The 72,089-nt window shown below is 44.0% G+C and overlaps 2 protein-coding genes across 2 annotated transcripts; both read right to left on the bottom strand.

Annotated features, from left to right (window-relative positions):
* Positions 1–21,853: 21,853 nt before the first annotated feature.
* On the bottom strand, positions 21,854–48,186 carry LOC142189036 (uncharacterized). The gene is made up of 12 exons (XM_075262110.1): positions 48,153–48,186; positions 45,494–47,955; positions 38,547–38,597; positions 37,957–38,077; positions 36,936–37,047; positions 36,399–36,579; positions 34,915–35,022; positions 32,189–32,461; positions 31,914–32,105; positions 29,522–29,872; positions 29,312–29,438; positions 21,854–24,316 (listed from the first exon to the last, which is right to left on the bottom strand). The coding sequence occupies exons 1-12, from the start codon at positions 48,184–48,186 to the stop codon at positions 22,104–22,106; spliced, it is 6,225 nt and encodes a 2,074-aa protein (XP_075118211.1). The 3' UTR covers positions 21,854–22,103.
* Positions 48,187–49,713: 1,527 nt separating this feature from the next.
* On the bottom strand, positions 49,714–52,984 carry LOC142189035 (uncharacterized). Its single transcript, XM_075262109.1, has 4 exons — positions 52,883–52,984; positions 52,608–52,799; positions 50,133–50,552; positions 49,714–50,049 (listed from the first exon to the last, which is right to left on the bottom strand). The coding sequence occupies exons 1-4, from the start codon at positions 52,904–52,906 to the stop codon at positions 49,807–49,809; spliced, it is 879 nt and encodes a 292-aa protein (XP_075118210.1). The 5' UTR covers positions 52,907–52,984; the 3' UTR covers positions 49,714–49,806.
* Positions 52,985–72,089: the final 19,105 nt, after the last annotated feature.

Genomic DNA, 72,089 nt, shown 5'->3' with positions numbered 1-72,089 from the left:
CTCAGCAGGGAGATGATAGAAATGTAGTACAGATACCTCTCCGCTCAGCAGATAGATGATAGAAATGTAGTACAGATACCTCTCCGCTCAGCAGATAGATGATAGAAATGTAGTACAGTTACCTCTCCGCTCAGCAGATAGATGATAGAAATGTAGTACAGATACCTCTCCGCTCAGCAGGGAGATGATAGAAGTGTAGTACAGATACCTCTCCGCTCAGCAGATAGATGATAGAAATGTAGTACAGATACCTCTCCGCTCAGCAGATAGATGATAGAAATGTAGTACAGATAACTCTCCGCTCAGCAGATAGATGATAGAAATGTAGTACAGATACCTCTCCGCTCAGCAGATACATGATAGAAATGTAGTACAGATACCTCTCCGCTCAGCAGGGAGATGATAGAAATGTAGTACAGATACCTCTCCGCTCAGCAGATAGATGATAGAAATGTAGTACAGATACCTCTCCGCTCAGCAGATACATGATAGAAATGTAGTACAGTTACCTCTCCGCTCAGCAGGGAGATGATAGAGATGTAGTACAGTTACCTCTCCGCTCAGCAGATAGATGATAGAAATGTAGTACAGTTACCTCTCCGCTCAGCAGATAGATGATAGAAATGTAGTACAGATACCTCTCCGCTCAGCAGATAGATGATAGAAATGTAGTACAGATACCTCTCCGCTCAGCAGATACATGATAGAAATGTAGTACAGATACCTCTCCGCTCAGCAGATAGATGATAGAAATGTAGTACAGATACCTCTCCGCTCAGCAGGAGATGATAGAAATGTAGTACAGATACCTCTCCGCTCAGCAGATAGATGATAGAAATGTAGTACAGATACCTCTCCGCTCAGCAGATAGATGATAGAAATGTAGTACAGATACCTCTCCGCTCAGCAGATAGATGATAGAAATGTAGTACAGATACCTCTCCGCTCAGCAGATAGATGATAGAAATGTAGTACAGTTACCTCTCCGCTCAGCAGATAGATGATAGAAATGTAGTACAGATACCTCTCCGCTCAGCAGATAGATGATAGAAATGTAGTACAGATACCTCTCCGCTCAGCAGATAGATGATAGAAATGTAGTACAGATACCTCTCCGCTCAGCAGATAGATGATAGAAATGTAGTACAGATACCTCTCCGCTCAGCAGGGAGATGATAGAAATGTAGTACAGATACCTCTCCGCTCAGCAGATAGATGATAGAAATGTAGTACAGATACCTCTCCGCTCAGCAGATAGATGATAGAAATGTAGTACAGTTACCTCTCCGCTCAGCAGGAGAGATGATAGAAATGTAGTACAGATACCTCTCCGCTCAGCAGATAGATGATAGAAATGTAGTACAGATACCTCTCCGCTCAGCAGATAGATGATAGAAATGTAGTACAGATACCTCTCCGCTCAGCAGATAGATGATAGAAATGTAGTACAGATACCTCTCCGCTCAGCAGATAGATGATAGAAATGTAGTACAGATACCTCTCCGCTCAGCAGATAGATGATAGAAATGTAGTACAGATACCTCTCCGCTCAGCAGATAGATGATAGAAATGTAGTACAGATACCTCTCCGCTCAGCAGATAGATGATAGAAATGTAGTACAGATACCTCTCCGCTCAGCAGATAGATGATAGAAATGTAGTACAGATACCTCTCCGCTCAGCAGATAGATGATAGAAATGTAGTACAGATACCTCTCCGCTCAGCAGATAGATGATAGAAATGTAGTACAGATACCTCTCCGCTCAGCAGATAGATGATAGAAATGTAGTACAGATACCTCTCCGCTCAGCAGATAGATGATAGAAATGTAGTACAGATACCTCTCCGCTCAGCAGATAGATGATAGAAATGTAGTACAGATACCTTCTCCGCTCAGCAGATAGATGATAGAAATGTAGTACAGATACCTCTCCGCTCAGCAGATAGATGATAGAAATGTAGTACAGATACCTCTCCGCTCAGCAGATAGATGATAGAAATGTAGTACAGATACCTCTCCGCTCAGCAGATAGATGATAGAAATGTAGTACAGATACCTCTCCGCTCAGCAGATAGATGATAGAAATGTAGTACAGATACCTCTCCGCTCAGCAGATAGATGATAGAAATGTAGTACAGATACCTCTCCGCTCAGCAGATAGATGATAGAAATGTAGTAAAGATACCTCTCCGCTCAGCAGATAGATGATAGAAATGTAGTACAGATACCTCTCCGCTCAGCAGATAGATGATAGAAATGTAGTACAGATACCTCTCCGCTCAGCAGATACATGATAGAAATGTAGTACAGATACCTCTCCGCTCAGCAGATACATGATAGAAATGTAGTACAGATACCTCTCCGCTCAGCAGATAGATGATAGAAATGTAGTACAGATACCTCTCCGCTCAGCAGATAGATGATAGAAATGTAGTACAGATACCTCTCCGCTCAGCAGATAGATGATAGAAATGTAGTACAGATACCTCTCCGCTCAGCAGGATAGATGATAGAAATGTAGTACAGATACCTCTCCGCTCAGCAGATAGATGATAGAAATGTAGTACAGATACCTCTCCGCTCAGCAGATACATGATAGAAATGTAGTACAGATACCTCTCCGCTCAGCAGATAGATGATAGAAATGTAGTACAGATACCTCTCCGCTCAGCAGATAGATGATAGAAATGTAGTACAGATACCTCTCCGCTCAGCAGGGAGATGATAGAAATGTAGTACAGATACCTCTCCGCTCAGCAGGAGATGATAGAAATGTAGTACAGATACCTCTCCGCTCAGCAGATAGATGATAGAAATGTAGTACAGATACCTCTCCGCTCAGCAGATAGATGATAGAAATGTAGTACAGATACCTCTCCGCTCAGCAGATAGATGATAGAAATGTAGTACAGATACCTCTCCGCTCAGCAGATACATGATAGAAATGTAGTACAGATACCTCTCCGCTCAGCAGATACATGATAGAAATGTAGTACAGATACCTCTCCGCTCAGCAGATAGATGATAGAAATGTAGTACAGATACCTCTCCGCTCAGCAGATAGATGATAGAAATGTAGTACAGATACCTCTCCGCTCTGCAGGGAGATGATAGAAATGTAGTACAGATACCTCTCCGCTCAGCAGGGAGATGATAGAAATGTAGTACAGATACCTCTCCGCTCAGCAGATAGATGATAGAAATGTAGTACAGATACCTATCCGCTCAGCAGATAGATGATAGAAATGTAGTACAGATACCTCTCCGCTCAGCAGATAGATGATAGAAATGTAGTACAGATACCTCTCCGCTCAGCAGATAGATGATAGAAATGTAGTACAGATACCTCTCCGCTCAGCAGGGAGATGATAGAAATGTAGTACAGATACCTCTCCGCTCAGCAGGGAGATGATAGAAATGTAGTACAGTTACCTCTCCGCTCAGCAGATAGATGATAGAAATGTAGTACAGATACCTCTCCGCTCAGCAGATACATGATAGAAATGTAGTACAGATACCTCTCCGCTCAGCAGATAGATAATAGAAATGTAGTACAGTTACCTCTCCGCTCAGCAGATAGATGATAGAAATGTAGTACAGATACCTCTCCGCTCAGCAGATAGATGATAGAAATGTAGTACAGATACCTCTCCGCTCAGCAGATACATGATAGAAATGTAGTACAGATACCTCTCCGCTCAGCAGATACATGATAGAAATGTAGTACAGATACCTCTCCGCTCAGCAGATAGATGATAGAAATGTAGTACAGATACCTCTCCGCTCAGCAGATAGATGATAGAAATGTAGTACAGTTACTTCTCCGCTCAGCAGATACATGATAGAAATGTAGTACAGATACCTCTCCGCTCAGCAGATAGATGATAGAAATGTAGTACAGATACCTCTCCGCTCAGCAGATAGATGATAGAAATGTAGTACAGATACCTCTCCGCTCAGCAGATAGATGATAGAAATGTAGTACAGATACCTCTCCGCTCAGCAGATAGATGATAGAAATGTAGTACAGATACCTCTCCGCTCAGCAGATACATGATAGAAATGTAGTACAGATACCTCTCCGCTCAGCAGATAGATGATAGAAATGTAGTACAGATACCTCTCCGCTCAGCAGATAGATGATAGAAATGTAGTACAGATACCTCTCCGCTCTGCAGGGAGATGATAGAAATGTAGTACAGATACCTCTCCGCTCAGCAGATACATGATAGAAATGTAGTACAGATACCTCTCCGCTCAGCAGATATATGATAGAAATGTAGTACAGATACCTCTCCGCACAGCAGCGAGATGATAGAGATGTAGTACAGTTACCTCTCCGCTCAGCAGATACATGATAGAAATGTAGTACAGATACCTCTCCGCTCAGCAGATAGATGATAGAAATGTAGTACAGATACCTCTCCACTCAGCAGATAGATGATAGAAATGTAGTACAGATACCTCTCCGCTCAGCAGATAGATGATAGAAATGTAGTACAGATACCTCTCCGCTCAGCAGATAGATGATAGAAATGTAGTACAGATACCTCTCCGCTCAGCAGATACATGATAGAAATGTAGTACAGATACCTCTCCGCTCAGCAGGGAGATGATAGAAATGTAGTACAGATACCTCTCCGCTCAGCAGATAGATGATAGAAATGTAGTACAGATACCTCTCCGCTCAGCAGATAGATGATAGAAATGTAGTACAGTTACCTCTCCGCTCAGCAGATAGATGATAGAAATGTAGTACAGATACCTCTCCGCTCAGCAGGGAGATGATAGAAGTGTAGTACAGATACCTCTCCGCTCAGCAGATAGATGATAGAAATGTAGTACAGATACCTCTCCGCTCAGCAGATAGATGATAGAAATGTAGTACAGATAACTCTCCGCTCAGCAGATAGATGATAGAAATGTAGTACAGATACCTCTCCGCTCAGCAGATACATGATAGAAATGTAGTACAGATACCTCTCCGCTCAGCAGGGAGATGATAGAAATGTAGTACAGATACCTCTCCGCTCAGCAGATAGATGATAGAAATGTAGTACAGATACCTCTCCGCTCAGCAGATACATGATAGAAATGTAGTACAGATACCTCTCCGCTCAGCAGGAGATGATAGAGATGTAGTACAGATACCTCTCCGCTCAGCAGGGAGATGATAGAGATGTAGTACAGTTACCTCTCCGCTCAGCAGATAGATGATAGAAATGTAGTACAGATACCTCTCCGCTCAGCAGATAGATGATAGAAATGTAGTACAGATACCTCTCCGCTCAGCAGATACATGATAGAAATGTAGTACAGATACCTCTCCGCTCAGCAGATAGATGATAGAAATGTAGTACAGTTACCTCTCCGCTCAGCAGGGAGATGATAGAGATGTAGTACAGTTACCTCTCCGCTCAGCAGATAGATGATAGAAATGTAGTACAGATACCTCTCCGCTCAGCAGATAGATGATAGAAATGTAGTACAGATACCTCTCCGCTCAGCAGATACATGATAGAAATGTAGTACAGATACCTCTCCGCTCAGCAGATAGATGATAGAAATGTAGTACAGTTACCTCTCCGCTCAGCAGGGAGATGATAGAAATGTAGTACAGATACCTCTCCGCTCAGCAGATAGATGATAGAAATGTAGTACAGATACCTCTCCGCTCAGCAGATAGATGATAGAAATGTAGTACAGATACCTCTCCGCTCAGCAGATAGATGATAGAAATGTAGTACAGTTACCTCTCCGCTCAGCAGATAGATGATAGAAATGTAGTACAGATACCTCTCCGCTCAGCAGATAGATGATAGAAATGTAGTACAGATACCTCTCCGCTCAGCATATAGATGATAGAAATGTAGTACAGATACCTCTCCGCTCAGCAGATAGATGATAGAAATGTAGTACAGATACCTCTCCGCTCAGCAGGGAGATGATAGAAATGTAGTACAGATACCTCTCCGCTCAGCAGATAGATGATAGAAATGTAGTACAGATACCTCTCCGCTCAGCAGATACATGATAGAAATGTAGTACAGTTACCTCTCCGCTCAGCAGGGAGATGATAGAAATGTAGTACAGATACCTCTCCGCTCAGCAGATAGATGATAGAAATGTAGTACAGATACCTCTCCGCTCAGCAGATAGATGATAGAAATGTAGTACAGTTACTTCTCCGCTCAGCAGATACATGATAGAAATGTAGTACAGATACCTCTCCGCTCAGCAGATAGATGATAGAAATGTAGTATAGATACCTCTCCGCTCAGCAGATAGATGATAGAAATGTAGTACAGATACCTCTCCGCTCAGCAGATAGATGATAGAAATGTAGTACAGATACCTCTCCGCTCAGCAGGGAGATGATAGAAATGTAGTACAGATACCTCTCCGCTCAGCAGATACATGATAGAAATGTAGTACAGATACCTCTCCGCTCAGCAGATAGATGATAGAAATGTAGTATAGATACCTCTCCGCTCAGCAGATAGATGATAGAAATGTAGTACAGATACCTCTCCGCTCAGCAGATAGATGATAGAAATGTAGTATAGATACCTCTCCGCTCAGCAGATAGATGATAGAAATGTAGTACAGATACCTCTCCGCTCAGCAGATAGATGATAGAAATGTAGTACAGATACCTCTCCGCTCAGCAGGGAGATGATAGAAATGTAGTACAGATACCTCTCCGCTCAGCAGATACATGATAGAAATGTAGTACAGATACCTCTCCGCTCAGCAGATACATGATAGAAATGTAGTACAGATACCTCTCCGCTCAGCAGATAGATGATAGAAATGTAGTACAGATACCTCTCCGCTCAGCAGATAGATGATAGAAATGTAGTACAGATACCTCTCCGCTCAGCAGATAGATGATAGAAATGTAGTACAGATACCTCTCCGCTCACCAGGGAGATGATAGAAATGTAGTACAGATACCTCTCCGCTCAGCAGATACATGATAGAAATGTAGTACAGATACCTCTCCGCTCAGCAGATACATGATAGAAATGTAGTACAGATACCTCTCCGCTCAGCAGATAGATGATAGAAATGTAGTACAGATACCTCTCCGCTCAGCAGATAGATGATAGAAATGTAGTACAGATACCTCTCCGCTCAGCAGATACATGATAGAAATGTAGTACAGATACCTCTCCGCTCAGCAGATAGATGATAGAAATGTAGTACAGATACCTCTCCGCTCAGCAGATAGATGATAGAAATGTAGTACAGATACCTCTCCGCTCAGCAGATAGATGATAGAAATGTAGTACAGATACCTCTCCGCTCAGCAGATAGATGATAGAAATGTAGTACAGATACCTCTCCGCTCTGCAGGGAGATGATAGAAATGTAGTACAGATACCTCTCCGCTCAGCAGATAGATGATAGAAATGTAGTACAGATACCTCTCCGCTCAGCAGATAGATGATAGAAATGTAGTACAGATACCTCTCCGCTCAGCAGGGAGATGATAGAAATGTAGTACAGATACCTCTCCGCTCAGCAGGGAGATGATAGAAATGTAGTACAGATACCTATCCGCTCAGCAGATAGATGATAGAAATGTAGTACAGATACCTCTCCGCTCAGCAGATAGATGATAGAAATGTAGTACAGATACCTCTCCGCTCAGCAGATACATGATAGAAATGTAGTACAGATACCTCTCCGCTCAGCAGATACATGATAGAAATGTAGTACAGTTACCTCTCCGCTCAGCAGATAGATAATAGAAATGTAGTACAGATACCTCTCCGCTCAGCAGGGAGATGATAGAAATGTAGTACAGATACCTCTCCGCTCAGCAGATAGATGATAGAAATGTAGTACAGATACCTATCCGCTCAGCAGGGAGATGATAGAAATGTAGTACAGATACCTCTCCGCTCAGCAGATAGATGATAGAAATGTAGTACAGATACCTCTCCGCTCAGCAGGGAGATGATAGAAATGTAGTACAGATACCTCTCCGCTCAGCAGATAGATGATAGAAATGTAGTACAGATACCTCTCCGCTCAGCAGATAGATGATAGAAATGTAGTACAGATACCTCTCCGCTCAGCAGATAGATGATAGAAATGTAGTACAGATACCTCTCCGCTCAGCAGGGAGATGATAGAAATGTAGTACAGATACCTCTCCGCTCAGCAGATAGATGATAGAAATGTAGTACAGATACCTCTCCGCTCAGCAGATACATGATAGAAATGTAGTACAGATACCTCTCCGCTCAGCAGGGAGATGATAGAAATGTAGTACAGATACCTCTCCGCTCAGCAGATAGATGATAGAAATGTAGTACAGATACCTCTCCGCTCTGCAGGGAGATGATAGAAATGTAGTACAGATACCTCTCCGCTCAGCAGATACATGATAGAAATGTAGTACAGATACCTCTCCGCTCAGCAGATACATGATAGAAATGTAGTACAGATACCTCTCCGCTCAGCAGATAGATGATAGAAATGTAGTACAGATACCTCTCCGCTCAGCAGATAGATGATAGAAATGTAGTACAGTTACTTCTCCGCTCAGCAGATAGATGATAGAAATGTAGTACAGTTACCTCTCCGCTCAGCAGATAGATGATAGAAATGTAGTACAGATACCTCTCCGCTCAGCAGATAGATGATAGAAATGTAGTACAGATACCTCTCCGCTCAGCAGATAGATGATAGAAATGTAGTACAGATACCTCTCCGCTCAGCAGATAGATGATAGAAATGTAGTACAGATACCTCTCCGCTCAGCAGATAGATGATAGAAATGTAGTACAGATACCTCTCCGCTCAGCAGATAGATGATAGAAATGTAGTACAGATACCTCTCCGCTCTGCAGGGAGATGATAGAAATGTAGTACAGATACCTCTCCGCTCAGCAGATAGATGATAGAAATGTAGTACAGATACCTCTCCGCTCAGCAGATAGATGATAGAAATGTAGTACAGATACCTCTCCGCTCAGCAGGGAGATGATAGAAATGTAGTACAGATACCTCTCCGCTCAGCAGATAGATGATAGAAATGTAGTACAGATACCTATCCGCTCAGCAGGGAGATGATAGAAATGTAGTACAGATACCTCTCCGCTCAGCAGATAGATGATAGAAATGTAGTACAGATACCTCTCCGCTCAGCAGGGAGATGATAGAAATGTAGTACAGATACCTCTCCGCTCAGCAGATAGATGATAGAAATGTAGTACAGATACCTCTCCGCTCTGCAGGGAGATGATAGAAATGTAGTACAGATACCTCTCCGCTCAGCAGATAGATGATAGAAATGTAGTACAGATACCTCTCCGCTCAGCAGATAGATGATAGAAATGTAGTACAGATACCTCTCCGCTCAGCAGGGAGATGATAGAAATGTAGTACAGATACCTCTCCGCTCAGCAGATAGATGATAGAAATGTAGTACAGATACCTATCCGCTCAGCAGGGAGATGATAGAAATGTAGTACAGATACCTCTCCGCTCAGCAGATAGATGATAGAAATGTAGTACAGATACCTCTCCGCTCAGCAGGGAGATGATAGAAATGTAGTACAGATACCTCTCCGCTCAGCAGATAGATGATAGAAATGTAGTACAGATACCTCTCCGCTCAGCAGATAGATGATAGAAATGTAGTACAGATACCTCTCCGCTCAGCAGATAGATGATAGAAATGTAGTACAGATACCTCTCCGCTCAGCAGGGAGATGATAGAAATGTAGTACAGATACCTCTCCGCTCAGCAGGGAGATGATAGAAATGTAGTACAGATACCTCTCCGCTCAGCAGATAGATGATAGAAATGTAGTATAGATACCTCTCCGCTCAGCAGATACATGATAGAAATGTAGTACAGATACCTCTCCGCTCAGCAGATAGATAATAGAAATGTAGTACAGTTACCTCTCCGCTCAGCAGATAGATGATAGAAATGTAGTACAGATACCTCTCCGCTCAGCAGATAGATGATAGAAATGTAGTACAGATACCTCTCCGCTCAGCAGATACATGATAGAAATGTAGTACAGATACCTCTCCGCTCAGCAGATACATGATAGAAATGTAGTACAGATACCTCTCCGCTCAGCAGATAGATGATAGAAATGTAGTACAGATACCTCTCCGCTCAGCAGATAGATGATAGAAATGTAGTACAGTTACTTCTCCGCTCAGCAGATACATGATAGAAATGTAGTACAGATACCTCTCCGCTCAGCAGATAGATGATAGAAATGTAGTACAGATACCTCTCCGCTCAGCAGGGAGATGATAGAAATGTAGTACAGATACCTCTCCGCTCAGCAGATAGATGATAGAAATGTAGTACAGATACCTCTCCGCTCTGCAGGGAGATGATAGAAATGTAGTACAGATACCTCTCCGCTCAGCGGATACATGATAGAAATGTAGTACAGATACCTCTCCGCTCAGCAGATACATGATAGAAATGTAGTACAGATACCTCTCCGCTCAGCAGATAGATGATAGAAATGTAGTACAGATACCTCTCCGCTCAGCAGATAGATGATAGAAATGTAGTACAGTTACCTCTCCGCTCAGCAGATACATGATAGAAATGTAGTACAGATACCTCTCCGCTCAGCAGATAGATGATAGAAATGTAGTACAGATACCTCTCCGCTCAGCAGGGAGATGATAGAAATGTAGTACAGATACCTCTCCGCTCAGCAGATACATGATAGAAATGTAGTACAGATACCTCTCCGCTCAGCAGATAGATGATAGAAATGTAGTACAGTTACCTCTCCGCTCAGCAGATAGATGATAGAAATGTAGTACAGATACCTCTCCGCTCAGCAGATAGATGATAGAAATGTAGTACAGATACCTCTCCGCTCAGCAGGGAGATGATAGAAATGTAGTACAGATACCTCTCCGCTCAGCAGATACATGATAGAAATGTAGTACAGATACCTCTCCGCTCAGCAGGGAGATGATAGAAGTGTAGTACAGATACCTCTCCGCTCAGCAGATAGATGATAGAAATGTAGTACAGATACCTCTCCGCTCAGCAGATAGATGATAGAAATGTAGTACAGATACCTCTCCGCTCAGCAGATAGATGATAGAAATGTAGTACAGATACCTCTCCGCTCAGCAGATAGATGATAGAAATGTAGTACAGATACCTCTCCGCTCAGCAGGGAGATGATAGAAATGTAGTACAGATACCTCTCCGCTCAGCAGATAGATGATAGAAATGTAGTACAGATACCTCTCCGCTCAGCAGATAGATGATAGAAATGTAGTACAGATACCTCTCCGCTCAGCAGATAGATGATAGAAATGTAGTACAGATACCTCTCCGCTCAGCAGATAGATGATAGAAATGTAGTACAGATACCTCTCCGCTCAGCAGGGAGATGATAGAAATGTAGTACAGATACCTCTCCGCTCAGCAGGGAGATGATAGAAATGTAGTACAGATACCTCTCCGCTCAGCAGGGAGATGATAGAAATGTAGTACAGATACCTCTCCGCTCAGCAGATAGATGATAGAAATGTAGTATAGATACCTCTCCGCTCAGCAGATACATGATAGAAATGTAGTACAGATACCTCTCCGCTCAGCAGATAGATAATAGAAATGTAGTACAGTTACCTCTCCGCTCAGCAGATAGATGATAGAAATGTAGTACAGATACCTCTCCGCTCAGCAGATAGATGATAGAAATGTCGTACAGATACCTCTCCGCTCAGCAGATACATGATAGAAATGTAGTACAGATACCTCTCCGCTCAGCAGATACATGATAGAAATGTAGTACAGATACCTCTCCGCTCAGCAGATAGATGATAGAAATGTAGTACAGATACCTCTCCGCTCAGCAGGGAGATGATAGAAATGTAGTACAGATACCTCTCCGCTCAGCAGATAGATGATAGAAATGTAGTACAGATACCTCTCCGCTCAGCGGATACATGATAGAAATGTAGTACAGATACCTCTCCGCTCAGCAGATACATGATAGAAATGTAGTACAGATACCTCTCCGCTCAGCAGGGAGATGATAGAAATGTAGTACAGATACCTCTCCGCTCAGCGGATACATGATAGAAATGTAGTACAGATACCTCTCCGCTCAGCAGATACATGATAGAAATGTAGTACAGATACCTCTCCGCTCAGCAGATAGATGATAGAAATGTAGTACAGATACCTCTCCGCTCAGCAGATAGATGATAGAAATGTAGTACAGTTACCTCTCCGCTCAGCAGATACATGATAGAAATGTAGTACAGATACCTCTCCGCTCAGCAGATAGATGATAGAAATGTAGTACAGATACCTCTCCGCTCAGCAGGGAGATGATAGAAATGTAGTACAGATACCTCTCCGCTCAGCAGATACATGATAGAAATGTAGTACAGATACCTCTCCGCTCAGCAGATAGATGATAGAAATGTAGTACAGTTACCTCTCCGCTCAGCAGATAGATGATAGAAATGTAGTACAGATACCTCTCCGCTCAGCAGATAGATGATAGAAATGTAGTACAGATACCTCTCCGCTCAGCAGGGAGATGATAGAAATGTAGTACAGATACCTCTCCGCTCAGCAGATACATGATAGAAATGTAGTACAGATACCTCTCCGCTCAGCAGGGAGATGATAGAAGTGTAGTACAGATACCTCTCCGCTCAGCAGATAGATGATAGAAATGTAGTACAGATACCTCTCCGCTCAGCAGATAGATGATAGAAATGTAGTACAGATACCTCTCCGCTCAGCAGGGAGATGATAGAAATGTAGTACAGATACCTCTCCGCTCAGCAGATAGATGATAGAAATGTAGTACAGATACCTCTCCGCTCAGCAGATAGATGATAGAAATGTAGTATAGATACCTCTCCGCTCAGCAGGGAGATGATAGAAATGTAGTACAGATACCTCTCCGCTCAGCAGATACATGATAGAAATGTAGTACAGATACCTCTCCGCTCAGCAGATACATGATAGAAATGTAGTACAGATACCTCTCCGCTCAGCAGATAGATGATAGAAATGTAGTACAGATACCTCTCCGCTCAGCAGATAGATGATAGAAATGTAGTACAGTTACTTCTCCGCTCAGCAGATAGATGATAGAAATGTAGTACAGATACCTCTCCGCTCAGCAGATAGATGATAGAAATGTAGTACAGATACCTCTCCGCTCAGCAGATAGATGATAGAAATGTAGTACAGATACCTCTCCGCTCAGCAGATAGATGATAGAAATGTAGTACAGATACCTCTCCGCTCAGCAGATAGATGATAGAAATGTAGTACAGATACCTCTCCGCTCAGCAGATAGATGATAGAAATGTAGTACAGATACCTCTCCGCTCAGCAGATAGATGATAGAAATGTAGTACAGATACCTCTCCGCTCAGCAGATAGATGATAGAAATGTAGTACAGATACCTCTCCGCTCTGCAGGGAGATGATAGAAATGTAGTACAGATACCTCTCCGCTCAGCAGATAGATGATAGAAATGTAGTACAGATACCTCTCCGCTCAGCAGATACATGATAGAAATGTAGTACAGATACCTCTCCGCTCAGCAGATAGATGATAGAAATGTAGTACAGATACCTCTCCGCTCAGCAGATAGATGATAGAAATGTAGTACAGTTACCTCTCCGCTCAGCAGGCAGATGATAGAAATGTAGTACAGATACCTCTCCGCTCAGCAGATAGATGATAGAAATGTAGTACAGATACCTCTCCGCTCAGCAGATAGATGATCTCCAAGGTGAAGTCTAATATTCTTCTGGTGATCTCAGTCCTGTCCTTGTCCATCCTTGGTGGGTCATTCAGCAGAAGGAGCGTCTGGAGGAGAAGAGGAGGAAACTGGATGAGCTGGAGGATCTAGTAGTGCAGGAGAGAGGAGGGGCCCGAAATCCTCCAGGGGCCACATCATGTGTGACATACAGGAGCTCCTCACATGGATACAGGAGGATTCCCACAGACACCAGTGATGGGGCCCATTGTATGTGACTGCAGGATCATGGAACTAAGACTCTGTTCACACCTGGAGCAGTGATGTCATCTTACCTTCTAGCCGCAGTGTGAACGTGTCCTGAGAGCAGTCACTGCTGTATATACAGTATATATATATATCTATAGCCTGGGGTAATGGCTGATAACAGAGAGAGCAGCCACTGCTGTATATACAGTATATATATATATATATCTATAGCCTGGGGTAATGACTGATAACAGAGAGAGCAGTCACTGCTGTATATACAGTATATATATATATATATAGCCTGGGGTAATGGCTGATAACAGAGAGAGCAGTCACTGCTGTATATACAGTATATATATATATATCTATAGCCTGGGGTAATGGCTGATAACAGAGAGAGCAGTCACTGCTGTATATACAGTATATATATATATCTATAGCCTGGGGTAATGGCTGATAACAGAGAGAGCAGCCACTGCTGTATATACAGTATATATATATATATATCTATAGCCTGGGGTAATGGCTGATAACAGAGAGAGCAGCCACTGCTGTATATACAGTATATATATATATATCTATAGCCTGGGGTAATGGCTGATAACAGAGAGAGCAGTCACTACTGTATATACAGTATATATATATATCTATAGTCTGGGGTAATGGCTGATAACAGAGAGAGCAGCCACTGCTGTATATACAGTATATATATATATATCTATAGCCTGGGGTAATGGCTGATAACAGAGAGAGCAGTCACTGCTGTATATACAGTATATATATATATATCTATAGCCTGGGGTAATGGCTGATAACAGAGAGAGCAGTCACTGCTGTATATACAGTATATATATATATATATATAGCCTGGGGTAATGGCTGATAACAGAGAGAACAGTCACTGCTGTATATACAGTATATATATATATATATATCTATAGCCTGGGGTAATGGCTGATAACAGAGAGAGCAGCCACTGCTGTATATACAGTATATATATATATATATCTATAGCCTGGGGTAATGGCTGAAAACAGAGAGAGCAGCCACTGCTGTATATACAGTATATATATATATATATCTATAGCCTGGGGTAATGGCTGAAAACAGAGAGAGCAGCCACTGCTGTATATACAGTATATATATATATATATATCTATAGCCTGGGGTAATGGCTGATAACAGAGAGAGCAGTCGCTGCTGTATATACAGTATATATATATATATATCTATAGCCTGGGGTAATGGCTGATAACAGAGAGAGCAGCCACTGCTGTATATACAGTATATATATATATATATATATCTATAGCCTGGGGTAATGGCTGATAACAGAGAGAGCAGCCACTGCTGTATATACAGTATATATATATATATATATCTATAGCCTGGGGTAATGGCTGATAAGAGAGAGAGCAGTCACTGCTGTATATACAGTGTATATATATATCTATAGCCTGGGGTAATGGCTGATAACAGAGAGAACAAGACAACAGCACTGACCACCGAGCAGGAGCTGCAAGAGCTGAAGGACCTGTGATGATGTCACCGCTATCATGTGACCAGTACATGGGGGCGGAGCTCAGGAGAGGAGAAGGATGAAGGACCTGGGATGATGTCACCGCTATCATGTGACCAGTACATGGGGGCGGAGCTCAGGATAAGGATGAAGGACCTGTGATAATGTCACGAGGGGGAGGAGTTGTAGTTCTCTCTTCTTAGGGGGCGTTCACACTACCGTCAGTGTCCTACATGTAGGTTTATTCTGTCCGCTTGAAAAGTCGGACATCTTTACATGCGGACAGTGAAGGAAGGGCACGGAGTGCAAAAGAACGTACCCGATCGCCATTTAAATGAATGACAAGTGTCACGGCACAGCTAGTGTCCGCTCCTAATGTCCGTGCCAGATTTTGAACAGACACTAGGAGAGGACACTACCTGTCGGACACTGACGGTAGTGTGAACGCCCCCTTAGTAGAGTCTGAGCTTTGTTGCCTCTTCCCCCCCCACACACACATATATACAGGATATATAGCACAGAAAGCCGGGGTGGGGGGGTCAGACAAGGGGGCTCAGGGATGCAGGGCTCCCCCCTCTGAAGCTACCCCCATCAGAGAAGTAGTCTCATGGGTGAGGGACTTCGTCTCCCATTCCATGAGGAAGATGGATGATACCATCTCCCATCTTGCCAAAAGACCCCGGCTAGAGGTGACCGAGCACTCCCTCCCTTCCCTGGAAAGATTGCATATTGGGGAGGTGGAGTCCTCAGAGGAGGACATTCAGGAATCGGAGAAGGAGATCTTTCCCCTGGACAAGATGGGGAGCCTCCTTAGGGCCATCCGACCCAGAGACCGGGAAGCTGGCGAAGGTCCTAGCCGGAAGGTAAAATCCTTTAGGGCCAGCTTGGACTTAGTCCACATAATGGAGGGAGAATGGAGGCGCCCAGAGAGAGCTTTTATGCCATCATCCAGATTCAGAGCTCTCTTCCCCGTGACGGAGTCCCAACAGGGCGTCTGGGGTCCACCGCCTAAGGTCGATATCGCGGTGGCAAAATTGTCCTGCCGCACTGTGCTTCCAGCTGAGGATGGGTCGAGTTTGCGCGACCCATTGGACCGCCGAGTGGAGGGGTCCTTAAGGCGTGCATATTCCACGGCCTCCGCTCAGGCCTCTGTGGCCATATCGACCAATGAGGTGGTCTCAAGCCTGCGGGCCGAGTTAGCATCCCTTGCTAGGGACATAGACACAGGGGATCACCGGGACGACCTCCTGTCAGCCATGTCCGACATCAATTTAATGGGGGACCACCTAACTTCTAGGATGCAGGCAAGACTAGGCTCCAAATCTATGGCCTTCACCACTGTGGCCAGGCGTCCTTTGTGGCTAAAGCCGTGGAGGGTGGACAACACCTCCAAGTTCGGACTTTGAGCGCTGCCGTTCGAGTCGGGAAGGCTCTTCAGCAAAGAATTGGATATAATCATGGAGAATCTGGCGGATACGAAGACGAGAAATCTCCCTTAACTGCCCGAAAGGAGGAGGATGTCCTTTCGTGGCCGAGGTTCCTCTGCTAGAGGCTCTAGAGGACAAAGGCGCTCTGCCCCCCAGTTCAGGGGTAGGGGACGTGGCAGTTCCCGTGAGCAGAAGAGGGGCCTCTGACTAGCCCCCCATGTCCCAAATCCTCTAGAAGTAGACGGGCCCACTCTCCATCTAGACGCCCGGCACCAGGATATTCATCTTCCTTGAGTCTCTCAAGCTACCCAGGATGGCTACAGAACATACTCCATCCCTCCTCCGGTAGCCGGATTAACATCTCGCCCTTTTCAGGGCCCCAAACTACTTCATCTAAAGGTACCCGACCAGTTCATCCGCAGAGTTTGGTTCCGCTGGAAGTTTTTCAGATCGGGGATACTCTCACGACGGCCCGAACCTCAGTTCAATTCCTAAGAGACGAATATCCTCAGGATCCTACCTTTTCTGCGCACAGGCTCCCTCTAACAGAGATGGGACATCTAGACAGAGCACTACGATATCCTCCACCCTCCCATATGGCAAAGCTTCAGCCCCTCATGCCTTCAAGTAGGCAGTGGCTCCGGTTGTCACCCTGCGCCTTCAAAGAGGCTTCAAAGTCCCCTAGCTGGACATCTGGCTTCTCAGAGCCCACATCAAGGAGGTCCCTTCCACGCAGGTTCACACCGTAGTAGCCAGTTTAAGCCGGCAGACCTGGCTGTTAGACCTACCAAGGTCAATCGTGATTCCATCAACACAAATCCAGTTCCGGGGATTCACCATAGACTCTCTTACCTAGAGGACCTCTGCGCCCATTCCTCACAAAAGAAGGATTGCTTGGACTATATAGCATCTCCCCGTCACCAGGAGGGTCACGTTCAGAATGGACAGGAGAGTCCTAGGCGTAACATCTCCCTCTACAGGAACCATCCCTGGGGCTCTGTGGCATATGCGCTTACGAGACAGCGAGATCCAGAGAGTCTGGAATCACGGTCCTTCGGGACTACCCAAGCCTATCCAGGTAACCATCAGCAGCCGGCAATTTCTTGCCCGGTAAGCCCGTCTGCGCGATGGGATGTCCTCGGCCAGGTTCACCTGGACCCTGTTGACAACAGATGCCTCCCTCACAGGATGGGGAGCTCATCTGGGGGAGACCCGGGCACCTGGAGAGAACGCGCTCATCCAGCTGGCAAGAGCTTATTGCAGTTCAGAGGAATCCTCGGACGTTGGTTCCACTTCCACGGAAGAAGGTATTCAGAATCTACACAGTCAGCCTTACGACAGTGCATCACTAGAAGAAGGTCGGGGCCCTCCCTCTTCCACAGATCACCAACAGGAGCTTCACCCGCACAAGTCGCTCCCAGCTGTCGGCGGTTCTTATTCCAGGTCGCCTCAATATTCTACGGAATTAACTCAGAAGAGTCTAGCTTTGGCAATGCCAAATACCTATTCGGACGTGCCAATAAAGCATTTTTGATTTGATTTGAGTCCTGGCAACTTCAGGCGAGTTGTCCCCAGACCAGGGTACCTTCCACCATCTTATCAAGAGGTGAGGTCTCCCCGAGGTGGATCTGATGGCCACCTCAAACAGTGCCAAAATAGAGGGGTGTTTCTCCCCGTCTCGGGAAGATGACCCCTTGGCACTGGATGCCCTGTCAATACATTGGAGGTTCAAACTGACTTACGTTTTCCCTCCCAAGGATTCCGTAGGTATTGACGAAACACAGGCAGGACCAGATTTTGGCAGAAGTGAGCAGGCCGTTCTTGTCAAAAAGGGCATGGTTCACCGACTTCATTCCTATGAGTCGGGGGAACAACTGGAGGCTTCCACCAGTGCAAAATCTGGTAATCCGGAACAGTCGGCCTTACCCAGGCCTGGACAGATTCAACCTCACTGCCTGGAGGATAACTGGCCCTTTGCTGGTGGAAGAGGATAGTCCCAGGGAGTACTAAGGACTTTGGCACACTCAGGAGCAGAATCAACTAATCAGAGCTACCAGATGGTCGCCCAAATCTTCCAGAACTGGTGTACAAGTAACCAGTGCGACCCAAACAGGGATGCAGTCTTGGAGTTCCTACAAGATGGCCTGGAGAGAGGGCTGGCACCTGCTACCCTGAAGGTTCAAGTTTCAGCTCTGTCCGCTCTCCTGGAGACCAGGTTATCACTAGATTCTCTAATCAAACAATTTCTAAGAGGGGCTACTAGACTTCGCCCTCAGGTGCAGCCTCCCGTCCCGACCTGGGACCTAGCTGCGGTCCTACAGGGGCTCTGTGCACCTCCCTTCGAGACCCTAGCTGAAGTGGATTTGAAGTACCTGTCATACAAGATAGCTTTCCTGTTGGCAATAACCTCCGCCAAGAGGGTTGGCGAACTACAGGCCCTAGCGGCCTCCGAACCATTTATAACCTTCTTCCCAGACAGTGTGCAGCTGAGGTTCGTCCCAGGATTCTTGCCAAAAGTACCTACCCTTCAGAATATCAACCAGGTAATTGTCTTACCAGCCTTTTTTCCTTCTCCCACCTCGGAGTGGGAGGAGAAGATGCACAAGTTGGACTTGGTGAGAGCATTACGGATTTACCTGGAGCGCACTGCACCCTTCCGGAAATCAGAGAATTTGCTAGTTAATGTATTCGGCCACACTACAGGTGTCAAGACATCCGAACCAACTCTGTCAAGATGGATCAGAGAAGCCATCATCTGCTCCCTACGTGCTCAAGACCTCCCGGTACCAGACTTTGTCCGTGCCCACGCCACCCGAGCAGTGTCAACATCGTGGGCCGAAAGGCGTTCCCTTTCTTTAGAGCAGATATGTGCCGCGGCTTCCTGGAGTTTACATCTAACTTTTGCTAAACATTATAGATTGGATTGGCGAACGACGGATTCTACAGCGTTTGGACACTCTGTGTTGGCATCAGCCTGCCAGGATCACCCACCCTAGGGTAAAAGCTATACTTGCTAAATCCCCAGTTGTGCTGCTGTTGGGCGTAGGGGGAATGAAAGATTATGAATGATAATCTGTATTCCCTTAGCCCAAACAGTAGCACAAGGCTCCCTCCCTATGCTGTATTATTGTACTATGTTGTACTATTTTTGGATTATTTCTATGAAATATACGCTGTACTTTATACTTGTTACTAACACAAGGGAGGAGCAGGTCTTCCGGCCTCTTATAGAGGTCAAAGCTGTTAGGTAATTAAAAATTCCACCTGTCCTAACAGCTCATTAGGGGCAGGAATACCCCAGTTGTGCTGCTGTTTGGGCTAAGGGAAAACAGATTATCATTCATAATCTTTCATTCCTTGTCATCTCAGATCTGGCCCTGGATTTACTAATACCTTACCAACCGCACATTCAGCGTCTCCCACTCGCACACCATCTCCTCACCAATAGTGGATGATCACAGAATAAGAGAAAGCCCTTCACAACAGCCAACCAAGTGACCAGCCCTCTCCAGGATGTAGGCGAATCCATATCCAGATCTACCATAAAGAGAAGACTGCATGAAAGTAATTACAGCGGGGTCACTACCCAGAGGGTTCACTCCGCATGAAAGTAATTACAGCGGGGTCACTGCCCGGTGCGAGCCACTCATTAGCCTCAAGAATTAGAAGGCTAAAAAACATCTAAAAAAAAGTCAGCACAGGTCTGCAAGAACATTCTCTGGCCAGATGAAACCAAGATCAACCTCTACCACAATGATGGAAAGAAAAATTATGGCGGAGGTGCGGTATAGCCCATGATTCAAAGCATAGCATATTGTGTGTAAGACACGGCGGAGGTGGCAGTGTGATGGCCACTGTATTATCTGTGTATTATCTCCTATCTCTCTCTAGTCCTAACACTACACTAATCTCCAGAACCCCCCACACTGTATTATCTGTGTATTATCTCCTATCTCTCTCTAGTCCTAACACTACACTAATCCCCAGAACCCCCCACACACTGTATTATCTGTATATTATCTCCTATCTCTCTCTAGTCCTAACACTACACTAATCCCCAGAACCCCCCCCACACACTGTATTATCCGTGTATTATCTCTTATCTCTCTCTAGTAATAACACTACACTAATCCCCAGAACCCCCCCCCGCACTGTATTATCTGTATATTATCTCCTATCTCTCTCCTAACACTACACTAATCCCCAGAACCCCCCCCCCCCGCACTGTATTATCTGTATATTATCTCCTATCTCTCTCCTAACACTACACTAATCCCCAGAACCCCCCACACTGTATTATCTGTGTATTATCTCCTATCTCTCTCTAGTCCGAACACTACACTAATCCCCAGAACCCCCCACACTGTATTATCTGTGTATTATCTCCTATCTCTCTCTAGTATAACACTACACTAATCCCCAGAACCCCCCACACTGTATTATCTGTGTATTATTTCCTATTTGTCTTATTCTAATCTTTCTGTACAAATTTACCATCTCCACCATTATAAGCCTTTTATGCTGCCTACGAGTCATCAGTGACCTTAGACCTACAATGGTGGTTGCTCCAATCCCACTAAGGATGAGTCTTGAAAGAAGTTTGTAAGTTCCGGGTGCTCGGTTTCCTCCTCCAAAGGCATAATGATAAGGGAATTAGATTGTGAGTCCTATATGGGACAGTGACCAACTGCAAAGTGTTATGTGCTGGTGCTATATAGTAAATGAATGGCCGGGCTCTGTGATACAACGTTACAATTAGACCTGTAGTTGTATCTACAATCAGAGCTGAGATTTATCCCTTTAAGCCCTCTATGTCTTTGTTGTTGGGGCAGTTCCCTGATGCACCAAGGAATAGCCCACACTCCAGAATGTGTAATCACTCATTGTTTATTACAGTCCAGCAGTTCCTTCTGGGCTATTAGCCCCGATCTCTATTTAGGAGTCATCCCCTACATAACAATCAGACAACGATACGTCCATATATCATATAATATACATGTCACACAGGGTCTCCTTCCTTTTTCATGGTGACAATTCAGCTTCACAGTTTATATCCAGTTTATATTCCTCCATGGATCCCGGTCACATTGACCTCGCAGATACAAGCTAATGTCACCCAAAAAGAGACTCTTATTGGCTGTTTAATATCTGTGAACTTCAAACAAGAGTGGTCTTATTGTCCATAAACTCTCCTGTGTGACTTCTCTGATGATCATTAAATTTGGCTTTTGAAATAAAACATTTCCCACAATCTGAACATGAATATGGCTTCTCTCCTGTGTGAATTCTCTGATGATCACGAAGTTTGGCTGTAGATATAAAACATTTCTCACACTCTGAACATGAATATGGCTTCTCTCCTGTGTGAGTTCTCTGATGCACCATATAATTTTCCTTCTTCGTAAAACATTTCCCACAAGTTGCACATGAATATGGCTTCTCTCCTGTGTGTTTTCTTTGATGTCTTTTGAGACTTGATTTATCTGAAAAATGTTTTCCACATTCAAAACACTCACATGGCTTCTCTCCTGTGTGAATTCTCTGATGCACAACAAAATTTTCCTTCTTTTTATAAGATTTCCCGCACTCTGAACATGAATAAGGCTTCTGTCCTGTGTGACTTCTCTCATGTTTAATACGAGTTCCGTTATCTCTAAAACGTTTTCCACATACAGAACATGAATATGGCTTCTCTCCAGTGTGAATTCTGGAATGTCTAATGAGACTTGATTTATCTGAAAAACATTTCCCACATTCAGAACATGAGTATGGCTTCTCTCCTGTATGAATTCTCTGATGTTTATTTAAACTTGATTTCTCTGTAAAACCTTTTCCACATTCAGAACATGAATATGGTTTCTCTCCTGTGTGAATTCTCTGATGCACAACAAAATTTTCTTTCTTAATAAAAGATTTCCCACACTCTGAACATGAATATAGCTTCTCTCCTCTGTGATTTTTCTGATGGGTAAGGAGTCTTGATTTCTTTGGAAAACATCTTCCACATTCAGAACATGAATATGGCTTCTCTCCTGTGTGACTTCTCTGATGATCATTTAGTTTGTCTTTAGAGACAAAACATTTGTCACACTCAGAACATGAATAAGGCTTCTCTCCCGTATGACTTCTCCGATGATCACGAAGTTTGGCTGTAGATATAAAACATTTCTCACACTCTGAACATGAATATGGCTTCTCTCCTGTGTGAGTTCTCTGATGCGCCATATAATTTTCCTTCTTCGTAAAACATTTCCCACAATCTGAACATAAATACGGCTTCTCTCCTGTGTGTTTTCTTTGATGTCTATTGAGACTTGATTTATCTGAAAAATGTTTTCCACATTCAAAACACTCACATGGCTTCTCTCCTCTGTGATTTTTCTGGTGTCTAATAAAACTTGATTTTGATGTAAAACTTTTTGCACATTGTGAACATGAATATGGATTCATTCTTGTGTGAATTATCTGATGATCATGAAGGTAGGCTTTAGAAATAAAACATTTTTCACATTCTAAACATGAATATGGTTTATTACCTGTGTGTGTGTTCTCATGTCTAATAAGTTTTGATTTGTAAGTAAAACATTTCCCACATTCTGAACATGAATATGGTTTCTCTCCTGTGTGGATTTTCTTGTGTGTATTAAGACTCGTTTTAAGAGTAAAACATTTCCCACACTCTGGACATGAATATGGCTTCTCTCCCGTGTGATTTCTCTGATGTATTACAAGTTTAGCTTTATAAACAAAACAGTCCCCACATTCTGCACATGAATATGGCTTCTCTCCCGTGTGACTTCTCTGATGTATTACAAGTTTAGCTTTATAACCAAAACATTTCCCACATTCTGCACATGAATATGGCTTCTCTCCTGTGTGACTTCTCTGATGATCATTTAGCTTGGCTTTAGTTATAAAAGATTTGTCACATTCTGAACATGAATATGGCTTCTCTCCTGTATGAATTTTTTCATGTTTTGCAAGATTTGATTGATTGCTCAAACATTTCCCACATTCTGGACATACAAATGACTTCTTGTGTTTGTGACTTCTCTCATATGTAACAAAATTTGATTTATCGTTCAAATATTCTCCTTGTTCTGAACATGAATATGGCTCATCTCCTGGGTGAATTCTTCTAAGAAGATCTGAGGTCTTATTAAACTCTTTTCCATCTTCCCATTGAAACCTTTCCCCTTCTTTCTGGCTGGTACTTGTGGTCACAATCCGTGATGGGTCCGAAGGTTCCTCATGATTCGGGGGATTATATGATGGATCTGTACTGTGACCTCCTGGATGTACATTAGGGGTATATACCATATCTTCATCTTCTACTTTATAGTTTTCCTCAAGTTTCTTACTGTGATTTTCTGTAGGATTAAAATGGATTTGATAATTTTTTTCTCCTGTGCGGATTATTTGATGTTTAATGAAACTTGGTTTATCTGAAAACCAAAGTAGAGAAATTTCTAACAGACTGGAAACGCACAGGCAGTTTATAATATAGTCAGTGACAAAGAGAGATAGAGACATTACTGTTAAAGAAATTAGTCAATTCTGATTCATGTAACTTATTTTCTTAATTTTAGATAATTTTTTAAAAAATACACTACAGAAACATATTTATAAAGACACACACACACACACACACACATTTCCCACTGTTGAACACTAGAGGCAGCATCATCTGTGTATTGTACACTAACTCCTACATATCTAGTTGCTTAAGGACCTATGATGATGTCATCCCCCTCGGCTTATACTCGAGCACAGTTTTTATGCCCCCCCCACCCCCTCGGCTTATACTTGAGTCAGGGTCGATGGAGCACAGAAACTTGAAGGACCTGCATAAATTGAACAAAGAGGAGGTCCTTTAGTGCTACTGCCCTGTGATTGGCTTGTCATGTAGGTCACGTGACTGTGATGTCATCAAAGGTACTGTAGAAACTAGAATGTAACATCTGCAGATAAGTCAGTGTGCAGGATTCATTGTGTCTTATAGAAGATGTCTGTGGTATCGAGGAGAGGAAGCTACAGGAAAGAGAAAGTAAAACACACAGGTACCTGCAGGGGTCACTATTCCTAGTAATGTCAGGCATTTAGGGTTATTAACTTAGTTTCAGTAACTCCATGTGCCTCACATTAATAGCAGGTAACCCCATCATGTCCCTCCTATTAACCCCTGTGTGCCCATATAAGGGTTACTAATAGGTGAGACACATGAGGGGACTAATAAAGGACCTTAATGATTAAGATACCTCATTATTACCTCCATATGTCCCACATATCAGTAACTCTTATGTGGGGCACACCGGGGGTTAGTGTGAGGGACACGATGGGGTTAACTGCTATTGCTATGAGGCCCATGGAGTTACTAAGCTGTAATGCACATGACCAGACTATCTGTAATGGTGGATCCCCCCTCCCCCAGGCTTATACTCGAGTCAATACGTTTTCCCAGTTATCTGTGGTAAAATTAGGGGCCGCGGCTTATATTCGGGTCGGCTTATACTCGAGTATATACGGTAATTGTTATGGATATTTTAGGGATGGTTCAGCGGACTGATCAGTTTTTATTCAGATTTTTTAGGAGGTAAAGCCTTGGCTATTACAATTTATATTTTCCAGCGATGGCGTTCACCACATGGCTAACATTTTCAGATTTTTCATGGAATATTTCAGCAAAAAAGGCTTTTTTTTAACCAAGTTTTTGATGAAGAACACATTGTTTAGTAACTTGGGACAATTTTATTTCCATGTTACTATCTATGCATCTTGTATCTACGTATTTTTTTTTTCTGAAGGCGTTTTCACCGCAGACAGAATCACAATAGACATTCACACCTCTACATATAACACACTAGCTGGTACCCGCGACTTGGTCTGCGGTGATTGTAGCAGTGGGTATATACAGGCGCGGGTAAGGTTTTCGTACTGTGTATAAGGTCTGGGATATGAAATGTAAGTTTGTGTCTTGTTTTTGCTGTAATTCAGAGAATCCGTGAGACTTTTGTGTTGCAGTTACTTTGTATTTGAGCCGCTATATATACGGTGTTGTGAGAAACTTTACATAGTGACTTTGGGACAGAAGTATTTGAAGTTAACCCTTTCCGGCCGATGGCCTTTTTTTATTTTCATTTCTGACTCCCCTCCTTCTAAACCCCATAACTTTTTTATTTCTCCGCTCCCAGAGCCATATGAGGTCTTAATTTTTGCGGGACAAATTTTTCTTCATGATGCCGCCATTAGTTATTCTATATAATGTACTGGGAAGCAGGGAAAAAACTCAGAATGGGTGGATTTGAATAAAAAATGCATTTCTGCGACTTTCTTACGGGCTTTGGTTTTACGGCGTTCACTGTGCAACCAAAATGACATGTCCCCTGTATTCTGTGTTTCGTTACGATTCCGGGGATACCAAATTTATATGGTTTTATTTACATTTTGACCCCTTAAAAAACATCCAAAACTGTGTTAAAAAATTATTTTTTGAAAAGTTGCCATATTCCGACAGCCGTAACTTTTTTATACGTAAGTGTACGGGGATGTATAGGGCGTCTTTTTTTGCGGGACCGGGTGTACTTTGTAGTTCTACCATTTTCGGGAAATGTTATTGCTTTGATCACTTTTTATTCAAATTTTTATCAGAATCAAAACAGTGAAAAAATGGCGGTTTGGCACTTTTGACCATTTTTCCCGCTACGGCGTTTACTGAACAGGAAAAATATTTGTATAGCTTTGTAGAGCGGGCGATTTCGGACGTGAGGAGACCTAACATGTATGTGTTTCACAGTTTTTAACTACTTTTATATGTGTTCTAGGGAAAGGGGGGTGATTTGAATTTTTAATACTTTTTATTTTTTTTTATATTTTTTTACTTTTTTTAAACTTTTTTTTTTTTGCATTTATTAGACCTCCTAGGGGTATTGACATGGGTGGGCGGTGTCGCGGATTGTCAGAGCGGTGGGGGTCGGCAAACATGGCTGCTCCGGAGCGGTAAAGAGCCTCCTGGAGTATCGTTAAGGTGAGGGGCAAAGTGGTAAAGTCTATGTATATGTGATTGTGTGGGGTTAGGGGCGAGGCTGTAGAGGGCAATAGGAATTTTGTGGCTTGCTATGGTCCAAACTGTGTGAGATTGCAGAGATGGTGGTGTGAGTTTGGGGTTTGTGGGGGTCCTGGGAAAAACGTATGTGCGCTATTGTGACGAAAAGTAGCCTATTGTTTAATTGGGTGTAGTGACTATGTTTGTGGAAAATTTCAGCCAAATCGGTGGAGCGGGTTTTCCGTGATTGAGGAACAAACATCCGAACACACAAACTCACAAACCCACAAACATAATATTAATAGGATATAGTGACCCGTCATGACATCACTACTGACAATAGATGCTACAGAGCAGGTCTAGAGAATTATCCCACAGACCTTAATGGGTCGGCTTCAGGCTTTTTCTACCGATGGCCATGACTATACTGTAAAGCATATCACTAAATGCTGTAAACAGGGCAGAGGAGAAGTTCAGGCACCTCCTAGGCAACGATCATTACAACATGGCGGCAACCTTGGAGTCAACTCTGTTTAGAGTTAACAGTTACTTTTGACAAAATCGGTATGAAGGACGAAGGCGTAACCAGCTCATATATCATTTTATATTCATTTGGACTTTGATACTTAGAATGGATTGCGCTCACAATGGAGACAGTAATGGCCACTGGATTTGGAGTTTCAGCGACTTTACTAGCCTTCCAGAAGGAAGAAGAACTTGATACAGGGAATGAAAAAAAAGTTAAAGAGGACCTTTCACCATATCCGGGCACAGGCAGTGTTATATACTGCCGGAAAGCTGACAGTGCGCTGAGTTCAGCGCACTTTCGGCTTTCCCAATCTGTGCCCGGTGTAAAGAGCTTACAGTCCGGTACCGTAGATCTTCTATGGTCAGAAGGGCGTTTCTGACAGTTAGTCAGAGACGTCCTTCTGCCTCGCGGCGCCAATCGCGCTGTGCTGTGGAGCCGGGAGGAACGCCCCCTCCCTCTGCTCACACAGCTCGTCCATAGAGAGGAGGGAGGGGGCGTTCCTCCCGGCTCACACAGCACAGCGCGATTGGCTGTGCTGTGAAGAAGGACGTCTCTGACTAACTGTCAGAAACGCCCTTCTGACCATAGAAGATCTACGGTACCGGACCGTAAGCTCTTCACACCGGGCACAGATCGGGAAAGTCGACAGTGCGCTGAACTCAACGCACTGTCAGCTTTCCGGCAGTATATAACACTGCCTGTGCCTGGATATGGTGAAAGGTCCTCTTTAACAACAATGTCTTCCTCTCTTTATCTTCAGCAGCCTGGCCTGTACAAGGAGAGTCTCCGTCTCCCATGCATGGAGTTTGCCGGGTTGTTACCACGACTTCTATCTCTTTGCTGGCAGCTGCCATTACACACCCTCGGAGGGTCTCAAGCCTTCCTGCTACATCTCCCCAGCCTCCATTGCTCGGTCCCTGCTCAGACAGCCTTCCCTGCCTCCAGATCACGTCCTACTCTTGGATTGTCTGTATGACTACTGACACCACAACAAGGGTTGGATAAAGATGCTTACTACTCCGCCTCTTCTCCACCCCACCCCCTTTAATACTATACATCAATGAGCTGTGCAAGGACTTGTTTTTATGTAGGACAATTTGTTACTGGGACTATTTTAGGGCATGTAGAATTTTTCCGTAAGCGCATTCTCAGTGCAGAAGAAATAATATTATATTCATTGGCTTAGATAATTCCATACACAGGGAACATCAGAGCAGAAATAGCGACCCCTCCAGGTGTAACACTGCAAAAACATTTGTAATGGCAGAAGTTCAGGATACTCTGCCACATCTGTATACAGATATATAGACATATATACAAACATACAACTATATGTCTGCTCTTACCATGTGATGTCCGGGGGGGCCGGGGGTCTGTATATAATATATATATCTCCTCTTACCATGTGATATCCGGGGGGACCAGGGGTCTGTATATAATATATATATCTCCTCTTACCATGTGATGTCCGGGGGGGCCGGGGGTCTGTATATAATATATATATCTCCTCTTACCATGTGATGTCCGGGGGGGCCGGGGGTCTGTATATAATATATATATCTCCTCTTACCATGTGATGTGCGGGGGGGCCGGGGGTCTGTATATAATATATATATCTCCTCTTACCATGTGATGTCCGGGGGGGCCGGGGGTCTGTATATAATATATATATCTCCTCTTACCATGTGATATCCGGGGGGACCAGGGGTCTGTATATAATATATATATCTCCTCTTACCATGTGATGTCCGGGGGGGCCGGGGGTCTGTATATAATATATATATCTCCTCTTACCATGTGATGTCCGGGGGGGCCGGGGGTCCTCCATCATCACCTCCTTGTACCAATCCTCGTGTCCTTCTAAATACTCCCACTCCTCCATGGAGAAATAGACAGCGACATCCTGACACCTTATAGGAACCTGAAAACACAATGATACAGTCATCACCCCTCCCCCTCCAGTGCTGTTACTGGAGAATTTCCCAGCATTCCCAGCAGTGTCACCTCTCCAGTCAGCAGCTCCAGCATCTTGTTGGTGAGTTCTAGAATCTTCTGCTCATGTATCAGGGAGAGAGGGGGAGGGGCTGTGATGGGGCCCCGGCTCCTGCTCCCTCCTCCTCCTGGCTCTGTGATGGGGCCCCGGCTCCTGCTCCCTCCTCCTCCTGGCTCTGTGATGGGGCCCCGGCTCCTGCTCCCTCCTCCTCCTGGCTCTGTGATGGGGCCCCGGCTCCTGCTCCCTCCTCCTCCTGGCTCTGTGATGGGGCCCCGGCTCCTGCTCCCTCCTCCTGGCACACAGGGTGTCTCACACTCACCAGAAGCCTTGGTTACTACTATGGATTCCTGTGTATGGAGAGACTACAAAGAGACTATAAAGATTCTAAGACTCCTTCACCCGTCCAGTCATTACCTGTTACAGTGTTGGCCAAAAGTATTGGCCCCCCCTGCAGTTCTGTCAGATAATCCTCATGTTCTTCCAGATAATGATTGCAGTCACAAATTCTTTGGTATTTTCTTCATTTAATTTGTCTTCAATGGAAAACCACAAAAAGAATTGTCAAAAAGCCAAACTGGATATAATTCCACAGCAAACATAAAAAAGGGGGTGGACAAAAGTATTGGCACTGTTTGAAAAATCATGTGATGCTTCTGTAATTTGTGTAATTACCAGCACCTGTTACTTACCTGAGGCACCTAACAGGTGGTGGCAATAACTAAATCACACTTGCAGCCAGTTGAAATGGATTAAAGTTGACTCCACCTCTGTCCTGTGTCCTTGTGTGACCACATTGAGCATGGAGAAAAGAAAGAAGACCAAAGAACTGTCTGAGGACTTGAGAAGCAAAATTGTGAGGAAGCATGAGCAATCTCAAGGCTACAAGTCCATCTCCAAAGCCCTGAATGTTCCTGTGTCTACCGTGCGCAGTGTCAGTAAGAAGTGTAAAGCCCATGGCCCTGTGGCTAACCTCCCTAGATGTGGACGCAAAAGAAACATTGACCAGAGATTTCACCGCAAGATTGTGCAGATGGCGGATAAAGAACCTCGACTAACATCCAAACAAGTCCAAGCTGCCCTGCAGTCCGAGGGTACAACAGTGTCACCCCGTACTATCCAGTGTCAGCGTCTGAATGAGAAGGGACTGTATGGTAGGAGACCCAGGAAGACCCCACTTCTTACCCACAGACAGAAGCCAGGCTGGAGTTTGCCAAAACTTACCTGAGAAAGCCAAAACCGTTCTGGAAGAATGTTCTCTGGTCAGAGGAGACAAAAGTAGGAGAAGGCCTCAACATAGAGATTACAGGAAAAAAGAGAAGAAGACGCCCCCTACAGTCAGACATGGCGGAGGTCCCTGATGGTTTGGGGTTGCTTTGCTGCCTCTGGCACTGGACTGCTTGACCGTGTGCATGGCATTATGAAGTCTGAAGACGACCAACACATTGTGCAGCATCATGTAGGGCCCAGTGTGAGAAAGCGGGGTCTCCCTCAGAGGTCAGGGCTCTTCCAGCAGGACAAGGACCCAAAACACACTTCAGGTCAGCACTAGAAAATGGTGGTGAGAGAAAGCCCTGGAGACTTGTAAAGTGGCAGCAATGAGTCCAGCCCTGAATCCCATAGAACACCTGTGGGGGAGGGGGAGAGATCTCTTGGTGGCAGTTTGGAGAAGGCCCCCTTCACATCTCAGGGGGGACCTGGAGCAGTTTGCCAAAGAAGAAGGGTCTAAGATTCCAGCAGAGCCTTGTAAGAAACTCATTGCTGGTTAGCGGAAGCGGTTGTGCGCAGTTATTGTGTCTAAAGATTGTGCTACCAAGTATTAGGCTGAGGGCGCCAATACTTCTGTCCGCACCAGTTCTGGAGTTTTGTGTAAAATGATCAATGATGTGACTTTTTTTTCATTCTCTTTTGTGTTTTCTCATTGCAAGAAAAATAACTGAAGATATTACCAAAGAGTTTGTGCTTGTAATCATTATCTGGGGGACAACGAGGATTATCTGACAGGACTGCAGGGGGCGATACTTATACTGTATATACCCTGTGTCACTTATATACTATATAAGAGTCTGTGCTGTGTAATCATTATCTGGGGACAGCGAGGATTATCTGACAGGACTGCAGGGGGCGATACTTATACTGTATATACCCTGTGTCACTTATATACTATATAAGAGTCTGTGCTGTGTAATCATTATCTGGGGACACCGAGGATTATCTGACAGGACTGCAGGGGGCGATACTTATACTGTATATACCCTGTGTCACTTATATACTATATAAGAGTCTGTGCTGTGTAATCATTATCTGGGGACAGCGAGGATTATCTGACAGGACTGCAGGGGGCGATACTTTTGGCCAGCACTGTATATTAATAGCGATAAGAAGGACGTCACGAGAAGCTCTCACCTCTCCAGATAGAATATCCGTAATCTCCAGGGTGAGCTCCAATATCCTTCTAGTCATGTCATTTCTGTCCTTGTCCATTCCTGATGAGCGATCCTCCATCATCACCTCCTTGTACCGATCCTCGTCTCCTTCTAAATACTCCCACTCCTCCATGGAGAAATAGACAGCGACATCCTGACACCTTATAGGAACCTGACAACACAATGATACAGTCATCACCCCTCCCCCTCCAGTGCTGTTACTGGAGAATTTCCCAGCATTCCCAGCAGTGTCACCTCTCCAGTCAGCAGCTCCAGCATCTTGTTGGTGAGTTCTAGAATCTTCTGCTCATGTATCAGGGAGAGAGGGGGAGGGGCTGTGATGGGGCCCCGGCTCCTGCTCCCTCCTCCTCCTGGCTCTGTGATGGGGCCCCGGCTCCTGCTCCCTCCTCCTCCTGGCTCTGTGATGGGGCCCCGGCTGCTGCTCCCTCCTCCTCCTGGCTCTGTGATGGGGCCCCGGCTGCTGGGGGCCACACAGTCCCCTGATGTCTTCTTCACCAGTGAGTATTCCTGTGTATGGAGAGACAATAGATGATAGAAATGTAGTACAGATACCTCTCCGCTCAGCAGATACATGATAGAAATGTAGTACAGTTACCTCTCCGCTCAGCAGATAGATGATAGAAATGTAGTACAGATACCTCTCCGCTCAGCAGATACATGATAGAAATGTAGTACAGATACCTCTCCGCTCAGCAGATAGATGATAGAAATGTAGTACAGATACTTCTCCACTCAGCAGATAGATGATAGAAATGTAGTACAGATACCTCTCCGCTCAGCAGATACATGATAGAAATGTAGTACAGATACCTCTCCGCTCAGCAGATACATGATAGAAATGTAGTACAGATACCTCTCCGCTCAGCAGATACATGATAGAAATGTAGTACAGATACTTCTCCACTCAGCAGATAGATGATAGAAATGTAGTACAGATACCTCTCCGCTCAGCAGATACATGATAGAAATGTAGTACAGATACCTCTCCGCTCAGCAGGGAGATGATAGAAATGTAGTACAGATACCTCTCCGCTCAGCAGGGAGATGATAGAAATGTAGTACAGATACCTCTCCGCTCAGCAGATACATGATAGAAATGTAGTACAGATACCTCTCCGCTCAGCAGATACATGATAGAAATGTAGTACAGATACCTCTCCGCTCAGCAGATAGATGATAGAAATGTAGTACAGATACCTCTCCGCTCAGCAGATAGATGATAGAAATGTAGTACAGATACCTCTCCGCTCAGCAGATACATGATAGAAATGTAGTACAGATACCTCTCCGCTCAGCAGATACATGATAAAAATGTAGTACAGATACCTCTCCGCTCAGCAGATAGATGATAGAAATGTAGTACAGATACCTCTCCGCTCAGCAGATAGATGATAGAAATGTAGTACAGATACCTCTCCGCTCAGCAGATAGATGATAAAAATGTAGTACAGATACCTCTCCGCTCAGCAGATAGATGATAGAAATGTAGTACAGATACCTCTCCGCTCAGCAGGGAGATGATAGAAATGTAGTACAGATACCTCTCCGCTCAGCAGATAGATGATAGAAATGTAGTACAGATACCTCTCCGCTCAGCAGATAGATGATAGAAATGTAGTACAGATACCTCTCCGCTCAGCAGGGAGATGATAGAAATGTAGTACAGATACCTCTCCGCTCAGCATATAGATGATAGAAATGTAGTACAGATACCTCTCCGCTCAGCAGATAGATGATAGAAATGTATTACAGATACCTCTCCGCTCAGCAGATAGATGATAGAAATGTAGTACAGATACCTCTCCGCTCAGCAGATAGATGATAGAAATGTAGTACAGATACTTGTCCGCTCAGCAGATAGATGATAGAAATGTAGTACAGATACCTCTCCGCTCAGCAGATAGATGATAGAAATGTAGTACAGATACCTCTCCGCTCAGCAGATAGATGATAGAAATGTAGTACAGATACTTCTCCGCTCAGCAGGGAGATGATAGAAATGTAGTACAGATACCTCTCCGCTCCGCAGATAGATGATAGAAATGTAGTACAGATACCTCTCCGCTCAGCAGATAGATGATAGAAAAGTAGTACAGATACCTCTCCGCTCAGCAGATAGATGATAGAAATGTAGTACAGATACCTCTCCGCTCAGCAGGGAGATGATAGAAATGTAGTACAGATACCTCTCCGCTCAGCAGATAGATGATAGAAAAGTAGTACAGTTACCTCTCCGCTCAGCAGATAGATGATAGAAATGTAGTACAGATACCTCTCCGCTCAGCAGGGAGATGATAGAAATGTAGTACAGATACCTCTCCGCTCAGCAGGGAGATGATAGAAATGTAGTACAGATACCTCTCCGCTCGGCAGATAGATGATAGAAATGTAGTACAGATACCTCTCCGCTCAGCAGATACATGATAGAAATGTAGTACAGATACCTCTCCGCTCAGCAGATACATGATAGAAATGTAGTACAGATACCTCTCCGCTCAGCAGATAGATGATAGAAATGTAGTACAGATACCTCTCCGCTCAGCAGATAGATGATAGAAATGTAGTACAGTTACCTCTCCGCTCAGCAGATACATGATAGAAATGTAGTACAGATACCTCTCCGCTCAGCAGGGAGATGATAGAAATGTAGTACATATACCTCTCCGCTCAGCAGATAGATGATAGAAATGTAGTACAGTTACTTCTCCGCTCAGCAGATAGATGATAGAAATGTAGTACAGATACCTCTCCGCTCAGTAGATAGATGATAGAAATGTAGTACAGATACCTCTCCGCTCAGCAGATAGATGATAGAAATGTAGTACAGATACCTCTCCGCTCAGCAGATAGATGATAGAAATGTAGTACAGATACCTCTCCGCTCAGCAGATAGATGATAGAAATGTAGTACAGATACCTCTCCGCTCAGCAGATAGATGATAGAAATGTAGTACAGATACCTCTCCGCTCAGCAGATAGATGATCTCCAAGGTGAAGTCTAATATTCTTCTGGTGATCTCAGTCCTGTCCTTGTCCATCCTTGGTGGGTCATTCAGGAGAAGGAGCGTCTGGAGGAGAAGAGGAGCAAACTGGATGAGCTGAAGGATCTAGTAGTGCAGGAGAGAGGAGGGGCCCGAAATCCTCCAGGGGCCACGTCATGTGTGACATACAGGAGCTCCTCACATGGATACAGGAGGATTCCCACAGACACCAGTGATGGGGCCCATTGTATGTGACTGCGGGATCATGGAACTAAGACTCTGTTCACACCTGGAGCAGTGATGTCATCTTACCTTCTAGCCGCAGTGTGAACGTGTCCTGAGAGCAGTCACTGCTGTATATACAGTATATATATATATATCTATAGCCTGGGGTAATGGCTGATAACAGAGAGAGCAGTCACTGCTGTATATACAGTATATATATATATATATATATCTATAGCCTGGGGTAATGGCTGATAACAGAGAGAGCAAGACAACAGCACTGACCACCGAGCAGGACCTGCAAGAGCTGAAGGACCTGTGATGATGTCACCGCTATCATGTGACCAGTACATGGGGGCGGAGCTCAGGATAAGGATGAAGGACCTGTGATGATGTCACGAGGGGGAGGAGTTGTAGTTCTCTCCTCTTAGGGGGCGTTCACACTACTGTCAGTGTCCGACAGGTAGTGTCCTCTCCTAGTGTCTGTTCAAAATCTCGTACGGACATTAGGAGCGGACACTAGCTGTGCCGTGACACTTGTCATTCATTTAAATGGCGATCGTTCTTTTGCACTCCGTGCCCTTCCTTCACTGTCCGCATGTAAAGATGTCCGACTTTTCAAGCGGACAGAAAAAGCCTACATGTAGGGGGGGTCAGACAAGGGGGCTCAGGGATGCAGGGCTCCCCCCTCTGAAGCTACTCCCATCAGAGAAGTAGTCTCATGGGTGAGGGACTTCGTCTCCCATTCCATGAGGAAGATGGATGATACCATCTCCCATCTTGCCAAAAGACCCCGGCTAGAGGTGACCGAGCACTCCCTCCCTTCCCTGGAAAGATTGCATATTGGGGAGGTGGAGTCCTCAGAGGAGGACATTCAGGAATCGGAGAAGGAGATCTTTCCCCTGGACAAGATGGGGAGACTCCTTAGGGCCGTCCGGTCCAGAGACCGGGAAGCTGGCGAAGGTCCTAGCCGGAAGGTAAAATCCTTTAGGGCCAGCTTGGACTTGGTCCACATAATGGAGGGCCATTGGACCGCCGAGTGGAGGGGTCCTTAAGGCGGGCATATTCCACGGCCTCCGCTCAGGCCTCTGTGGCCATATCGACCAATGCCTGGTCGACCAACGCTCAGGCCTGTGGGTCGAGTTAGCATCCCTTGCTAGGGACATAGACACAGGGGATCACCGGGACGACCTCCTGTCGGCCATGTCCGACATTAATTTAATGGGGGACCACCTAACTGAAGCTTCTAGGATGCAGGCAAGACTAGCCTCCAAATCTATGGCCCTCACCACCGTGGCCAGGCGTCCTTTGTGGCTAAAGCCGTGGAGGGTGGACAACACATCCAAGTTCGGACTTTGTGCGCTGCCGTTCGAGCCGGGAAGGCTCTTTGGCAAAGAATTGGATATAATCATGGAGAATCTGGCGGATACGAAGACGAGAAATCTCCCTTAACTGCCGGAAAGGAGGAGGACGTCCTTTCGTGGCCGAGGTTCCTCCGCTAGAGGACAAAGGCACTCTGGCCCCCAGTTCAGGGGTAGGGGACGTGGCAGTTCCCGTGAGAAGAGGGGCCTCTGACTAGCCCCCCCCCCATGTCCCAAATCCTCTAGAAGTAGACGAGCCCGCTTTCCATCTAGACGCCCAGCACCAGGATATTCATCTTCCTTGAGTCTCTCAAGCTACCCAGGACGGCTACAGAACATACTCCATCCCTCCTCCGGTAGCCGGATTAACATCTTGCCCTTTTCAGGGCCCCAAACAACTTCATCTAAAGGTACCCGACCAGGAAGTCTCCTCTCCGGTCTTCTTGGTACCCAACACAGTGGGCAGAGGACGCATGTTCATCGATCTCTGAGTCCTGAACCAGTTCATCCGCAGAGTTCGGTTCCGCTGGAAGTTTATCAGATCGGGGATACTCTCACAACGGCCCGAACCTCAGTTCAGTTCCCCGGACCTAAGAGACTAATATCCTCAGGATCCTACTTTTTCTGCGCACAGGCTCCCTCTAACAGAGATGGGACATCTAGACGGAGCACTACGATGTCCTCCACCCTCCCATACGGCAAAGCTTCAGCCCCTCATGCCTTCAAGTAGGCAGTGGCTCCGGTTGTCACCCTGCGCCTTCAAAGAGGCTTCAAAGTCCCCTAGCTGGACATCTGGCTTCTCAGAGCCCACATCAAGGAGGTCCCTTCCACGCAGGTTCACACCGTAGTAGCCAGTTTAAGCCGGCAGACCTGGCTGTTAGACCTACCAAGGTCAATCGTGATTCCATCAACACAAATCCAGTTCCGGGGATTCACCATAGACTCTCTTACCTAGAGGACCTCTGCGCCCATTCCTCACAAAAGAAGGATTGCTTGGACTATATAGCATCTCCCCGTCACCAGGAGGGTCACGTTCAGAATGGACAGGAGAGTCCTAGGCGTAACATCTCCCTCTACAGGAACCATCCCTGGGGCTCTGTGGCATATGCGCTTACGAGACAGCGAGATCCAGAGAGTCTGGAATCACGGTCCTTCGGGACTACCCAAGCCTATCCAGGTAACCATCAGCAGCCGGCAATTTCTTGCCCGGTAAGCCCGTCTGCGCGATGGGATGTCCTCGGCCAGGTTCACCTGGACCCTGTTGACAACAGATGCCTCCCTCACAGGATGGGGAGCTCATCTGGGGGAGACCCGGGCACCTGGAGAGAACGCGCTCATCCAGCTGGCAAGAGCTTATTGCAGTTCAGAGGAATCCTCGGACGTTGGTTCCACTTCCACGGAAGAAGGTATTCAGAATCTACACAGTCAGCCTTACGACAGTGCATCACTAGAAGAAGGTCGGGGCCCTCCCTCTTCCACAGATCACCAACAGGAGCTTCACCCGCACAAGTCGCTCCCAGCTGTCGGCGGTTCTTATTCCAGGTCGCCTCAATATTCTACGGAATTAACTCAGAAGAGTCTAGCTTTGGCAATGCCAAATACCTATTCGGACGTGCCAATAAAGCATTTTTGATTTGATTTGAGTCCTGGCAACTTCAGGCGAGTTGTCCCCAGACCAGGGTACCTTCCACCATCTTATCAAGAGGTGAGGTCTCCCCGAGGTGGATCTGATGGCCACCTCAAACAGTGCCAAAATAGAGGGGTGTTTCTCCCCGTCTCGGGAAGATGACCCCTTGGCACTGGATGCCCTGTCAATACATTGGAGGTTCAAACTGACTTACGTTTTCCCTCCCAAGGATTCCGTAGGTATTGACGAAACACAGGCAGGACCAGATTTTGGCAGAAGTGAGCAGGCCGTTCTTGTCAAAAAGGGCATGGTTCACCGACTTCATTCCTATGAGTCGGGGGAACAACTGGAGGCTTCCACCAGTGCAAAATCTGGTAATCCGGAACAGTCGGCCTTACCCAGGCCTGGACAGATTCAACCTCACTGCCTGGAGGATAACCGGCCCTTTGCTGGTGGAAGAGGATAGTCCCAGGGAGTACTAAGGACTTTGGCACACTCAGGAGCAGAATCAACTAATCAGAGCTACCAGATGGTCGCCCAAATCTTCCAGAACTGGTGTACAAGTAACCAGTGCGACCCAAACAGGGATGCAGTCTTGGAGTTCCTACAAGATGGCCTGGAGAGAGGGCTGGCACCTGCTACCCTGAAGGTTCAAGTTTCAGCTCTGTCCGCTCTCCTGGAGACCAGGTTATCACTAGATTCTCTAATCAAACAATTTCTAAGAGGGGCTACTAGACTTCGCCCTCAGGTGCAGCCTCCCGTCCCGACCTGGGACCTAGCTGCGGTCCTACAGGGGCTCTGTGCACCTCCCTTCGAGACCCTAGCTGAAGTGGATTTGAAGTACCTGTCATACAAGATAGCTTCCCTGTTGGCAATAACCTCCGCCAAGAGGGTTGGCGAACTACAGGCCCTAGCGGCCTCCGAACCATTTATAACCTTCTTCCCAGACAGTGTGCAGCTGAGGTTCGTCCCAGGATTCTTGCCAAAAGTACCTACCCTTCAGAATATCAACCAGGTAATTGTCTTACCAGCCTTTTTTCCTTTTCCCACCTCGGAGTAGGAGGAGAAGATGCACAAGTTGGACTTGGTGAGAGCATTACGGATTTACCTGGAGCGCACTGCACCCTTCCGGAAATCAGAGAATTTGCTAGTTAATGTATTCGGCCACACTACAGGTGTCAAGACATCCGAACCAACTCTGTCAAGATGGATCAGAGAAGCCATCATCTGCTCCCTACGTGCTCAAGACCTCCCGGTACCAGACTTTGTCCGTGCCCACGCCACCCGTGCAGTGTCAACATCGTGGGCCGAAAGGCGTTCCCTTTCTTTAGAGCAGATATGTGCCGCGGCTTCCTGGAGTTTACATCTAACTTTTGCTAAACATTATAGATTGGATTGGTGAACGACGGATTCTACAGCGTTTGGACACTCTGTGTTGGCATCAGCCTGCCAGGATCACCCACCCTAGGGTAGAGCTATACTTGCTAAATCCCCAGTTGTGCTGCTGTTGGGCGTAGGGGGAATGAAAGATTATGAATGATAATCTGTATTCCCTTAGCCCAAACAGTAGCACAAGGCTCCCTCCCTATGCTGTATTATTGTACTATGTTGTACTATTTTTGGATTATTTCTATGAAATATACGCTGTACTTTATACTTGTTACTAACACAAGGGAGGAGCAGGTCTTCCGGCCTCTTATAGAGGTCAAAGCTGTTAGGTAATTAAAAATTCCACCTGTCCTAACAGCTCATTAGGGGCAGGAATACCCCAGTTGTGCTGCTGTTTGGGCTAAGGGAAAACAGATTATCATTCATAATCTTTCATTCCTTGTCATCTCAGATCTGGCCCTGGATTTACTAATACCTTACCAACCGCACATTCAGCGTCTCCCACTCGCACACCATCTCCTCACCAATAGTGGATGATCACAGAATAAGAGAAAGCCCTTCACAACAGCCAACCAAGTGACCAGCCCTCTCCAGGATGTAGGCGAATCCATATCCAGATCTACCATAAAGAGAAGACTGCATGAAAGTAAATACAGAGGGTTCACTCCGCATGAAAGTAATTACAGCGGGGTCACTGCCCGGTGCGAGCCACTCATTAGCCTCAAGAATTAGAAGGCTAAAAAACATCTAAAAAAAAGTCAGCACAGGTCTGCAAGAACATTCTCTGGCCAGATGAAACCAAGATCAACCTCTACCACAATGATGGAAAGAAAAATTATGGCGGAGGTGCGGTATAGCCCATGATTCAAAGCATAGCATATTGTGTGTAAGATACGGCGGAGGTGGCAGTGTGATGGCCACTGTATTATCTGTGTATTATCTCCTATCTCTCTCTAGTCCTAACACTACACTAATCTCCAGAACCCCCCACACTGTATTATCTGTGTATTATCTCCTATCTCTCTCTAATAATAACACTACACTAATCCCCAGAACCCCCCCCCACACACTGTATTATCTGTGTATTATCTCCTATCTCTCTCTAGTCCTAACACTACACTAATCTCCAGAACCCCCCACACTGTATTATCTGTGTATTATCTCCTATCTCTCTCTAGTCCTAACACTACACTAATCCCCAGAACCCCCCACACTGTATTATCTGTGTATTATCTCCTATCTCTCTCTAGTCCTAACACTACACTAATCCCCAGAACCCCGACACACACTGTATTATCTGTATATTATCTCCTATCTCTCTCTAGCATAACACTACACTAATCCCCAGAACCCCCCACACTGTATTATCTGTGTATTATCTCTTATCTCTCTCTCCTAACACTAAACTAATCCCCAGAACCCCCCACACTGTATTATCTGTGTATTATCTCCTAACTCTCTCTAGTAACAACACTACACTAATCCCCAGAACCCCCCACACTGTATTATCTGTGTATTATCTCCTCTCTCTCTCTAGTCCTAACACTACACTAATCCCCAGAACCCCCCACACTGTATTATCTGTGTATTATCTCCATCTCTCTCTCTCCTAAAACTACACTAATCCCCAGAACCCCCCACACTGTATTATCTGTGTATTATCTCCTATCTCTCTCTAGTCCTAACGCTACACTAATCCCCAGAACCCCCACACAGAATAATCTGTGTATTATCTCTTATCTCTCTCTCCTAACACTACACTAATCCCCAGAACCCCCCACACAGTATTATCTGTGTATTCTCTCCTATCTCTCGCTCCTAACACTACACTAATCCCCAGAACCCCCCACACTGTATTATCTGTGTATTATCTCCTAACTCTCTCTAGTAACAACACTACACTAATCCCCAGAACCCCCCACACTGTATTATCTGTGTATTATCTCCTAACTCTCTCTAGTAACAACACTACACTAATCCCCAGAACCCCCCACACTGTATTATCTGTGTATTATCTCCTAACTCTCTCTAGCATAACACTACACTAATCCCCAGAACCCCCACACACACTGTATTATCTGTATATTATCTCCTATCTCTCTCTAGCATAACACTACACTAATCCCCAGAACCCCCACACTGTATTATCTGTGTATTATCTCTTATCTCTCTCTCCTAACACTACACTAATCCCCAGAACCCCCCACACTGTATTATCTGTGTATTCTCTCCTAACTCTCTCTAGTCCTAACGCTACACTAATCCCCAGAACCCCCACACAGAATAATCTGTGTATTATCTCTTATCTCTCTCTCCTAACACTACACTAATCCCCAGAACCCCCCACACTGTATTATCTGTGTATTCTCTCCTATCTCTCGCTCCTAACACTACACTAATCCCCAGAACCCCCCACACTGTATTATCTGTGTATTATCTCCTATCTCTCTCTAGTCCTAACACTACACTAATCTCCAGAACCCCCCACACTGTATTCTCTGTGTATTATCTCCTATCTCTCTCTAGTGCTAACACTACACTAATCCCCAGAACCCCCCACACTGTATTATCTGTTTATTATCTCCTATATCTCTCTCCTAACACTACACTAATCCCCAGAACCCCCACACTGTATTATCTGTGTATTATCTCCTATCTCTCTCTAGTACTTACACTACACTAATCCCCAGAACCCCCACACTGTATTATCTGTGTATTATCTCCTATCTCTCTCTAGTACTTACACTACACTAATCCCCAGAACCCCCACACTGTATTATCTGGGTATTATCTCCTATCTCGCTCTAGTACTAACACTACACTAACCCCCAGAACCCCCCACACACTGTATTATCTGTGTATTATCTCCTATCTCTCTCTAGTCCTAACATTACACTAATCCCCAGAACCCCCCACACTGTATTATCTGTGTATTATCTCCTATCTCTCTCTAGTATAACACTACACTAATCCCCAGAACCCCCCACACTGTATTATCTGTATATTATCTCCTATCTCTCTCTAGTCCTAACACTACACTAATCGGCAGAACCCCCCAACTGTTTTATCTGCGTATTATCTCCTATCTCTCCCTAGTACTAACACTACACTAACCCCCAGAATTCCCACACTGTATTATTTGAAAATTATCTCCTATCTCTCTATATTCCTAACACTACACTAATTCCCAGAACCCCCCACACTGTATTATCTGTGTATTATCTCCTATCTCTCTCTCTCCTAACACTACACTAATCCCCAGAACCCCACACACTGTATTATCTGTGTATTATCTCCTATCTCTCTCCTAACACTACACTAATCCCCAGAACCCCCCACACTGTATTATCTGTGTATTATCTCCTATCTCTCTCTAGTATAACACTACACTAATACCAAGAACCCCCACACTGTATTATGTGTGTATTATCTCCTATCTATCTCCTAACACTACACTAATCCCCATAACCCCCCACACTGTATTATCTGTGTATTATCTCCTATCTCTCTCTAGTATAACACTACACTAATCCTCAGAACCCCACACACTGTATTATCTGTGTATTATCTCCTATCGCTCTCTAGTCCTAACACTACACTAATCGCCAGAACCCCCCAACTGTTTTATCTGCGTATTATCTCCTATTTCTCCCTAGTACTAACACTACACTAACCCCCAGAATTCCCACACTGTATTATCTGTGTATTATCTCCTATCTTTCTCTATTCCTAACATTACACTAATTTCCAGAACCCCCCACACTATATAATCTGTGTATTATCTCATATCTCTCTCTCCTAACACTACACTAATCCCCAGAACCCCCCACACTGTATTATCTGTGTATTATCTCCAGTCCTAACCCTACACTAATCCCCATAACCCCCCACACTGTATTATCTGTGTATTATCTCCTATCTCTCTCTAGTATAACACTACACTAATCCCCAGAACCCCCCACACTGTATTATCTGTGTATTATCTCATATCTCTCTCTCCTAACACTACACTAATCCCCAGAACCCCCACACTGTATTATGTGTGTATTATCTCCTATCTCTCTCCTCACACTAAACTAATCCCCAGAACCCCCACACTGTATTATCTGTGTATTATCTCCTATCTCTCTCTCTCCTAACACTACACTAATCCCCAGAACCCCCAACACTGTATTATCTGTGTATTATCTCCTATCTCTCTCTCTCCTAACACTACACTAATCCCCAGAACTCCCCACACTGTATTATCTGTGTATTATCTCCTATCTCTCTCTCTCCTCACACTAAACTAATCCCCAGAACCCCCACACCGTATTATCTGTGTATTATCTCCTATCTCTCTCTCCTAACACTACACTAATCCTCAGAACCCCCCACACTGTGTTATCTGTGTATTATCTCCTATCTCTCTCTCCTAACACTACACTATTCTCCAGAACCCCCAACACTGTATTATCTGTGTATTATCTCCTATCTCTCTCTAGTATAACACTACACTAATCCCCAGAACTCCCCACACTGTATTATCTGTGTATTATCTCCTATCTCTCTCTCTCCTAACACTACACAAATCCCCAGAACCCCCCCCCACTGTATTATCCGTGTATTATCTCCTATATCTCTCTAGTCCTAACACTACACTAATCCCCAGACCCCCCACACTGTATTATCTGTGTATTATCTCCTATCTCTCTCTATTCCTAACACTAGACTAATCCCCAGAACCCCACACACTGTATTATCTGTGTATTATATCCTATCTCTCTCTAGTCCTAACACTACACTAATCCCCAGAACCCCCCACACTGTATTATCTGTGTATTATCTCCTATCTCTCTTTACTCCTAACACTACACTAATCCCCAGAACCCCCCACACTGTATTATCTGTGTATTATCTCCTATCTCTCTCTCCTAACACTACACTAATCCCCAGAACCCCCCACACTGTATTATCTGAGTATTATCTCCTATCTCTCTCTATTCCTAACACTACACTAATCCCCAGAACCCCCCACACTGTATTATCTGTGTATTATCTCCTATCTCTCTCTAGTATAACACTACACTAATCCCCAGAACCCCCACACTGTATTATCTGTGTATTATCTCCTATCTCTCTCTAGTATAACACTACACTAATCCCCAGAACCCCCACACTGTATTATCTGTGTATTATCTCCTATCTCTCTCTAGTATAACACTACACTAATCCCCAGAACCCCCACACTGTATTATCTGTGTATTATTTCCTATTTGTCTTATTCTAATCTTTCTGTACAAATTTACCATCTCCACCATTATAAGCCTTTTATGCTGCCTACGAGTCATCAGTGACCTTAGACCTACAATGGTGGTTGCTCCAATCCCACCAAGGACAAAAAGAAGTTTGTAAGTTCCGGGTGCTCGGTTTCCTTCTACACTCCAAAGGCATAATGATAAGGGAATTAGATTGTGAGCCCTATATGGGACAGAGACCAACTGCAAAGTGTTATGTGCTGGTGCTATATAGTAAATGAATGGCCGGGCTCTGTGATACAACGTTACAATTAGACCTGTAGTTGTATCTACAATCAGAGCTGAGATTTATCCCTTTAAGCCCTCTATGTCGTTGTTGTTGGGCAGTTCCCTGATGCACCAAGGAATAGCCCACACTCCAGAATGTGTAATCACTCATTGTTTATTACAGTCCAGCAGTCCTTTCTGGGCTATTAGCCCCAATCTCTATTTAGGAGTCATCCCCTACATAACAATCAGACATCGATACGTCCATATATCATATAATATACATGTCACACAGGGTCTCCTTCCTTTTTCATGGTGACAATTCACCTTCACAGCTTATATCCACCAGACTTTTCCTCCGTGGACCCCGGTCACATTCACCTCGCAGATACAAGCTAATGTCACCCAAAAAGAGACTCTTATTGGCTGTTTAATATCTGTGAACTTCAAACAAGAGTGGTCTTATTTTCCATAAACTCTCCCGTGTGACTTCTCTGATGATCATTGAATTTGGCTTTTGAAATAAAACATTTCCCACAATCTGAACATGAATATGGCTTCTCTCCCGTGTGACTTCTCTGATGATCACGAAGTTTGGCTGTAGATATAAAACATTTCTCACATTCTGAACATGAATATGGCTTCTCTCCTGTGTGAGTTCTCTGATGCACGATATAATTTTCCTTCTTAATAAAACATTTCCCACAAGTTGCACATGAATATGGCTTCTCTCCTGTGTGTTTTCTTTGATGTCTTTTGAGACTTGATTTATCTGAAAAATGTTTTCCACATTCAAAACACTCACATGGCTTCTCTCCTGTGTGAATTCTCTGATGCACAACAAAATTTTCCTTCTTTTTATAAGATTTCCCGCACTCTGAACATGAATAAGGCTTCTGTCCTGTGTGACTTCTCTCATGATTAATACGAGTTCCGTTATCTCTAAAACGTTTTCCACATACAGAACATGAATATGGCTTCTCTCCAGTGTGAATTCTGTAATGTCTACTGAGACTTGATTTATCTGAAAAACATTTCTCACATTCAGAACATGAGTATGGCTTCTCTCCTGTATGAATTCTCTGATGTTTATTTAAACTTGATTTCTCTGTAAAACCTTTTCCACATTCAGAACATGAATGCGGTTTCTCTCCTGTGTGAATTCTCTGATGCACAACTAAAATTTTTTTCTTAATAAAAGATTTCCCACACTCTGAACATGAATATAGCTTATCTCCTCTGTGATTTTTCTGATGGGTAACGAGTCTTGATTTCTTTGGAAAACATCTTCCACATTCAGAACATGAATATGGCTTCTCTCTTGTGTGACTTCTCTGATGATCATTTAGTTTGTCTTCAGATACAAAACATTTGTCACACTCAGAACATAAATAAGGCTTCTCTCCCGTGTGACTTCTCCGATGATCACGAAGTTTGGCTGTAGATATAAAACATTTCTCACACTCTGAACATGAATATGGCTTCTCTCCTGTGTGAGTTCTCTGATGCACCATATAATTTTCCTTCTTCGTAAAACATTTCCCACAATCTGAACATGAATACGGCTTCTCTCCTGTGTGTTTTCTTTTATGTCTATTGAGACTTGATTTATCTGAAAAATGTTTTCCACATTCAAAACACTCACATGGCTTCTCTCTTGGCCTCTCTCTTGTGTGATTTTTCAGATGTCTAATAAGTTTTGATTTGTAAGCAAAACATTTCCCACATTCTGAACATGAATATGGTTGCTCTCCTGTGTGGATTTTCTTGTGTGTATTAAGACTCGTTTTAAGAGTAAAACATTTCCCACACTCTGGACATGAATATGGCTTCTCTCCTGTGTGACTTCTCTGATGTATTACAAGTTTATCTTTATAAACAAAACAGTCCCCACATTCTGCACATGAATATGGCTTCTCTCCCGTGTGACTTCTCTGATGTATTACAAGTTTAGCTTTATAACCAAAACATTTCCCACATTCTGCACATGAATATGGCTTCTCTCCTGTGTGACTTCTATGATGATCTCTTAGTTTGGCTTTAGTTATAAAAGATTTGTCACATTCTGAACATGAATATGGCTTCTCTCCTGTATGAATTTTTTCATGTTTTGCAAGAGCTGATTGATTGCTCAAACATTTCCCACATTCTGCACATGAATATGGCTTCTCTCCCGTGTGACTTCTCTGATGTATTACAAGTTTAGCTTTATAACCAAAACATTTCCCACATTCTGCACATGAATATGGCTTCTCTCCTGTGTGACTTTTATGATGATCATTTAGCTTGGCTTTAGTTATAAAAGATTTGTCACATTCTGAACATGAATATGGCTTCTCTCCTGTGTGACTTCTCTGATGATCATTTAGCTTGGCTTTAGTTATAAAAGATTTGTCACATTCTGAACATGAATATGGCTTCTCTGCTGAATGATTTTTTTCATGTTTTGCAAGAGCTGATTGATTCTTCAAACCTTTCCCACATTCTGGACATACAAATGACTTCTCTTCAGTGTGACTTCTCTCATATGTAACAAAATTTGATTTATCGTTCAAATATTCTCCTTGTTCTGAACATGAATATGGCTCATCTCCTGGGTGAATTCTTCTAAGAAGATCTGAGTTCTTATTAAACTCTTTTCCATCTTCCCATTGAAACCTTTCCCCCTCTTTCTGGCTGGTACTTGTGGTCACAATCCGTGATGGGTCCGAAGGTTCCTCATGATTCGAGGGATTATATGATGGATTTGTACTGTGACCTCCTGGATGTACATTAGGGGTATATACCATATCTTCATCTTCTACTTTATAGTTTTCCTCAAGTTTCTTACTGTGATTTTCTGTAGGATTAAAATGGATTTGATGATTTTTTTCTCCTGTGCGGATTATTTGATGTCTAATGAAACTTGGTTTATCTGATAAACAAAGTAGAGAAATTTATAACAGACTGGAAACACACAGGCAGTTTATAATATAGTCAGTGACAAAGAGAGATAGAGACATTACTGTTAAAGGAAATTAGTCAATTCTGATTCATGTAACTTATTTTCTTAATTTTAGATAATTTTTGGCATTTAAAAAATACACTACAAAAACATTTATAAACACACACATTTCCCACTGTTGAACACTAGAGGCAGCATCATCTGTGCATTGTACACTATCTCCTACATATCTAGTTGCTTAAGGACCTATGATGATGTCATCCCCCTCGGCTTATACTCGAGCACAGTTTTTATGCCCCCCCACCCCTTGGCTTATACTCGAGTCAGGGTCCACGGAGCACAGAAACTTGAAGGACCTGCATAAATTGAACAAAGAGGAGGTCCTTTAGTGCTACTGCCCTGTGATTGGCTTGTCATGTAGGTCACGTGACTGTGATGTCATCAAAGGTACTGTAGAAACTAGAATGTAACATCTGCAGATAAGTCAGTGTGCAGGATTCATTGTGTCTTATAGAAGATGTCTGTGGTATCGAGGAGAGGAAGCTACAGGAAATAGAAAGTAAAACACACAGGTACCTGCAGGGGTGACAATTCCTAGTAATGTCAGGCATTTAGGGTTATTAACTTAGTTTCAGTAACTCCATTTGCCTCACATTAATAGCAGTTACTAATAAAGGACCTTAATGATGAAGATACCTCATTATTACCTCCATATGTCCCACATATCAGTAACTCTTATGTGGGGCACACCGGGGGTTAATGTGAGGGACATGATGGGGTTAACTGCTATTACTATGAGGCCCATGGAGTTACTAAGCTGTAATGCACATGACCAGACTATCTGTAATGGTGGATCCCCCCTCCCCCAGGCTTATACTCGAGTCAATACGTTTTCCCAGTTATATGTGGTAAAATTGGGGGCCTCGGCTTATATTCGGGTCGGCTTATACTCGAGTATATACGGTAATTGTTATGGATATTTTAGGGACGGTTCAGTGGACTGATCAGTTTTTATTCAGATTTTTTAGGAGGTAAAGCCTTGGCTAATACAATTTATATTTTCCAGCGATGGCGTTCACCACATGGCTAACATTTTTAGATTTTTAAGGAATATTTCAGCAAAAAAGGCTTTTTTTAATTAAGTTTTTGATGAAAAACACATTGTTTAGTAAGTTGGGACCATTTCATTTCCATGTTACTATCTATGCATCTTGTATCTACGTATTTTTTTTTCCTGAAGGCGTTTTCACTGCAGATAGAATCACACCTCTACATATAACACATATAGTGACCTGTCATGACATCACTACTGACAATAGATGCTACAGAGCAGGTCTAGAGACCCCCTTTAATACTATACATCAATGAGCTGTGCAAGGACTCGTTTTTATGTAGGACAATTTGTAGATGTTACTGGGACTATTTTAGGGCATGTAGAATTTTTCCGTAAGCGCATTCTCAGTGCAGAAGAAATAATATTATATTCATTGGCTTAGATAATTCCATACACAGGGAACATCAGAGCAGAAATAGCGACCCCTCCAGGTGTAACACTGCAAAAACATTTGTAATGGCAGAAGTTCAGGATACTCTGCCACATCTGTATACAGATATACAGACATATATACAAACATACATCTATATGTCTCCTCTTACCATGTGATGTCCGGGGGGGCCGGGAGTCTGTATATAATATATATATCTCCTCTTACCATGTGATGTCCGGGGGGGCCGGGGGTCTGTATATAATATATATATCTCCTCTTACCATGTGATGTCCGGGGGGGGCCGGGGGTCTGTATATAATATATATATCTCCTCTTACCATGTGATGTCCGGGGGGGCCGGGGGTCTGTATATAATATATATATCTCCTCTTACCATGTGATGTCCGGGGGGGCCGGGGGTCTGTATATAATATATATATCTCCTCTTACCATGTGATGTCCGGGGGGGCCGGGGGTCCTCCATCATCACCTCCTTGTACCGATCCTCGTGTCCTTCTAAATACTCCCACTCCTCCATGGAGAAATAGACAGCGACATCCTGACACCTTATAGGAACCTGACAACACAATGATACAGTCATCACCCCTCCCCCTCCAGTGCTGTTACTGGAGAATTTCCCAGCATTCCCAGCAGTGTCACCTCTCCAGTCAGCAGCTCCAGCATCTTGTTGGTGAGTTCTAGAATCTTCTGCTCATGTATCAGGGAGAGCGGGGGAGGGGCTGTGATGGGGCCCCGGCTCCTGCTCCCTCCTCCTCCTGGCTCTGTGATGGGGCCCCGGCTCCTGCTCCCTCCTCCTCCTGGCTCTGTGATGGGGCCCCGGCTCCTGCTCCCTCCTCCTCCTGGCTCTGTGATGGGGCCCCGGCTCCTGCTCCCTCCTCCTCCTGGCTCTGTGATGGGGCCCCGGCTCCTGCTCCCTCCTCCTCCTGGCTCTGTGATGGGGCCCCGGCTCCTGCTCCCTCCTCCTCCTGGCTCTGTGATGGGGCCCCGGCTCCTGCTCCCTCCTCCTGGCACACAGGGTGTCTCACACTCACCAGAAGCCTTGGTTACTACTATGGATTCCTGTGTATGGAGAGACTACAGATTACTATAAAGATTCTAAGACTCCTTCACCCGTCCAGTCATTACCTGTTACAGTGTTGGCCAAAAGTATCGCCCCCCCTGCAATTCTGTCAGATAATCCTCGTGTTCTTCCAGATAATGATTGCAGTCACAAATTCTTTGGTATTTTCTTCATTTAATTTGTCTTCAATGGAAAACCACAAAAAGAATTGTCAAAAAGCCAAATTGGATATAATTCCACAGCAAACATAAAAAAGGGGGTGGACAAAAGTATTGGCATTGTTTGAAAAATCATGTGATGCTTCTGTAATTTGTGTAATTAACATCACCTGTTACTTACCTGAGGCACCTAACAGGTGGTGGCAATAACTAAATCACACTTGCAGCCAGTTGAAATGGATTACAGTTGACTCCACCTCTGTCCTGTGTCCTTGTGTGACCACATTGAGCATGGAGAAAAGAAAGAAGACCAAAGAACTGTCTGAGGACTTGAGAAGCAAAATTGTGAGGAAGCATGAGCAATCTCAAGGCTACAAGTCCATCTCCAAAGACCTGAATGTTCCTGTGTCTACCGTGCGCAGTGTCATCAAGAAGTGTAAAGCCCATGGCACTGTGGCTAACCTCCCTAGATGTGGACGCAAAAGAAACATTGACCAGAGATTTCACCGCAAGATTGTGCGGATGGCGGATAAAGAACCTCAACTAACATCCAAACAAGTCCAAGCTGCCCTGCAGTCCGAGGGTACAACAGTGTCACCCCGTACTATCCAGTGTCAGCGTCTGAATGAGAAGGGACTGTATGGTAGGAGACCCAGGAAGACCCCACTTCTTACCCACAGACAGAAGCCAGGCTGGAGTTTGCCAAAACTTACCTGAGAAAGCCAAAACCGTTCTGGAAGAATGTTCTCTGGTCAGAGGAGACAAAAGTAGGAGAAGGCCTCAACATAGAGATTACAGGAAAAAAGAGAAGAAGACGCCCCCTACAGTCAGACATGGCGGAGGTCCCTGATGGTTTGGGGTTGTTTTGCTGCCTCTGGCACTGGACTGCTTGACCGTGTGCATGGCATTATGAAGTCTGAAGACGACCAACACATTGTGCAGCATCATGTAGGGCCCAGTGTGAGAAAGCGGGGTCTCCCTCAGAGGTCAGGGCTCTTCCAGCAGGACAAGGACCCAAAACACACTTCAGGTCAGCACTAGAAAATGGTGGTGAGAGAAAGCCCTGGAGACTTGTAAAGTGGCAGCAATGAGTCCAGCCCTGAATCCCATAGAACACCTGTGGGGGAGGGGGAGAGATCTCTTGGTGGCAGTTTGGAGAAGGCCCCCTTCACATCTCAGGGGGGACCTGGAGCAGTTTGCCAAAGAAGAAGGGTCTAAGATTCCAGCAGAGCCTTGTAAGAAACTCATTGCTGGTTAGCGGAAGCGGTTGTGCGCAGTTATTGTGTCTAAAGATTGTGCTACCAAGTATTAGGCTGAGGGCGCCAATACTTCTGTCCGCACCAGTTCTGGAGTTTTGTGTAAAATGATCAATGATGTGACTTTTTTTTCATTCTCTTTTGTGTTTTCTCATTGCAAGAAAAATAACTGAAGATATTACCAAAGAGTTTGTGCTTGTAATCATTATCTGGGGGACAGCGAGGATTATCTGACAGAACTGCAGGGGGCGATACTTATACTGTATATACCCTGTGTCACTTATATACTATATAAGAGTCTGTGCTGTGTAATCATTATCTGGGGGACAGCGAGGATTATCTGACAGAACTGCAGGGGGCGATACTTATACTGTATATACCCTGTGTCACTTATATACTATATAAGAGTCTGTGCTGTGTAATCATTATCTGGGGACAGCGAGGATTATCTGACAGGACTGCAGGGGGCGATACTTATACTGTATATACCCTGTGTCACTTATATACTATATAAGAGTCTGTGCTGTGTAATCATTATCTGGGGACAGCGAGGATTATCTGACAGGACTGCAGGGGGCGATACTTTTGGCCAGCACTGTATATTAATAGCGATAAGAAGGACGTCACGAGAAGCTCTCACCTCTCCAGATATAATATCCGTAATCTCCAGGGTGAGCTCCAATATCCTTCTAGTCATGTCATTTCTGTCCTTGTCCATTCCTGATGAGCGATCCTCCATCATCATCTTCTTGTACCGATCCTCGTGTCCTTCTAAATACTCCCACTCCTCCATGGAGAAATAGACAGCGACATCCTGACACCTTATAGGAACCTGACAACACAATGATACAGTCATCACCCCTCCCCCTCCAGTGCTGTTACTGGAGAATTTCCCAGCATTCCCAGCAGTGTCACCTCTCCAGTCAGCAGCTCCAGCATCTTGTTGGTGAGTTCTAGAATCTTCTGCTCATGTATCAGGGAGAGAGGGGGAGGGGCTGTGATGGGGCCCCGGCTGCTGCTCCCTCCTCCTCCTGGCTCTGTGATGGGGCCCCGGCTGCTGAGGGCCACACAGTCCCCTGATGTCTTCTTCACCAGTGAGTATTCCTGTGTATGGAGAGACAATAGATGATAGAAATGTAGTACAGATACCTCTCCACTCAGCAGATAGATGATAGAAATGTAGTACAGTTACCTCTCCACTCAGCAGATAGATGATAGAAATGTAGTACAGATACCTCTCCGCTCAGCAGATACATGATAGAAATGTAGTACAGATACCTCTCCGCTCAGCAGATACATGATAGAAATGTAGTACAGATACCTCTCCGCTCAGCAGGGAGATGATAGAAATGTAGTACAGATACCTCTCCACTCAGCAGATAGATGATAGAAATGTAGTACAGATACCTCTCCGCTCAGCAGATAGATGATAGAAATGTAGTACAGATACCTCTCCGCTCAGCAGATAGATGATACAAATGTAGTACAGATACCTCTCCGCTCAGCAGATAGATGATAGAAATGTAGTACAGATACCTCTCCGCTCAGCAGATACATGATACAAATGTAGTACAGATACCTCTCCGCTCAGCAGATAGATGATAGAAATGTAGTACAGATACCTCTCCGCTCAGCAGATAGATGATAGAAATGTAGTACAGATACCTCTCTGCTCAGCAGATAGATGATAGAAATGTAGTACAGTTACCTCTCCGCTCAGCAGATAGATGATAGAAATGTAGTACAGATACCTCTCCGCTCAGCAGATACATGATAGAAATGTAGTACAGATACCTCTCCGCTCAGCAGGGAGATGATAGAAATGTAGTACAGATACCTCTCCGCTCAGCAGATAGATGATAGAAATGTAGTACAGATACCACTCCGCTCAGCAGATAGATGATAGAAATGTAGTACAGATACCTCTCCGCTCAGCAGATAGATGATAGAAATGTAGTACAGATACCTCTCCGCTCAGCAGATAGATGATAGAAATGTAGTACAGATACCTCTCCGCTCAGCAGATAGATGATAGAAATGTACTACAGATACCTCTCCGCTCAGCAGGGAGATGATAGAAATGTAGTACAGATACCTCTCCGCTCCGCAGGGAGATGATAGAAATGTAGTACAGATACCTCTCCGCTCAGCAGATAGATGATAGAAATGTAGTACAGATACCTCTCCGCTCAGCAGGGAGATGATAGAAATGTAGTACAGATACCTCTCCGCTCAGCAGATAGATGATAGAAATGTAGTACAGATACCTCTCCGCTCAGCAGATAGATGATAGAAATGTAGTACAGATACCTCTCCGCTCACCAGGGAGATGATAGAAATGTAGTACAGATACTTCTCCGCTCAGCAGATAGATGATAGAAATGTAGTACAGATACCTCTCCGCTCAGCAGATAGATGATAGAAATGTAGTAAGATACTTCTCAGCTCAGCAGATACATGATAGAAATGTAGTACAGATACCTCTCCGCTCAGCAGATAGATGATAGAAATGTAGTACAGATACCTCTCCGCTCAGCAGGTACATGATAGAAATGTAGTACAGATACCTCTCCGCTCAGCAGATAGATGATAGAAATGTAGTACAGATACCTCTCCGCTCAGCAGATAGATGATAGAAATGTAGTACAGATACCTCTCCGCTCAGCAGATAGATGATAGAAATGTAGTACAGATACCTCTCCGCTCAGCAGATAGATGATAGAAATGTAGTACAGATACCTCTCCGCTCAGCAGATAGATGATAGAAATGTAGTACAGATATCTCTCCGCTCAGCAGATAGATGATAGAAATGTAGTACAGATACCTCTCGGCTCAGCAGATAGATGATAGAAATGTAGTACAGATACCTCTCCGCTCAGCAGATAGATGATAGAAATGTAGTACAGATATCTCTCCGCTCAGCAGATAGATGATAGAAATGTAGTACAGATACCTCTCCGCTCAGCAGATAGATGATAGAAATGTAGTACAGATACCTCTCCGCTCAGCAGATAGATGATAGAAATGTAGTACAGATACCTCTCCGCTCAGCAGGGAGATGATAGAAATGTAGTACAGATACCTCTCCGCTCAGCAGATACATGATAGAAATGTAGTACAGATACCTCTCCGCTCAGCAGATAGATGATAGAAATGTAGTACAGTTACCTCTCCGCTCAGCAGATAGATGATAGAAATGTAGTACAGATATCTCTCCGCTCAGCAGATAGATGATAGAAATGTAGTACAGATACCTCTCCGCTCAGCAGATACATGATAGAAATGTAGTACAGATACCTCTCCGCTCAGCAGATAGATGATAGAAATGTAGTACAGGTACCTCTCCGCTCAGCAGATAGATGATAGAAATGTAGTACAGATACCTTTCCGCTCAGCAGGGAGATGATAGAAATGTAGTACAGATACCTCTCCGCTCAGCAGATAGATGATAGAAATGTAGTACAGATACCTCTCCGCTCAGCAGGGAGATGATAGAAATGTAGTACAGATACCTCTCGGCTCAGCAGATAGATGATAGAAATGTAGTACAGATACCTTTCCGCTCAGCAGATAGATGATAGAAATGTAGTACAGATACCTCTCCGCTCAGCAGATAGATGATAGAAATGTAGTACAGATACCTCTCCGCTCAGCAGGGAGATGATAGAAATGTAGTACAGATACCTCTCCGCTCAGCAGGGAGATGATAGAAATGTAGTACAGATACCTCTCGGCTCAGCAGATAGATGATAGAAATGTAGTACAGATACCTCTCCGCTCAGCAGATAGATGATAGAAATGTAGTACAGATACCTCTCCGCTCAGCAGGGAGATGATAGAAATGTAGTACAGATACCTCTCCGCTCAGCAGATAGATGATAGAAATGTAGTACAGATACCTCTCCGCTCAGCAGATAGATGATAGAAATGTAGTACAGATACCTCTCCGCTCAGCAGATAGATGATAGAAATGTAGTACAGATACCTCTCCGCTCAGCAGATACATGATAGAAATGTAGTACAGATACCTCTCCGCTCAGCAGATAGATGATAGAAATGTAGTACAGATACCTCTCCGCTCAGCAGATAGATGATAGAAATGTAGTACAGTTACCTCTCCGCTCAGCAGATAGATGATAGAAATGTAGTACAGATACCTCTCCGCTCAGCAGGGAGATGATAGAAATGCAGTAAAGATACCTCTCCGCTCAGCAGATAGATGATAGAAATGTAGTACAGATACCTCTCCGCTCAGCAGATACATGATAGAAATGTAGTACAGTTACCTCTCCGCTCAGCAGATAGATGATAGAAATGTAGTACAGATACCTCTCCGCTCAGCAGGGAGATGATAGAAATGCAGTAAAGATACCTCTCCGCTCAGCAGATAGATGATAGAAATGTAGTACAGATACCTCTCCGCTCAGCAGATAGATGATAGAAATGTAGTACAGATACCTCTCCGCTCAGCAGGGAGATGATAGAAATGCAGTAAAGATACCTCTCCGCTCAGCAGATAGATGATAGAAATGCAGTAAAGATACCTCTCCGCTCAGCAGATACATGATAGAAATGTAGTACAGATACCTCTCCGCTCAGCAGGGAGATGATAGAAATGTAGTACAGTTACCTTTCCACTCAGCAGATAGATGATAGAAATGTAGTACAGATACCTCTCCGCTCAGCAGATAGATGATAGAAATGTAGTACAGATACCTCTCCGCTCAGCAGATAGATGATAGAAATGTAGTACAGATACCTCTCCGCTCAGCAGGGAGATGATAGAAGTGTAGTACAGATACTTCTCCGCTCAGCAGATAGATGATAGAAATGTAGTACAGTTACTTCTCCGCTCAGCAGATAGATGATAGAAATGTAGTACAGATACCTCTCCGCTCAGCAGATAGATGATAGAAATGTAGTACAGATACCTCTCCGCTCAGCAGATAGATGATAGAAATGTAGTACAGTTACCTCTCCGCTCAGCAGATAGATGATAGAAATGTAGTACAGATACCTCTCCGCTCAGCAGGGAGATGATAGAAATGCAGTAAAGATACCTCTCCGCTCAGCAGATAGATGATAGAAATGTAGTACAGATACCTCTCCGCTCAGCAGATACATGATAGAAATGTAGTACAGTTACCTCTCCGCTCAGCAGGGAGATGATAGAAATGTAGTACAGTTACCTCTCCGCTCAGCAGATAGATGATAGAAGTGTAGTACAGATACCTCTCCGCTCAGCAGATAGATGATAGAAATGTAGTACAGTTACTTCTCCGCTCAGCAGATAGATGATAGAAATGTAGTACAGATACCTCTCCGCTCAGCAGATAGATGATAGAAATGTAGTACAGATACCTCTCCGCTCAGCAGATAGATGATAGAAATGTAGTACAGTTACCTCTCCGCTCAGCAGGGAGATGATAGAAATGTAGTACAGATACCTCTCCGCTCAGCAGATAGATTATAGAAATGTAGTACAGATACCTCTCCGCTCAGCAGATACATGATAGAAATGTAGTACAGTTACCTCTCCGCTCAGCAGATAGATGATAGAAATGTAGTACAGATACCTCTCCGCTCAGCAGGGAGATGATAGAAATGTAGTACAGTTACCTCTTCGCTCAGCAGATACATGATAGAAATGTAGTACAGTTACCTCTCCGCTCAGCAGATAGATGATAGAAATGTAGTACAGATACCTCTCCAATCAGCAGATAGATGATAGAAATGTAGTACAGATACCTCTCCGCTCAGCAGATAGATGATAGAAATGTAGTACAGATACCTCTCCGCTCAGCAGATAGATGATAGAAATGTAGTACAGATACCTCTCCGCTCAGCAGATACATGATAGAAATGTAGTACAGATACCTCTCCGCTCAGCAGATACATGATAGAAATGTAGTACAGTTACCTCTCCGCTCAGCAGATAGATGATAGAAATGTAGTACAGTTACCTCTCCGCTCAGCAGATACATGATAGAAATGTAGTACAGTTACCTCTCCGCTCAGCAGGGAGATGATAGAAATGTAGTACAGATACCTCTCCACTCAGCAGATAGATGATAGAAATGTAGTACAGTTACCTCTCCGCTCAGCAGATACATGATAGAAATGTAGTACAGTTACCTCTCCGCTCAGCAGGGAGATGATAGAAATGTAGTACAGATACCTCTCCGCTCAGCAGATAGATGATAGAAATGTAGTACAGATACCTCTCCGCTCAGCAGGGAGATGATAGAAATGTAGTACAGATACCTCTCCGCTCAGCAGATAGATGATAGAAATGTAGTACAGTTACCTCTCCGCTCAGCAGGGAGATGATAGAAATGTAGTACAGATACCTCTCCGCTCAGCAGATAGATGATAGAAATGTAGTACAGATACCTCTCCGCTCAGCAGATAGATGATAGAAATGTAGTACAGTTACCTCTCCGCTCAGCAGGGAGATGATAGAAATGTAGTACAGATACCTCTCCGCTCAGCAGATACATGATAGAAATGTAGTACAGTTACCTCTCCGCTCAGCAGATAGATTATAGAAATGTAGTACAGATACCTCTCCGCTCAGCAGATACATGATAGATATGTAGTACAGATACCTCTCCGCTCAGCAGATAGATGATAGAAATGTAGTACAGATACCTCTCCGCTCAGCAGATAGATGATAGAAATGTAGTACAGATACCTCTCCGCTCAGCAGATAGATGATAGAAATGTAGTACAGTTACCTCTCCGCTCAGCAGATAGATGATAGAAATGTAGTACAGATACCTCTCCGCTCAGCAGATACATGATAGAAATGTAGTACAGATACCTCTCCGCTCAGCAGATAGATGATAGAAATGTAGTACAGTTACCTCTCCGCTCAGCAGATACATGATAGAAATGTAGTAGTTACCTCTCCGCTCAGCAGGGAGATGATAGAAATGTAGTACAGATACCTCTCCGCTCAGCAGATAGATGATAAAAATGTAGTACAGATACCTCTCCGCTCAGCAGATACATGATACAAATGTAGTACAGATACCTCTCCGCTCAGCAGATAGATGATAGAAATGTAGTACAGATACCTCTCCGCTCAGCAGATAGATGATAGAAATGTAGTACAGATACCTCTCCGCTCAGCAGATACATGATAGAAATGTAGTACAGATACCTCTCCGCTCAGCAGGGAGATGATAGAAATGTAGTACAGATACCTCTCCGCTCAGCAGATAGATGATAGAAATGTAGTACAGATACCTCTCCGCTCAGCAGATAGATGATAGAAATGTAGTACAGATACCTCTCCGCTCAGCAGGGAGATGATAGAAATGTAGTACAGATACCTCTCCGCTCAGCAGATAGATGATAGAAATGTAGTACAGATACCACTCCGCTCAGCAGATAGATGATAGAAATGTAGTACAGATACCTCTCCGCTCAGCAGATAGATGATAGAAATGTAGTACAGATACCTCTCCGCTCAGCAGATACATGATAGAAATGTAGTACAGATACCTCTCCGCTCAGCAGGGAGATGATAGAAATGTAGTACAGATACCTCTCCGCTCAGCAGGGAGATGATAGAAATGTAGTACAGATACCTCTCCGCTCAGCAGGGAGATGATAGAAATGTAGTACAGATACCTCTCCGCTCAGCAGATAGATGATAGAAATGTAGTACAGATACCTGTCCGCTCAGCAGATAGATGATAGAAATGTAGTACAGATACCTCTCCGCTCAGCAGATAGATGATAGAAATGTAGTACAGATACCTCTCCGCTCACCAGGGAGATGATAGAAATGTAGTACAGATACTTCTCCGCTCAGCAGATAGATGATAGAAATGTAGTACAGTTACCTCTCCGCTCACCAGGGAGATGATAGAATTGTAGTACAGATACCTCTCCGCTCAGCAGATAGATGATAGAAATGTAGTACAGATACCTCTCCGCTCAGCAGATAGATGATAGAAATGTAGTACAGATACCTCTCCGCTCAGCAGATAGATGATAGAAATGTAGTACAGATACCTCTCCGCTCAGCAGGTACATGATAGAAATGTAGTACAGATACCTCTCCGCTCAGCAGATAGATGATAGAAATGTAGTACAGATACTTCTCAGCTCAGCAGATACATGATAGAAATGTAGTACAGATACCTCTCCGCTCAGCAGATAGATGATAGAAATGTAGTACAGATACCTCTCCGCTCAGCAGGTACATGATAGAAATGTAGTACAGATACCTCTCCGCTCAGCAGATAGATGATAGAAATGTAGTACAGATACCTCTCCGCTCAGCAGATACATGATAGAAATGTAGTACAGATACCTCTCCGCTCAGCAGGGAGATGATAGAAATGTAGTACAGATACCTCTCTGCTCAGCAGATAGATGATAGAAATGTAGTACAGATACCTCTCCGCTCAGCAGATACATGATAGAAATGTAGTACAGATACCTCTCCGCTCAGCAGATAGATGATAGAAATGTAGTACAGATACCTCTCCGCTCAGCAGATAGATGATAGAAATGTAGTACAGATACCTCTCCGCTCAGCAGATAGATGATAGAAATGTAGTACAGTTACCTCTCCGCTCAGCAGGTACATGATAGAAATGTAGTACAGATACCTCTCCGCTCAGCAGATAGATGATAGAAATGTAGTACAGATACCTCTCCGCTCAGCAGATAGATGATAGAAATGTAGTACAGATACCTCTCCGCTCAGCAGATAGATGATAGAAATGTAGTACAGATACCTCTCCGCTCAGCAGATAGATGATAGAAATGTAGTACAGATACCTCTCCGCTCACCAGGGAGATGATAGAAATGTAGTACAGATACTTCTCCGCTCAGCAGATAGATGATAGAAATGTAGTACAGATACCTCTCCGCTCAGCAGATAGATGATAGAAATGTAGTAAGATACTTCTCAGCTCAGCAGATACATGATAGAAATGTAGTACAGATACCTCTCCGCTCAGCAGATAGATGATAGAAATGTAGTACAGATACCTCTCCGCTCAGCAGATAGATGATAGAAATGTAGTACAGATACCTCTCCGCTCAGCAGATAGATGATAGAAATGTAGTACAGATACCTCTCCGCTCAGCAGATAGATGATAGAAATGTAGTACAGATATCTCTCCGTTCAGCAGATAGATGATAGAAATGTAGTACAGATACCTCTCCGCTCAGCAGATAGATGATAGAAATGTAGTACAGTTACCTCTCCGCTCAGCAGATAGATGATAGAAATGTAGTACAGATATCTCTCCGCTCAGCAGATAGATGATAGAAATGTAGTACAGATACCTCTCCGCTCAGCAGATACATGATAGAAATGTAGTACAGATACCTCTCCGCTCAGCAGATAGATGATAGAAATGTAGTACAGGTACCTCTCCGCTCAGCAGATAGATGAAAGAAATGTAGTACAGATACCTCTCGGCTCAGCAGATAGATGATAGAAATGTAGTACAGATACCTCTCCGCTCAGCAGATAGATGATAGAAATGTAGTACAGATACCTCTCCGCTCAGCAGGGAGATGATAGAAATGCAGTAAAGATACCTCTCCGCTCAGCAGATAGATGATAGAAATGTAGTACAGATACCTCTCGGCTCAGCAGATACATGATAGAAATGTAGTACAGATACCTCTCCGCTCAGCAGATACATGATAGAAATGTAGTACAGATACCTCTCCGCTCAGCAGGGAGATGATAGAAATGTAGTACAGATACCTCTCCGCTCAGCAGATAGATGATAGAAATGTAGTACAGATACCTCTCCGCTCAGCAGATACATGATAGAAATGTAGTACAGATACCTCTCCGCTCAGCAGATAGATGATAGAAATGTAGTACAGATACCTCTCCGCTCAGCAGGGAGATGATAGAAATGCAGTAAAGATACCTCTCCGCTCAGCAGATAGATGATAGAAATGTAGTACAGATACCTCTCCGCTCAGCAGATACATGATAGAAATGTAGTACAGATACCTCTCCGCTCAGCAGATAGATGATAGAAATGTAGTACAGTTACCTCTCCGCTCAGCAGGGAGATGATAGAAATGCAGTAAAGATACCTCTCCGCTCAGCAGATAGATGATAGAAATGTAGTACAGATACCTCTCCGCTCAGCAGATACATGATAGAAATGTAGTACAGATACCTCTCCGCTCAGCAGATAGATGATAGAAATGTAGTACAGTTACCTCTCCGCTCAGCAGATAGATGATAGAAATGTAGTACAGATACCTCTCCGCTCAGCAGATAGATGATAGAAATGTAGTACAGATACCTCTCCGCTCAGCAGATACATGATAGAAATGTAGTACAGATACCTCTCCGCTCAGCAGATAGATGATAGAAATGTAGTACAGATACCTCTCCGCTCAGCAGATAGATGATAGAAATGTAGTACAGATACCTCTCCGCTCAGCAGGGAGATGATAGAAGTGTAGTACAGATACCTCTCCGCTCAGCAGATAGATGATAGAAATGTAGTACAGTTACTTCTCCGCTCAGCAGATAGATGATAGAAATGTAGTACAGATACCTCTCCGCTCAGCAGATAGATGATAGAAATGTAGTACAGATACCTCTCCGCTCAGCAGATAGATGATAGAAATGTAGTACAGTTACCTCTCCGCTCAGCAGATAGATGATAGAAATGTAGTACAGATACCTCTCCGCTCAGCAGGGAGATGATAGAAATGCAGTAAAGATACCTCTCCGCTCAGCAGATACATGATAGAAATGTAGTACAGTTACCTCTCCGCTCAGCAGATAGATGATAGAAGTGTAGTACAGATACCTCTCCGCTCAGCAGATAGATGATAGAAATGTAGTACAGTTACTTCTCCGCTCAGCAGATAGATGATAGAAATGTAGTACAGATACCTCTCCGCTCAGCAGATAGATGATAGAAATGTAGTACAGATACCTCTCCGCTCAGCAGATAGATGATAGAAATGTAGTACAGATACCTCTCCGCTCAGCAGATACATGATAGAAATGTAGTACAGATACCTCTCCGCTCAGCAGATAGATGATAGAAATGTAGTACAGATACCTCTCCGCTCAGCAGATAGATGATAGAAATGTAGTACAGATACCTCTCCGCTCAGCAGATACATGATAGAAATGTAGTACAGATACCTCTCCGCTCAGCAGATAGATGATAGAAATGTAGTACAGATACCTCTCCGCTCAGCAGATAGATGATAGAAATGTAGTACAGTTACCTCTCCGCTCAGCAGGGAGATGATAGAAATGTAGTACAGTTACCTTTCCGCTCAGCAGATAGATTATAGAAATGTAGTACAGATACCTCTCCGCTCAGCAGATACATGATAGAAATGTAGTACAGTTACCTCTCCGCTCAGCAGGGAGATGATAGAAATGTAGTACAGATACCTCTCCGCTCAGCAGATAGATGATAGAAATGTAGTACAGTTACCTCTCCGCTCAGCAGATAGATGATAGAAATGTAGTACAGATACCTCTCCGCTCAGCAGATAGATGATAGAAATGTAGTACAGATACCTCTCCGCTCAGCAGATAGATGATAGAAATGTAGTACAGATACCTCTCCGCTCAGCAGATAGATGATAGAAATGTAGTACAGATACCTCTCCGCTCAGCAGATAGATGATAGAAATGTAGTACAGTTACCTCTCCGCTCAGCAGATAGATGATAGAAATGTAGTACAGATACCTCTCCGCTCAGCAGATAGATGATAGAAATGTAGTACAGATACCTCTCCGCTCAGCAGATAGATGATAGAAATGTAGTACAGATACCTCTCCGCTCAGCAGATAGATGATAGAAATGTAGTACAGATACCTCTCCGCTCAGCAGATAGATGATAGAAATGTAGTACAGTTACCTCTCCGCTCAGCAGATAGATGATAGAAATGTAGTACAGATACCTCTCCGCTCAGCAGATAGATGATAGAAATGTAGTACAGATACCTCTCCGCTCAGCAGATAGATGATAGAAATGTAGTACAGATACCTCTCCGCTCAGCAGATAGATGATAGAAATGTAGTACAGATACCTCTCCGCTCAGCAGATAGATGATAGAAATGTAGTACAGTTACCTCTCCGCTCAGCAGATAGATGATAGAAATGTAGTACAGATACCTCTCCGCTCAGCAGATAGATGATAGAAATGTAGTACAGTTACCTCTCCGCTCAGCAGATAGATGATAGAAATGTAGTACAGATACCTCTCCGCTCAGCAGATAGATGATAGAAATGTAGTACAGATACCTCTCCGCTCAGCAGATAGATGATAGAAATGTAGTACAGTTACCTCTCCGCTCAGCAGATAGATGATAGAAATGTAGTACAGATACCTCTCCGCTCAGCAGATAGATGATAGAAATGTAGTACAGATACCTCTCCGCTCAGCAGATAGATGATAGAAATGTAGTACAGATACCTCTCGCTCAGCAGGTACATGATAGAAATGTAGTACAGATACCTCTCCGCTCAGCAGATAGATGATAGAAATGTAGTACAGATACCTCTCCGCTCAGCAGATACATGATAGAAATGTAGTACAGATACCTCTCCGCTCAGCAGATAGATGATAGAAATGTAGTACAGATACCTCTCCGCTCAGCAGGGAAGATGATAGAAATGTAGTACAGATACCTCTCCGCTCAGCAGATAGATGATAGAAATGTAGTACAGATACCTCTCCGCTCAGCAGATAGATGATAGAAATGTAGTACAGATACCTCTCCGCTCAGCAGGGAGATGATAGAAATGTAGTAACAGATACCTCTCCGCTCAGCAGATAGATGATAGAAATGTAGTACAGATACCTCTCCGCTCAGCAGATAGATGATAGAAATGTAGTACAGATACCTCTTCGCTCACCAGGGAGATGATAGAAATGTAGTACAGATACTTCTCCGCTCAGCAGATAGATGATAGAAATGTAGTACAGATACCTCTCCGCTCAGCAGATAGATGATAGAAATGTAGTACAGATACCTCTCCGCTCAGCAGATAGATGATAGAAATGTAGTAAGATACTTCTCAGCTCAGCAGATACATGATAAAAATGTAGTACAGATACCTCTCCGCTCAGCAGATAGATGATAGAAATGTAGTACAGATACCTCTCCGCTCAGCAGATAGATGATAGAAATGTAGTACAGATACCTCTCCGCTCAGCAGATAGATGATAGAAATGTAGTACAGATACCTCTCCGCTCAGCAGATAGATGATAGAAATGTAGTACAGATACCTCTCCGCTCAGCAGATAGATGATAGAAATGTAGTACAGATATCTCTCCGCTCAGCAGATAGATGATAGAAATGTAGTACAGATACCTCTCGGCTCAGCAGATAGATGATAGAAATGTAGTACAGATACCTCTCCGCTCAGCAGATAGATGATAGAAATGTAGTACAGATATCTCTCCGCTCAGCAGATAGATGATAGAAATGTAGTACAGATACCTCTCCGCTCAGCAGATAGATGATAGAAATGTAGTACAGTTACCTCTCCGCTCAGCAGATAGATGATAGAAATGTAGTACAGATATCTCTCCGCTCAGCAGATAGATGATAGAAATGTAGTACAGATACCTCTCCGCTCAGCAGATACATGATAGAAATGTAGTACAGATACCTCTCCGCTCAGCAGATAGATGATAGAAATGTAGTACAGGTACCTCTCCGCTCAGCAGATAGATGAAAGAAATGTAGTACAGATACCTTTCCGCTCAGCAGGGAGATGATAGAAATGTAGTACAGATACCTCTCCGCTCAGCAGATAGATGATAGAAATGTAGTACAGATACCTCTCGGCTCAGCAGATAGATGATAGAAATGTAGTACAGATACCTCTCCGCTCAGCAGATAGATGATAGAAATGTAGTACAGTTACCTCTCCGCTCAGCAGATAGATGATAGAAATGTAGTACAGATACCTCTCCGCTCAGCAGGGAGATGATAGAAATGCAGTAAAGATACCTCTCCGCTCAGCAGATAGATGATAGAAATGTAGTACAGATACCTCTCCGCTCAGCAGATAGATGATAGAAATGTAGTACAGTTACCTCTCCGCTCAGCAGATAGATGATAGAAATGTAGTACAGATACCTCTCCGCTCAGCAGATAGATGATAGAAATGTAGTACAGATACCTCTCCGCTCAGCAGATAGATGATAGAAATGTAGTACAGATACCTCTCCGCTCAGTAGATAGATGATAGAAATGTAGTACAGATACCTCTCCGCTCAGCAGGGAGATGATAGAAATGTAGTACAGATACCTCTCCGCTCAGCAGATAGATGATAGAAATGTAGTACAGATACCTCTCCGCTCAGCAGATACATGATAGAAATGTAGTACAGATACCTCTCCGCTCAGCAGATAGATGATAGAAATGTAGTACAGATACCTCTCCGCTCAGCAGATAGATGATAGAAATGTAGTACAGATACCTCTCCGCTCAGCAGATAGATGATAGAAATGTAGTATAGATACCTCTCCGCTCAGCAGATAGATGATAGAAATGTAGTACAGATACCTCTCCGCTCAGCAGGGAGATGATAGAAATGCAGTAAAGATACCTCTCCGCTCAGCAGATACATGATAGAAATGTAGTACAGTTACCTCTCCGCTCAGCAGATAGATGATAGAAATGTAGTACAGATACCTCTCCGCTCAGCAGGGAGATGATAGAAATGCAGTAAAGATACCTCTCCGCTCAGCAGATACATGATAGAAATGTAGTACAGATACCTCTCCGCTCAGCAGATACATGATAGAAATGTAGTACAGTTACCTCTCCGCTCAGCAGGGAGATGATAGAAATGTAGTACAGTTACCTTTCCGCTCAGCAGATAGATTATAGAAATGTAGTACAGATACCTCTCCGCTCAGCAGATACATGATAGAAATGTAGTACAGTTACCTCTCCGCTCAGCAGATAGATGATAGAAATGTAGTACAGATACCTCTCCGCTCAGCAGATACATGATAGAAATGTAGTACAGTTACCTCTCCGCTCAGCAGGGAGATGATAGAAATGTAGTACAGTTACCTCTCCGCTCAGCAGATAGATGATAGAAATGTAGTACAGATACCTCTCCGCTCAGCAGGGAGATGATAGAAATGCAGTAAAGATACCTCTCCGCTCAGCAGATACATGATAGAAATGTAGTACAGATACCTCTCCGCTCAGCAGATACATGATAGAAATGTAGTACAGTTACCTCTCCGCTCAGCAGGGAGATGATAGAAATGTAGTACAGTTACCTTTCCGCTCAGCAGATAGATTATAGAAATGTAGTACAGATACCTCTCCGCTCAGCAGATACATGATAGAAATGTAGTACAGTTACCTCTCCGCTCAGCAGATAGATGATAGAAATGTAGTACAGATACCTCTCCGCTCAGCAGATACATGATAGAAATGTAGTACAGTTACCTCTCCGCTCAGCAGGGAGATGATAGAAATGTAGTACAGTTACCTTTCCGCTCAGCAGATAGATTATAGAAATGTAGTACAGATACCTCTCCGCTCAGCAGATAGATGATAGAAATGTAGTACAGATACCTCTCCGCTCAGCAGATACATGATAGAAATGTAGTACAGTTACCTCTCCACTCAGCAGATAGATGATAGAAATGTAGTACAGATACCTCTCCGCTCAGCAGATACATGATAGAAATGTAGTACAGTTACCTCTCCGCTCAGCAGGGAGATGATAGAAATGTAGTACAGTTACCTTTCCGCTCAGCAGATAGATTATAGAAATGTAGTACAGATACCTCTCCGCTCAGCAGATAGATGATAGAAATGTAGTACAGATACCTCTCCGCTCAGCAGATACATGATAGAAATGTAGTACAGTTACCTCTCCACTCAGCAGATAGATGATAGAAATGTAGTACAGATACCTCTCCGCTCAGCAGATACATGATAGAAATGTAGTACAGATACCTCTCCGCTCAGCAGGGAGATGAAAGAAATGTAGTACAGATACCTCTCCGCTCAGCAGATAGATGATAGAAATGTAGTACAGTTACCTCTCCGCTCAGCAGGGAGATGAAAGAAATGTAGTACAGATACCTCTCCGCTCAGCAGATAGATGATAGAAATGTAGTACAGATACCTCTCCGCTCAGCAGATAGATGATAGAAATGTAGTACAGATACCTCTCCGCTCAGCAGATAGATGATAGAAATGTAGTACAGATACCTCTCCGCTCAGCAGATAGATGATAGAAATGTAGTACAGATACCTCTCCGCTCAGCAGATACATGATAGAAATGTAGTACAGATACCTCTCCGCTCAGCAGATACATGATAGAAATGTAGTACAGATACCTCTCCACTCAGCAGGGAGATGATAGAAATGTAGTACAGATACCTCTCCGCTCAGCAGATAGATGATAGAAATGTAGTACAGTTACCTCTCCGCTCAGCAGATAGATGATAGAAATGTAGTACAGATACCTCTCCGCTCAGCAGGGAGATGATAGAAATGCAGTAAAGATACCTCTCCGCTCAGCAGATAGATGATAGAAATGTAGTACAGATACCTCTCGGCTCAGCAGATACATGATAGAAATGTAGTACAGATACCTCTCCGCTCAGCAGATACATGATAGAAATGTAGTACAGATACCTCTCCGCTCAGCAGGGAGATGATAGAAATGTAGTACAGATACCTCTCCGCTCAGCAGATAGATGATAGAAATGTAGTACAGATACCTCTCCGCTCAGCAGATACATGATAGAAATGTAGTACAGATACCTCTCCGCTCAGCAGATAGATGATAGAAATGTAGTACAGATACCTCTCCGCTCAGCAGGGAGATGATAGAAATGTAGTACAGTTACCTCTCCGCTCAGCAGATAGATGATAGAAATGTAGTACAGATACCTCTCCGCTCAGCAGGGAGATGATAGAAATGCAGTAAAGATACCTCTCCGCTCAGCAGATACATGATAGAAATGTAGTACAGATACCTCTCCGCTCAGCAGATACATGATAGAAATGTAGTACAGTTACCTCTCCGCTCAGCAGGGAGATGATAGAAATGTAGTACAGTTACCTCTCCGCTCAGCAGATAGATGATAGAAGTGTAGTACAGATACCTCTCCGCTCAGCAGATAGATGATAGAAATGTAGTACAGTTACTTCTCCGCTCAGCAGATAGATGATAGAAATGTAGTACAGATACCTCTCCGCTCAGCAGATACATGATAGAAATGTAGTACAGATACCTCTCCGCTCAGCAGATACATGATAGAAATGTAGTACAGTTACCTCTCCGCTCAGCAGATAGATTATAGAAATGTAGTACAGATACCTCTCCGCTCAGCAGATACATGATAGAAATGTAGTACAGTTACCTCTCCGCTCAGCAGATAGATGATAGAAATGTAGTACAGATACCTCTCCGCTCAGCAGATACATGATAGAAATGTAGTACAGTTACCTCTCCGCTCAGCAGATAGATGATAGAAATGTAGTACAGTTACCTCTCCGCTCAGCAGGGAGATGATAGAAATGTAGTACAGTTACCTCTCCGCTCAGCAGGGAGATGAAAGAAATGTAGTACAGTTACCTCTCCGCTCAGCAGATAGATGATAGAAATGTAGTACAGATACCTCTCCGCTCAGCAGATACATGATAGAAATGTAGTACAGATACCTCTCCGCTCAGCAGATAGATGATAGAAATGTAGTACAGATACCTCTCCGCTCAGCAGATAGATGAAAGAAATGTAGTACAGATACCTTTCCGCTCAGCAGGGAGATGATAGAAATGTAGTACAGATACCTCTCCGCTCAGCAGGGAGATGATAGAAATGTAGTACAGATACCTCTCCGCTCAGCAGATACATGATAGAAATGTAGTACAGATACCTCTCCGCTCAGCAGATAGATGATAGAAATGTAGTACAGATACCTCTCCGCTCAGCAGGGAGATGATAGAAATGCAGTAAAGATACCTCTCCGCTCAGCAGATAGATGATAGAAATGTAGTACAGATACCTCTCCGCTCAGCAGATAGATGATAGAAATGTAGTACAGATACCTCTCCGCTCAGCAGATACATGATAGAAATGTAGTACAGATACCTCTCCGCTCAGCAGATAGATGATAGAAATGTAGTACAGATACCTCTCCGCTCAGCAGATAGATGATAGAAATGTAGTACAGTTACCTCTCCGCTCAGCAGATAGATGATAGAAATGTAGTACAGATACCTCTCCGCTCAGCAGGGAGATGATAGAAATGCAGTAAAGATACCTCTCCGCTCAGCAGATAGATGATAGAAATGTAGTACAGATACCTCTCCGCTCAGCAGATAGATGATAGAAATGTAGTACAGTTACCTCTCCGCTCAGCAGATAGATGATAGAAATGTAGTACAGATACCTCTCCGCTCAGCAGATAGATGATAGAAATGTAGTACAGATACCTCTCCGCTCAGCAGATACATGATAGAAATGTAGTACAGATACCTCTCCGCTCAGCAGATAGATGATAGAAATGTAGTACAGATACCTCTCCGCTCAGCAGATAGATGATAGAAATGTAGTACAGATACCTCTCCGCTCAGCAGGGAGATGATAGAAGTGTAGTACAGATACCTCTCCGCTCAGCAGATAGATGATAGAAATGTAGTACAGTTACTTCTCCGCTCAGCAGATAGATGATAGAAATGTAGTACAGATACCTCTCCGCTCAGCAGATAGATGATAGAAATGTAGTACAGATACCTCTCCGCTCAGCAGATAGATGATAGAAATGTAGTACAGATACCTCTCCGCTCAGCAGATAGATGATAGAAATGTAGTACAGATACCTCTCCGCTCAGCAGATAGATGATAGAAATGTAGTACAGTTACCTCTCCGCTCAGCAGATAGATGATAGAAATGTAGTACAGATACCTCTCCGCTCAGCAGGGAGATGATAGAAATGCAGTAAAGATACCTCTCCGCTCAGCAGATACATGATAGAAATGTAGTACAGATACCTCTCCGCTCAGCAGATACATGATAGAAATGTAGTACAGTTACCTCTCCGCTCAGCAGGGAGATGATAGAAATGTAGTACAGTTACCTCTCCGCTCAGCAGATAGATGATAGAAGTGTAGTACAGATACCTCTCCGCTCAGCAGATAGATGATAGAAATGTAGTACAGTTACTTCTCCGCTCAGCAGATAGATGATAGAAATGTAGTACAGATACCTCTCCGCTCAGCAGATAGATGATAGAAATGTAGTACAGATACCTCTCCGCTCAGCAGATAGATGATAGAAATGTAGTACAGTTACCTCTCCGCTCAGCAGATAGATGATAGAAATGTAGTACAGATACCTCTCCGCTCAGCAGATAGATGATAGAAATGTAGTACAGATACCTCTCCGCTCAGCAGGGAGATGATAGAAATGTAGTACAGTTACCTTTCCGCTCAGCAGATAGATTATAGAAATGTAGTACAGATACCTCTCCGCTCAGCAGATACATGATAGAAATGTAGTACAGTTACCTCTCCGCTCAGCAGATAGATGATAGAAATGTAGTACAGATACCTCTCCGCTCAGCAGATACATGATAGAAATGTAGTACAGTTACCTCTCCGCTCAGCAGGGAGATGATAGAAATGTAGTACAGTTACCTTTCCGCTCAGCAGATAGATTATAGAAATGTAGTACAGATACCTCTCCGCTCAGCAGATACATGATAGAAATGTAGTACAGTTACCTCTCCGCTCAGCAGATAGATGATAGAAATGTAGTACAGATACCTCTCCGCTCAGCAGATACATGATAGAAATGTAGTACAGATACCTCTCCGCTCAGCAGGGAGATGAAAGAAATGTAGTACAGATACCTCTCCGCTCAGCAGATAGATGATAGAAATGTAGTACAGTTACCTCTCCGCTCAGCAGGGAGATGAAAGAAATGTAGTACAGATACCTCTCCGCTCAGCAGATAGATGATAGAAATGTAGTACAGATACCTCTCCGCTCAGCAGATAGATGATAGAAATGTAGTACAGATACCTCTCCGCTCAGCAGATACATGATAGAAATGTAGTACAGATACCTCTCCACTCAGCA

Source organism: Leptodactylus fuscus, unplaced genomic scaffold (genome assembly GCF_031893055.1).
Source record: "Leptodactylus fuscus isolate aLepFus1 unplaced genomic scaffold, aLepFus1.hap2 HAP2_SCAFFOLD_97, whole genome shotgun sequence".
NCBI classification, from domain to species: domain Eukaryota; kingdom Metazoa; phylum Chordata; class Amphibia; order Anura; family Leptodactylidae; genus Leptodactylus; species Leptodactylus fuscus.
This window is presented reverse-complemented; position numbering and strand designations above follow the sequence as displayed.

Excerpts from the sequence above, each read along its gene's own strand:
- LOC142189036 (XM_075262110.1), bottom strand. The coding sequence starts at position 48,186 with ATGATGCTGCCTCTAGTGTTCAACAGTGGGAAAT. Across the intron at positions 37,048-37,956 it reads TCTTCTAGTGATGCACTGTC|CGGAACCGAACTCTGCGGAT; the intron begins GTAAGGCTGACT and ends ATAAACTTCCAG. Across the intron at positions 35,023-36,398 it reads CCTGCATCCTAGAAGCTTCA|ACGCTCCTTCTCCTGAATGA; the intron begins GTTAGGTGGTCC and ends CTTCTCCTCCAG.
- LOC142189035 (XM_075262109.1), bottom strand. The coding sequence starts at position 52,906 with ATGCTGGAGCTGCTGACTGGAGAG. Across the intron at positions 52,800-52,882 it reads TGGAGCTGCTGACTGGAGAG|GTTCCTATAAGGTGTCAGGA; the intron begins GTGACACTGCTG and ends TTGTGTTGTCAG. Across the intron at positions 50,050-50,132 it reads TGGAGCTGCTGACTGGAGAG|GTTCCTATAAGGTGTCAGGA; the intron begins GTGACACTGCTG and ends TTGTGTTGTCAG.